The sequence below is a fragment of the Arachis hypogaea genome, chromosome 12, assembly GCF_003086295.3.
Source record: "Arachis hypogaea cultivar Tifrunner chromosome 12, arahy.Tifrunner.gnm2.J5K5, whole genome shotgun sequence".
In the NCBI taxonomy this organism is placed as follows: domain Eukaryota; kingdom Viridiplantae; phylum Streptophyta; class Magnoliopsida; order Fabales; family Fabaceae; genus Arachis; species Arachis hypogaea.
In genome coordinates this window covers 40,564,350-40,635,178 of record NC_092047.1, presented here as the reverse complement: position 1 = coordinate 40,635,178, position 70,829 = coordinate 40,564,350, and the positions used below count along the sequence as shown (strand labels likewise).

The window sequence follows — 70,829 nt, the reverse complement described above, 5'->3', positions numbered from 1 at the left end:
TGTCGGACTTCACTTTCTGAAAAGTGTGTCAGTTGTTCTCGGGTCTCGTCCAAGTATTTTTTCATGATGGGTCTTTAGCTTGGTAGGTGTCATTAATTTGTGAAGTTATTACTTGTGAATCACTGAACACCACCACTTTTTCTGCTCTACTTCTTTAGCCAGCTTTAAGCCAGCAAGTAGGGTCTTATATTCTTCTTGATTGTTGGAAGCGGAGAACTCAAACTTTAAAGATAGCTCTATGCGAGTTCCTTGGTCACTTTATAGGATAACGCCAGCTCCACTTCCAGCCTTATTTGATGACCCGTCTACATACAAACTCCATGTAACTGTGTTTTCCGGGCTTTTGGTGTATTTGGCGATGAAGTCAGCATGGTACTGAGACTTAATGGATGTCCGAGCTTCGTACTTCATGTCAAATTCGGACAACTCTACTGCCCATTGCAGCATCCAACCTACTAAGTCCGTCTTTTGTAGGATGTGTTTTATTTCTTGGTTAGTCAGACTTTGATGGTGTGAGCCTGGAAGTAAGGTTAGAGCCTTCGAAATGTAAGGATAAGAGCATAAGCAAAATTTTCTATCTTTTGATATTTCAACTCTGTCCCCTTGTAAGGATTTACTGATGAAGTAGATAGGTTGCTGCCCCTTTTCGTCTTCTTGGACCAGGGCCGACGCTATAGCCCGACTTCCAACTGATAGGTATAGTACGAGCTTTTCCCTTTTTTTAGGTTGGGTAAGTATAGGTGGTTGCCCCAAGAATCTCTTAAAGTCTTGAAAGGCTTGTTCGCATTCTGGGGTCCATTGAAATTGCTTTCCTTTCCTTAGAAATGAGTAAAGGGGAAGTGATTTCGGAGTTGACCCGGCTAGAAATCTGGATAGAACGGCCAACCTTCCATTTAGTTGTTGGACCTCTTTAATACAAGTCAGGCTTTTCATGTTGAGTATAGCCTGGCATTTATCTGGGTTCACTTATATTCCTCTCTTCGTCAACATGAACCCCAAGAACTTTCTAGTTTCTACCGCAAAGGTGCACTTTGAGGGATTTAACCTCATCTCATATTTTCTTATAGTCGATAATACTTTATTTGAGAGGTCGGACAGTAGTGTCGTGTTCTCTAGGGTCTTGATGAGCATGTCATCCATATATACCTCTATGAATTTTCCTATGTGAGTGGAAAACACCTTGCTCATCAATCGCTGGTATGTAGCCCCCGCATTCTTTAATCTAAAAGGCATTACTATGTAGCAATAGTTAGCCTTTGGAGTTCTGAACGAGGTCTTCTCTTGATCCTGCTCATACATAGGGATTTGATTATACCCCGAGTAGGCATCCATGAAAGACAAGTATCTGTAGCCCAATGCCAAGTCAACCAAAGCATCTATGTTGGGGAGTTGATAATGGTCCTTAGGGCAGGCCTTATTGAGATTGGTATAGTCGATACACATTCTCCACTTTCCATTTTATTTTTTCACCAACACCACGTTAGCTAACCATAGTGGATATTTTATCTCCCTTATAAACCTTGCTTCCAATAAGCTTATACTTGTTCTTCTACGACCTGAGTCCGTTCTGGTCTGAGCTTCCTACGCTTCTGCTGAACAAGTCGGGAGCCCGGGTATACTGTGAGCTTATGGGACATCAACTCAGGATTTATGCCAGGCATGTCGGAAGCTTTCCAAGCGAAGATATTGGAGTTTTCCCTTAATAATTGAACGAGTTGCTTCTTAAGGCTCCCTTCTAGGTTTGCCCCTATGCTCGTTGTCTTGTCAGGGTGATTTTTGATTTGCACTTCTATTTTTTTCTCAGGTTGGGGTCGCAGTTCTTCCCGAGTTATAATTACTCCCAATTCAATGGTGTTGACCTCTTTTTCCCTTGGATTGCCTTTTAAATTGAGGCTCTCATTGTAAAATTTTCATGCCAACTTTTGGTCCCCTTTTACAGTAGCGATTCCCTTTGTTGTTGGGAACTTCAGGCAGAGGTAAGGAGTAGAAACGACAGCTGTGAGTCTGTTTAGAGTTGTCCGTCCTATCAAGGCATTGTAGGCGGAGTTTACGTTGACCACAATGTATTTGATGCTTAGGGTCTTTGACCTGATACCTTTTCCGAAGGTGGTGTATAATGAAATATAACTGAGAGGTCGAATAGGGATATCTCCTAATCTGAAAAGATTGTCAGGGTATGCCTTTAGGTCCTTTTCTTTCAACCCGAGCTTGTCAAAGGAGAGTTTAAACAAAATATTATCTGCGCTACCTTGATCTATCAAGGTTCTATGAAGGTTAGTATTTGCTAGGATCATGGTTATTACCACTAGATCATCATGCCCGGACAACACGCCATGGGCATCTTCTTTGGTGAAAGAGATGGTTGGTAGGTCGGTCAGCTGGTTGTCTTCTCCGAATTGATATAATTCCTTGAGGTGTCATTTTCGTGAAAATTTTGATATTCCCCCTCCTGCAAACCCACCATTGATCATGTGTATGTGTCGCTCTGGGGTGTTAGGAGGGTATTCATGTCATCCTCCTTTTTCGTCCCGTCTTCTCTTCCTTGGGTCGTCCGACCTGTCAACCAGGTATCTATCAAGTTGGCCTTATCTGGCCAACTTTTCGATGATATTCTTTAAGTCGTAGCATTCATTAGTGGAATGCCCATACAGTTTGTGGTACTCACAATATTCAATCCGACTTTTAGCTTTCTTATGCTTAATCAGACGAAGAGGCGGGAGTTTCTCCGTATGACATATCTCACGGTAAACATCGACCAGGGAAATTCTTAGAGGGGTGTAGTTATGGTACTTCCGGAACTTCTCTACATTTTGCTCCTCTTTCTTCTTGAGTTTCCTTCTTTGTCTCGAGCTTGGTAGTAGGGCAAGTTTGTTCGCGGGGGAGGTTCTCTAAGTCGAGAATTTTTATCCATGTTGATATATTTCTCTGCCCTTTCTTGCACTTTATTCAAAGAAGTCGGATGTCGTTTAAATATGGAATGGGAGAATGGTCCTTCTTTTAGGCCATTGACCAAACCCATAATGACAGCTTTGGTTGGCAGATTCTGGATCTCCAGGCAAGCTTTGTTGAATCTTTCTTTGTAATCACAGAGGCTTTTCCTGACTTCTTGCTTTACTCCCAGTAAGCTCGGGGCATGCTTCGTTTTGTTCTTCTGGATGGAGAATCTAGTTAGGAATTTCCTAGCCAAGTCGTTGAAGTAGGTTATCGACCTGGGTGGCAGATTATCAAACCACTTCATGGCCGCTTTAGTCAAAGTAGTCGGGAAGGCTTTCCAACAGGTGGCTTCAGAGGCGCCGGCCAGGTACATTCTGCTTTTGAAGTTACTAAGATGGTGGCTCGGGTCAAACATTCTGTCATAGAGATCCATGTCGGGCGATTTGAAGTTCCTAGAAAATTTAGCCTTCATGATCTCTTCTGTGAACGGATCTTCTCCTCCTAAAGGACTTTCATCACGCTCTGCTCGATTACTTCTCCTTTGTATATCAGCTTCTAGTTTTCGTAGCTTGTCTTCTAACTCTTTTCGTCACCTTACTTCTCTTTGTAACTCCCGTTCTACTTTCCGTTTTCGCTTGGCCTCGTGCTTGAGCCATTGTAATCGATTCCCCTGGCCGTGAACAAGATCCAGGATCTTGGTTGTATGAGATTGATCCTCAGCCTCAAGATGGTAGACCTCAGAATGGATCCTTCTTGTTTGAGGATTTCCTGAGGTCCCTTTCCCGTGGGGGCCTTGGTGTGGTGGTGGAGGTGGATGCAAGAGGGCTTGGCCTTCTGGCTGAACCTCTGGCTCAGATTTAGATGCCATGTGGCCATCCTCAGGATCGTGGTCCGCCATTTATAAGAGGGGGAATCCCAGGTCCCCGAAAATGTCGCCAATGTTTCAAGGGTTTCCTGAAACGTTGATTTGGGCTTGAACGTGAGGTCCAGATCCCTTAGTATGGCAACGTCCGACCTCTTTGGTGACGAGGTACCGCCTGTTCGAGTTCCTCGTGAGGAGGTTGGGGGAGGTACCTACAAGAGACTTTGATGCTTAAGTTAGTAAGGGCTTTGAGCATGTTTTTAGTAGATTAGAACGTGAATTATACCTAGGGGGTTGATAAACCCCAATTTTGAGGTTTATCTTGTGCTTAATTTGGGAGATTTTATCAACTTTTCTCACATTTATTCAATGAAATAGCATGATTTTTTAATTCTCCCAATATTTGTACTTAAGTGTGAAAACATGCTTTTTAGGCCTTAAAATAGCTAATTTTAATTCACTTTAATTCCATTCAATGCCTTGATATGTTTGTTGAGTGATTTCATATTCATAAGGTAAGTATTGGATGGAAGAAGTGAAGAGAAAAGCATGCAAAGTGGAGAATTCATGGAAAAACAAGGATTTGGAGTGCTTAGAGCGACGCGCACGCGTGACAGACGCGCACGCATGAAGATGAGGTCGTCCAGGCGATGCGTACGCGTGACATGACACGTACGCGTGACAAGAAAAAGCCAGACGACACGTACGCGTGACCCATGCGTACGCGTCACAGCCAGCATGTGACCTCATTAAAGTGAAAACGCTGGGGGCAATTTTTGAGGTTCCCAGGCCCAAATCCAACTCATTCATGAGGCTATTTCATACAGAATTCAAGCTTGGACAAGGGGGAGCAATTAGTTTTAGGTTAGCATCATGTAGGTTAGTTTTCTAGAGAGAGAAGCTTCCTCTTCTCTCGAGAATTAGGGTTCTTAGGTTTATTTTCCTCTTAGATCTAGGTTTTAATTCTTGTTTTCATTTAGTTTTTCTTGAAATTTATTGTTCCTTCATCCTAGCTCCTCCAGTTTTACTAGTTATTTTCTTTATTTTCCTCTTTTTATGTTTATGAACTATTGTTGGATTTAGATTTCGTTTAATGCAATTTCATGTTTGATGTTCTTTTATTGTTGATTAGAGTTGTTATTGTTATCTTCTTATAATTGGTAGTTGTAGAATTTATCTTTCCTTGCAATTTATTATGCTTTCCTTTTACGCCTTCCAAGTGTTTGACAAAATACTTGGTTGGATGTTAGAGTAGATTTTTTAGCATTATTGGCTTAGAAAGAGAAATTGGACAATCTTGAGTCATTAATACCCAACTTATGTTGGTGATCTAGAGTTGTTAGTTAATATTGTTTCCATTGACGCTAGTCTTTTGCTAATTCAATTAGTAAGTTGACTAGGACTTTTGGATTGAGATTAACTAGTCTTATTTGACTTTCTCCCATGTGTGAAGATAACATTATACCTTCTTCTAATATTGGAGATGATGAAATAGGATTAGCTCTTGTTAATAATTGTATGATAATTAGTGACTAGGATAGAAAGCCTTAGTTCTCAACCCTTGCCATGAATGTTTCTCTTTATTATTTGCTTCTTTAATTGTTTGATTTATTTTTCTCGTCATTTAATTTCTTGCCCTTTCATCAACCTAACCCCTTGGATACCATAACTAATAATACACATACCTCACTGCAATTCCTTGAGAATATGACTTGGGACTAATACCCTCGATTATTTTTATTGGGTTGGACTTGTGACAACCAAAATTAAACTTCGATTAAGTATTATTTGTTGGTTGAGAACTATACTATTAACGGAATTATTTGTGTGAAATTCCTAACCGACGGTTTTACTCTTTCAAGTTTTTGGCACCGTTGCCGGGGAATTGCAATGTGTACTTGTTATTGGTTATTGTATATATGTGAATATTGTGAATATGTTTGCTTTTTGCTTCTTTGTTAGTTGTTTCTAGTTGTAGGACTTTGCTTTCTTTGTTTCTTATTAGATTTTGTTTTTATTTTCTCTTACTACTATGAATTCTCATCATTTTGGCTATGAGTTTAGTTACAATTATGTTGTAGGGAATGAAAGCTTCAATGAGGAACCACATTGTAGGAATGGATATCAAATTAGGGAGGAGTCACAAGCTTATGGTCAACCTTCATGGCAACAACCTCCTCCAATCTCTCACAGCTACAATCCACCCCATAATGTACATAATTATAAACCAAACCCTCAATATTGTTGGAAGGGAAGTAGCAGTTGAAGACTTAGGAGATGTTGGAAGCCCATGGGAGTGTAGAATTATAGAGCCCCCTTCCAAAAAGCTTGATATTAATGTTGAAGAGGGTGTACAAACTCCAAGGCATATCATGGTTGAAGACTTTGAAGAGGTTGATCAAGAGATGGATTCAATCATTGATGAATTCCTATCTACAATTGAATTCTCTCCCATTGGACATGAAATTGAAGTCATAGAAGAATGTGCACAACCTCCCATACCATTGGTAAGCAATGAAGAAGAGATTGAATTGGAAGAAAGCTTCCAAGAAGAAGAGGTTGAAATTGAAGAAGCTTGCAAGGAGGTGGAAGTTGTCAAGGAAGAATACAAGGGAGTAGAGCTTGCAAGGATATTGGAGACACCTCTCCCCAAGCCATCACCATCCATCCTTTCATTCAAGTGGATTTCCTTTAATGCAATTTCATGTTTGATGTTCTTTTATTGTTGATTAGAGTTGTTATTGTTATCTTCTTACAATTGGTAGTTGTAGAATTTATCTTTCCTTGCAATTTATTATGCTTTCTTTTTATACCTTCCAAGTGTTTGACAAAATGCTTGGTTGAATGTTAGAGTAGATTTTTTAGCATTCTTGGCTTGGAAAGAGAAATTGGGAAATATTGAGTCATTAATACCCAACTTATGTTGGTGATCTAGAGTTGTTAGCTAATATTGTTTCTATTGATACTAATCTTTTGCTAATTCAATTAGTAAGTTGACTAGGACTTTTGGATTGAGATTAACTAGTCTTATTTGACTTTCTCCCATGTGTGAAGATAACATTGTACCTTCTTCCAATGTTGGAGATGACGAAATAGGATTAACTCTTGTTAATAATTGTATGATAATTAGTGACTAGGATAGAAAGCCTTAGTTCTCAACCCTTGCCATGAATGTCTCTCTTTATTATTTGCTTCTTTAATTGTTTGATTTATTTTTCTCGTCATTTAATTTCTTGCACTTTCATCAACCCAACCCCTTGGATACCATAACTAATAATACACATACCTCACTGCAATTCCTTGAGAAGATGACTTGGGACTAATGCTCTCGGTTATTTTTATTGGGTTGGACTTGTGACAACCAAAATTAAACTTCGATTGAGTATTATTTGTTGGTTGGGAACTATACTATTAACGGAATTATTTATGTGAAATTCCTAACCGACGGTTTTACTCTTTCAAGTTTTTGGCGCGGTTGCCGGGGAATTGCAATGTGTACTTGTTATTGGTTATTGTATATATGTGAATATTGTGAATATGTTTGCTTTTTGCTTCTTTGTTAGTTGTTGCTAGTTGTAGGACTTTGCTTTCTTTGTTTCTTATTAGATTTTGTTTTTATTTTCTCTTACTACTATGAATTCTCATCACTTTGGCTATGAGTTTGGTTACAATTATGTTGTAGGAAATGAAAGCTTCAATGAGGAACCACATTGTAGGAATGGATATCAAATTAGGGAGGAGTCATAAGCTTATGGCCAACCTTCATGGCAACAACCTCCTCCGATCTCTCACAGCTACAATCTACCCCATAATGTACATAATTATAAACCAAACCCTCAATATTGTTGTCAATCATACTCACAAGCCTCATACCACCATTCACCTCCATATGACCCCAACTCATATCCACCATACCAACCACCATATGAACCATACCTAAAACCATCACATTTTTAACACCAATACTCCCAATAACCACCAATTCATTATGCACTACCTCAAGACTTTCACTAATTTGAACCACCTTCCACCTACAATACCTTCCCCTCAAATAGTGAATCTTCTCTTCCACCACCTCCTTCATTGGACGAATTTCTCCAACCCCCTAATTCAAGAGCAACAAGAGCTTCTAGCTAGGTGTCAAAAGCAAGAAGAAGAGCAAAAGATGCTAGAAAAATTCGTGGCTAGCTTGACCGAAGTGATGAACCACATCGTATCATTGTGTTCAAATATCCAAGACACTCCCATTTTTTAATGTGGAGGAATAATTAAGGAGCACAATGAGAAGGAGAATTTGGAGCTTCAAGGTGAAGAAGAAAAGTTGAAGCAGAAAGTGCAACAAGAGGAGGAGGTAGAGATGATTGAAAGGGAAGTAGCGGTTGAAGACTTAGGAGATGTTGGAAGCCCATGGGAGTGTAGAATTATAGAGCCCCCTTCCAAAAAGCTTGATATTGATATTGAGGAGGGTGTACAATCTCCAAGGCATATCATGGTTGAAGACTTTGAAGAGGTTGATCAAGAGATGGATTCAACCATTGATGAATTCCTATCTACAATTGAATCCTCTCCCATTGGACATGAAATTGAAGTCGTAGAAGAATGTGCACAACCTCCCATACCCTTGGTAAGCAATGAAGAAGAGATTGAATTGGAAGAAAGCTTGATAAACCACTATTTTATGGTTTATCTTGTACTCAATTGAGTGGTTTTTATTAACTCTTTACCCACTTATTCATACTATTTGCATGGTTTTATATTTCCTTACTAATTATGTGCTTTGATTGAAAACATGCTTCTTTTATCTTATATTTGCTTATTATTAATCCTCTCTTATTACCATTAGATGCCTTGATATGTGTGTTAAGTGTTTTCAGATATTATAGGGCATGAATGGCTCAGAGGATAGAAAGGAAGCATGCAAAAGTGGAAGGAATATAAGAAGTTGGAGAAATTGCTAAGCTGTCCAGCCTGACCTCTTCGCACTCAAACAGCTATAACTTTAGCTACAGAGATCCAAACGATGCGGTTCCAGTTGTGTTGGAAAGCTAACGTCTGGGGCTTCGATTTGATATATAATATTTTATAGTTTCCCTGACGCTAAGCGACGCGACCGCGTAATCCATGCGGCTGTCGCAGTGACGGAAATCCAGCGTGGCAAAATTTGAAACCAGCGAATTCTGGACTGTTTCTGACCCAGTTTGCGGCCCAGAAAATACAGATTAGAGGCTATAAAGTGGAGGACTGCATCCATTCATGAGAAGGATCTCATAATCCACTTTTCATGTTTTTTAGATGTAGTTTTAGAGAGAGAGGTTCTCTCCTCTCTCTCTCCCTCTTAGGATTTAGGACTTCTCTTAGTTTTAGGAGTAACTCTCGATCCAGGTTCAATATTCCTTTTTCTTCATATTTCTCTTTTACTTTCAGATACTCTAATGCTTTTATTTGTATTTGACTTATGTTGCCCAATTGGCTTATGAACTTTTACATGTTAGATTTTACTGCTTGGAATGTATTTTATCTGAGGTATTCCAGATATTTGTGATTTTAATTTAGCTTTCTACATTCTTGGCTTTGGTTAAGAAATTAATAACTCAGGAGTTATCCAACTCACAGCATAATTATTAAGTGTTATCTTGCCAATTGAATTGAACTTCAATAATCCCAATCTTTTCTTAGGAAATAAATAGGATTCGAAGATCAATTTAATTAGTCACTTGAAGATTCAATTTTTATTATCATTGATAAGGATAATTTGGTCTGGACCTCTAATTTCTAATACCTTACCGAGAGTTTATTTTTATTATTATTATTTTATTTCCTCTGCCATTTACTATTGTTGCTTCTTATCTTATACATTAATAGAACTTGTCATATAACATATTCCCACCTTACTTCCTAATAAACCCCAATTTACAAACCCATAACCAATAATAAGAACATACTTCCCTGCAATTTCTTGAGAAGACGACCCGAGGTTTGAATACTCGTTTATCAATTTCAAAGGGGTTTGTTACTTGTGACAACCAAAACGTTTGTATGAAAGGACTTTTGAAGGTTTAGAAACTATACTTGCAACGAGGATTTATCCGCAAATTTCTAGACAACGCAAAAGTTCCTCTCATCAAAATGGCGCCGTTGCCGGGGAATTGCAAACGTGTGTTTTATTATTGGTTATTGTAAATATTTTTTTATTTTTGCTTGTTTATTTATTTTTATTTTTGTTTTTATTTTTGTTTTCTTCATAAATTAAGAGGTTATTGGTTTTTATTTAGTTATTACAAAATTTTCAAAAATTTGTTCTTAGTGTTCATCTTGATCTTCGAGTTGTTCTTCGCGTTCATCTTGACCTTCAAGCTGTTCTTAGTTGTTTTCTTCGTTTTGATCTAAAAATTTAAAATTTGGTGTCACTTTATTGTTTTTCTCTTTCCTCATTAAATTCAAAAATATTTTTAATTAATTTTTTTCAAAAAAAAAAATTTCAGATTTTCATTTTTTAAAAATTTTTATCTTATCTTATCTTATTTCAAAAATCAATTTTCAAAATTCAAATTTAAAAATTTTCAAAATTTAAAATTAAAAAATTTTCAAATTTCAAATTTCAAAATTTAATTTTCAAATTCAAAATTTAAATAACTTTTTAATTTAAATTTATTTTTATTTTCATTTTTAATTTTTATTTACTACTATGAACTTTCACCCCTTTGGCTATGAGTCTGGTTACAATAATGTTGCAGGAAGAAAAAATTATAATGAGAACAGGCATCAAGGTTGGAACAATCAAAGATGGGAGGAGCCACAAGGATTTGATCAACCCTCATGACAACAACCACCTCCAGTGAACTATCAACAACCACCACCATATGCCTATGAACCCTTTCCTCAACACAATTTTGGACCACCATACTCACAAGCCCCTTTCCACCATTCACCTCCATATGACCCTAACCCACATCCACCATACCAACCACCTTATGAACCAAATGAACCATACATAGATCCACCCCAAACCTCCATGGAGAAAGCACTTGCCGATCTAAACTCTACTATACAAGCTCTCTTCATCCAAATCAGACCACCAAATACCTTCAACAATCAACCCTCAAGCTCTAGTGCACTTCCTTGTCAACCACAGAATAATCTCTCCATCCCATCACCACCATCCATGGAAGAGCACCCACATCCATCAATCCAAGAGCAAGATGATTCCAATTATGCTATTGATATGGAACAGGAAAGAAGGAATCATCTTCGTGAATCCATACTTTATAAAGAGCTAGAGGAGGCCCTACGGGTAAGGGTAGGAGAGACCCTTGAAGATGAAAGAGTAGTTGAAAAGAGTTGTCATGGAAAGAAAATCAGCGAGGATGAGTACGATTTTATACTTAAACAACTGGACAAAGCATCAATTATTAAAAAGGAAGAAGTGGTTGCAGACTTAAGAGATGCTGTACCTCCATTGGAAAGTCCAGTCACAGAGCCTCCTTCCACGGTGTTTGATGTTGATGTTGAGAAGAGCATACAACCTCCAAGGCAGATCATGGTTGAAGATTTTGTAGAGGTTGATCAAGAGGTAGAAGATGTCAAAGAAGAGCACAAGGGAGTGGAGCTTGAAATTACCTTGCCAAAGTTGTTGGAAACCCCTCCCCCTAAGTTGCCATCATCCTTCACAACATTCAAGTGGGTAAATTTCATATCCCTTAGCTTTCTAATCCCACTTGAATAAGGGCTACTGGAGACGGATGGTCAACTTAGAGCTCTTTGTGATATTAAGAGTAAGAGGAAGATGGCCAGTGGTAAGAATCGTCCTGCAAGGTTCATCATGGTTGGAAGCTTCAAGTTTAAACGCAAAGGTTGGTATAAAACTCAATTGAATGGGTCTAGGAAGTTGTTTGGTAGCTGCAGTGAAAATTCAAATCACCTTTCACCCGGCTGGAAAAATGCAGATCAAGACAAAAACGGGTGTAAAAGTAAAGTTTGGGATCCTGGAATCTGTTCTGGCATTTGTTACCCCGGGAGCCTAAGAATCTGTTTGAAGCTTCTTAAGGGCTTTACATGCTTAGTTTGGGACCCCGGAGGACACTGGAATCACAAACATTGGTGGAGATTCCTAGATGAGTTCAAGCACAAGCCACCATAACAGGAAGCTCACCAAACGTCCAACTTAAGGACTTTAACTAAAAGTGCTAGGTGGAAGACAACCCACCATGGTATGATCATTTCTTTTTAGTTTTTATTTAGTTTTATTTGTTTTCAAGTTTTATTTTATTTTATTATATTGAACCTGGAGTTTTGCATCACATCCATATTAACACTGCATTCTACATCTTTTCAGATTAAAAAAAAAAAAGCACGCATATGACGCGTCTGCGTCACCAGTGCGTTAGGAGGAAAAGAATTGAACAGAGAGTTACGCAGGAACAGGGCTGGAGGCGTGCTAATGGCACAAATTGATCCACGCAACCGCGTCGCAGACGCGTCCGCGTCACATGAGAAACATGCCTCCCACGCGACCGCGTCACCCACGCGGCTGCGTGACCTGAAATCGGCGTAAAAAGGGTGCATGGCCAAAAGTTGAGCTGGAGTTGGGCTGGACTCGTGCTGGAAGCCCAAGCCTCACCACACGAACGCGTGCCCCACGCGTCCGCGTCATATCTCCATGATGGCCACTCACGCGATCGCATCGACCACGCGATCGCGTCACCCAGAATTTTGGCAATACTAAGTTTTGAACAGAGAGTTGTGCGACCACGAGGCTGCACTCACGCCACTAGCTCAAATCAAGTCACGCGATCGCGTGCCCCACGCGTCCGCGTCACCCAACCTTATCGCGCACCACGCGACCGCGTCGCCAGCGTCGCACAACCTATCCAGATTAGTGCCAATTTTCTTATCTTTTCTCTTCTAATCCTAATTTCTTCCTTCTCTCTCCCTTCTCACTTTCTTTTTCTACTTCTCATTCTTTTTCACTTTCATTTTATTTTATTTAATTTATTTGCATACTTTCATTCATTGCATATTTTATTTTTCTAAAATTATTATTGGTGTTTAAATATTCTTATTCAACTGTTACATCTTTTCTGGTATTTTTTTGATGCTTAGTAACTTGTTTTATTTTGAATAGGTAATATTATTTATATCAATTCCAATCTTTTATACCTGTATTACTTTTACATTGATATGAATTTATATTATCTCTCCTTACCCACACTCTCCCTCATTGTTGCAACATTTTTGCACCACTGGTATGCCATGTGCTTCTATTGTTTTCTCACTTGCATGTTGTAGCTACCATGTAATTGAAACCCTCATTCTTTGGCATTAACCAACCCATGTTTTAAATTGTTTCTTATCTTTATTTCTGGGTTACTGTTCTTCTTTTCCTCTTCTTTCAGGCTGGCCACCAAAGACAGCAAAAAGGAGAAACTTCTAAAAGGGAGACAAACAAGTCCATCTGCAAAATCTTTAGAGAAAAGCAAACAGTTGAAACAACCCGTCCACCTGCACATCTCAGCATGCACCGAGGACGGTGCAATCTTTAAGTGTGGGGAGGTCGATACCGATCTCCATGGGTTAATTATTTCCTGACTCAACACCAAAATTTTTATTTTATTTGTTTGTTCATTGTTGCATTTGCATGTTTGATTGCATATTTGTTTGATTTTTTGCATATTTTACCACTTGGTTGAAGTAATATTTTCTTTTTCAAGAAACCTTTTAGAGTATTTCACTAATTTGAATAAAATTTAATGTTACACTTGTTTGAAGAGATATTATACTGGAACATGGTTTAGAACTCGAACACACAAAACCAGTGAGATTTTTGAGCCTATTTAATTGGTTGCATTTTATCAACCAATATTTTATTTTTGGTGTGTGTTATTCTCTCTAAAATTGTGATCTTTGTCTTGCTTAATTCTATATTTCCATTATTTGATGTATGCATACACTTACATGATTGAGGTCTTTGTTTCACTGAGCTTACATACCCATATGGCCTTACCTTTCATTATCCTTTGCAAACCAATTTGAGCCTATTTTACCCCTTTGTTCTTTACTTTAGCACATCATTAACTCTAAGCGGAAAAATGTCCTTAATTTGAATCCTTAGTTAGCTTAGACTAGTGAGAGTGCTTATGATTTAAGTGTGGGAAATTGGGTTTGGAAATATTTGGTTTGAGAATTGAGTATGTTAGAATTTTCTAAAAATGTGAAAGAAATGTTTGGGACATGTTCATGCATTCAATAAATTAATCATATGCATTGAGAAAAACAAAAGAAAAAAAAATATATATATATAAGGAAAAAAAAGAGAGAAAAAGAAAAGAAAAAGTGCAAATAAGAGAAAGGGGACAAAATGCCCCAAAGTAAGTGGTGAAAGCAATGCATATGTACGGTACTTAGAATTAGAATGCATGAATAATGTGAAAAACATGGTTGATGGATAGTTAGAATTTGTAATTGTGATTACATGGATTGTCTAAAGTTAGGTGGAAAGTTTAAGTTAATTAAGGATTCAAATTTTAGTCCACTTGACCAAATACAATCCTACCTTGACCTTAACCCCATTACAACCCTTAAAAGACCTCTTGATTTGAGTATTTGTGCATTAAATTTATGTTGATTGTTAGATGAAGAGCAAGCCTTAGAAAGCAAGGTTAGTAGAGAATTGAGAGAATCGAACCTAAAAACACTTGAGTGATTAGAGTGTATACACTACCAGTGAGGGTTCGATGCTCAATCCCTTGTTCCCTGCTTTCATGAGCTATTTTCTTCTTGCAAGTCTATTTGTACTTCATTTTCATGATTTAAATTAGTGAAATCCAGTTCATATTTCCTCTTGAAAGATTTGTTTACTTTTAACTAAGTAGGTGGAAACATTCTGCATGTAGTTACATTTATATGTTGCATTTCATACATTCTTCATTCTTTATAGCTTCTCTTGAGCTTAGCATGAGGACATGCTAATGTTTAAGTGTGGAGAGGTTGATAAACCACTATTTTATGGTTTATCTTGTACTCAATTGAGTGGTTTTTATTAACTCTTTACCCACTTATTCATACTATTTGCATGGTTTTATATTTCCTTCCTAATTATGTGCTTTGATTGAAAACATGCTTCTTTGATCTTATATTTGCTTATTATTAATCCTCTCTTATTACCATTAGATGCCTTGATATGTGTGTTAAGTGTTTTCAGATATTATAGGGCATGAATGGCTCAGAGGATAGAAAGGAAGCATGCAAAAGTGGAAGGAATATAAGAAGTTGGAGAAATTGCTAAGCTGTCCAGCCTGACCTCTTCGCACTCAAATGGCTATAACTTTAGCTACAGAGGTCCAAACGACGCGGTTTTAGTTGCGTTGAAAAGCTAACGTCCGGGGCTTTGATTTAATATATAATATGTTATTGTTTCTCTGACGCTAGATGACGCGATCACGTGATCTATGCAGCTGTGTCGCAGTGACGGAAATCCAGCGTGGTAAAATTTGAAACCAGCGAATTCTGGACTGTTTCTGACCCAGTTTGCGGCCCAGAAAATACAGATTAGAGGCTATAAAGTGGGGGATTGCATCCATTCATGAGAAGGATCTCATAATCCACTTTTCATATTTTTTAGATGTAGTTTTAGAGAGAGAGGTTCTCTCCTCTCTCTCTCTCTCTTAGGATTTAGGACTTCTCTTAGTTTTAGGAGTAACTCTCGATCCAGGTTCAATATTCCTTTTTCTTCATATTTCTCTTTTACTTTCAGATACTCTAATGCTTTTATTTGTATTTGACTTATGTTGCCCAATTGGCTTATGAACTTTTACATGTTAGATTTTACTGCTTGGAATGTATTTTATCTGAGGTATTCCAGATATTTGTGATTTTAATTTAGCTTTCTACATTCTTGGCTTTGGTTAAGAAATTAATAACTTAGGAGTTATCCAACTCAACAGCATAATTATTAAGTGTTATCTTGCCAATTGAATTGAACTTCAATAATCCCAATCTTTTCTTAGGAAATAAATAGGATTCGAAGATCAATTTAATTAGTCACTTGAAGATTCAATTTTTATTATCATTGATAAGGATAATTTGGTCTGGACCTCTAATTTCTAATACCTTGCCGAGAGTTTATTTTTATTATTATTATTTTATTTCCTCTGCCATTTACTATTGTTGCTTCTTATCTTATACATTAATAGAACTTGTCATATAACATATTCCCACCTTACTTCCTAATAAACCCCAATTTACAAACTCATAACCAATAATAAGAACATACTTCCCTGCAATTTCTTGAGAAGACGACCCGAGGTTTGAATTCTCGGTTATCAATTTCAAAGGGGTTTGTTACTTGTGACAACCAAAACGTTTGTATGAAAGGACTTTTGAAGGTTTAGAAACTATACTTGCAACGAGGATTTATCCGTAAATTTCTAGACCACGCAAAAGTTCCTCTCATCAAAGCTACCAAGAGAAAGAGGTTGAAATCGAAGAAGCTAGCAAGGAGGTGGAAGTTGTTAAGGAAGAACACAAGGGAGTAGAGCTTGCAAGGATATTAGAGACACCTCTCCCCAAGCCATCACCATCCATCCTTTCATTCAAGTGGATAAATCTCTTATCTCTAAGCTTTATTATCCCACTTGAATATGGTTTGCTTGAGACGGATGGACAACTTAGAGCTCTTTGTGGCTTTAAGAGTAAAAGAGAGATGGTTAGTGGTTGGAAACATCACTATAGGTTCATGATGGTTGCATGCTCAAAGTTTGATTGCAAGGTTCGGTGTAGAGCTAGATTGCTTGGGTCTAGGAGGATGTTTGGGTCCTCAAATGAGAATTCGGCTTGCTTACCACCCCAAAAGAATCATGATAATCAATTAGAAGGTAGGTGTGAAAACAAAGTGTGGGATCCCAGATTACAAGATTTAGATCAATTTTGGGAGCTCATGGTTTGTGAAGAACTCCATCAAAGCTTGGAGCTATTAATTTTGAATGATGGAGCTTATTGGAAGTCCAAGCATTGGTGGATGTTCAAGGATGGATTCAAGCACAACCCACCTTGATGATTGCTCCCATAAGTCCAACTTAAGGACAATAAATAAAAGTGCTAGGTGGGAGACACCCAACTATGGTAACACCTTTTCATTTTTTTCTTTTGTAAATATTGATAAAATTAGTTTAATTTCATGTTTTGTTTGGTTAGTTGAGTTTAGTTAGTAGTCTAGTATGTTAAATAAGGTTTTATGGTGTTTTGGTAGCTGTTTAGAGGTTTGGAATGCTTGGTTTGGTGCAAGAACATGGAAAAATTTTGAAAAATAGAGCACCATGCCACGCGTATGCATCACCCACGTGTACGCGTGACCTCAAGTTTTTCGACCACTCACGCGTACACCTCGCCCACGTGTACACATGACATCCAAATTTTTCATGCTCCCATACAAATTCCAGAGAGTTATGCGCATTTTGGGCTGGAATTGTGCCTCTAGCACAAAATCCACCCACGCATACGCGTCGCCTCTCTGATTTGACCATCACACGTATGCGTAACCTACGCATTGGCATCGCACCCCTTTCACCTCACCACGCTTACGCGTCACCCCACGCGTACGCGTGGGCACCCTGTTCTATCCACCCCCATTTCTTCTCTTCTTTCCATTTCTTTCCTTCTTCTCTCATCTCCTCTTTTCTTTCCACCCTTCAACCATCATCCAACACTATCAAGCACCATCTATCACCATTTTTTTTAGATAGTTAGTTACTTAGTTAGTTTAATTTCTGTTTAATTTTCTATTTTTCAGAATAAGTGTTGGATTATTAATCTTGTTTGCTATTTATTGATGCTGATTACTGATAAGATGTTATTTTAACATCATTATTGTTAATTTTTATTGTTGAATTCCTTTGTTGAAGTTGTATTTTACTGCTTGGTTTTGAGTTCTTAATGGTTAATGTTTTTGGATATCAAGTGTATAACATTGCCTTCAAAGCATTTTAAGTCTTTTAAATTGCATGTTTTGGCCACCATGTGATTTAAAGCATTTCATTATGATTAGGCAATTTGTGTATTATCAATGCATTTTTTTAGGTGATGCTTGTTATGATTGACTCTTATTCACATCACCTATTTCATGCATTGAGATTTTGGAATTGTGAAATTGGATCGTAAGCTTACCTAATTGCATATTTTTTAGCTTTGTAAAGCTTTGTGGACCATGCTTGCTATGTGATTGATTTCAACTCTCATATCTTTGTCCTAAAGTTCCATAGCACCCATGTGTTCCACCTCTATGTCACTTAGGTGTTACAAATAAAATTCAAAGTGTGTCATTGATTGTTGTGAAAGTTTCATATACCATTTTGTTCACTAAGTTTACTTACACATCAATCAATATTCATTCATTATCCAATTCACAATTACTTGATTAATTGCTTGAATACTTTTATTCTTCTCCACTACTTGTTTGTATCTTAACCTGCAAGTCTGTTAAAGTATCTCAAGCATACTATAATGAGTGAAGTGTATGCTTTCTTTTGTATATTTGTAACATAGTTCTCTATGCTAGTATGTGTTCTAAACCACACGCAACTTAGAACTCATACACTATTTTCCCTTAATGTCACACTAATTCACTCACTTCATTCTAGTGATTTACCTCATTCCAACAATTTATGCTTCATTGCTTGTATATTTACTTGTCTTATTATATCCTGTTTCCTATTAATAGGATGAATCACCATAAGCAAAAACAGAAGCGGGAAGAAAGAACACGCAACACTGGTTGATCCACCAGCTGAAGGTGGCAATCCGAAAAGTCGTCATACCCCCTTGCTCATCTTTGAATGCACCGAGGACGGTGCAAACTTTTAAGTGTGGGAGGTCGTCCGACCCCTCGATATTTTTGGGTGACAAATTTCTAATCTCAACACTTTCGCATTTCATTTTTTTAGGTCTTTTAGGATTTTTAGTTGCATTTTCTTATTTTGCATATATACATAATAAGCTTAGTCAAAATAATGAAAATTTTCAAGAAATTTATCTATAGGGCACCCCAATTGATTGAAAAAAAAATTTAGAACTTGCTTGAACTATATATTGTGGATCATGTTTTTGAGCTAAGAACACATAAGTATGTGAGTTTTGAGCCTAATTGTGTGTTTACATCATACAACCACTTATTTTCATTCTTTTGTGTATTATTCTCTTTCTATGATTGTAATCTTTTATTTGTTTCATTCTTTATGTCCATTATTTTGTGTATGAATGCACTTATATGATTGAGGCCATTGTTTCAATTAGCTCACTTACCCAAATAGCTTACCTTTTATCTTCCATTGTTAGCCAACTTTGAGCCTATGTTAAACCCCTTTTGTTCATAATTTTAGCACATCACAAGCCTTAAAGCGAAAAATAATAAATGTCCTTAATTTGGATCTTTGATTAGTTTAGCCTAGTAAGAGTGTTTATCATTTAATTGTGGGAGAGTTGGAAATATTGGTTGAGATAAGAGTGTATTTCTGTATTTTTGTTGAAAATATTGAGAATTGGGTACATACACATTTATTAATTAAATGTTAAACCATATGCATTGATACTTTTGTATATACTTTATTGCAAAAAGAAAAAAAATACAAAATAAAAAAATATATATATCAAAAAAAAGAAAAAAATAAAATAAAAAATATAGAAAAAAAAAGAAAAGGAACCAATAAAAAGGGGACAAAAATGCCCCAAAGTGAAGTTCAATAATAATCAATGCATATAGGTTGTGAAAAAAAAAAAAAGAGTGCATGAGTGTGTGAAAAAGTGAAGAATGGGTAGTTAAATTTGTTTAGAATTGTATAGGTTGTTATATAGGTTAGGTGGGAAGTTTAGGTTAATCAAAGATTCAAATTTCAAGCTCACTTGACCATATGCATCCTTACCTTGACCTTAGCCCCATTACAACCTATGGATAAGTCCTCATGATATTTGTATGTATGCATGAAATAATTGTTGATTGTTAGATGAAAAATAAATCTTGGAAAGCATGATTAGGGGAAAATTGAGTGAATCAACCCTATACACTTGAGTGACTAGAGCAGATACACATCCGGTGAGGGTTCGATCGCTCAATTACATGTTTTCACCCATGATCATCTCTTTTCTTGCAAGTTTGTAAAATCTTTTTAATAACTCAATTCAATTGTGGATTTGATCTCATTGAGATACATTTAGCCCTTATGCTTATATATGTATTTTTAGAAATTGATTTATTTTGACCAAGTAGTTGCATTCATATAGATAGATTGCATGTAGATCGTTTGCATTGAATAAATGTTGATACCCTTTATCTCTTTCTTGATTTTAGCATGAGGACATGCTTAGTTTAAGTGTGGGGAGGTTTGATAAACCCCAATTTTGGGATTTATCTCGTGCTTAATTTGGGGGATTTTATCAACTTTTCTCACATTTATTCAATGAAATAGCATGATTTTGTAATTCTCCCTAAATTTGTGCTTAAGTGTGAAAACATGCTTTTTAGGCCTTAAAATAGCTAATTTTAATTCACTTTAATTCCATTCGATGCCTTGATATGTTTGTTGAGTGATTTCAGATTTATAAGGCAAGTATTGGATGGAAGAAGTGAAGAGAAAAGCATGCAAAGTGGAGAATTCATGGAAAAACAAGGATTTGGAGTGCTTAGAGAGACACGCACGCGTGACAGACGCGCACGCGTGACAGACGCGCACGCGTGACAGACGCGCACGCGTGAAGATGAGGTCATCCAGGCGACGCGTACGCATCACATGACAGGTACGCGTGACAAGAAAAAGCCAGACGACGCGTACGCGTGACCCATGCGTACCCTCACAACCAGCACGTGACCTCATTAAAGTGAAAATGCTGGGGGCGATTTTTGAGCTTCCCAAGCCCAAATCCAACTCATTCTTGAGGCTATTTCATGCAGAATTCAAGCTCAAACAAGGGGGAAGCAATTAGTTTTAGGTTAGTATCATGTAGGTTAGTTTTTTAGAGAGAGAAGCTCCTTCTTCTCTCTAAAATTAGGGTTCTTAGGTTTATTTTCCTTTTAGATCTAGGTTTTAATTCTTGTTTTCCTTTAGTGTTTCTTGCAATTTATTGTTCCTTCATCCTAGCTCCTCTAGTTTTACTTGTCATTTCCTTTATTTGCCTCTTTTTATGTTTATGAACTATTATTTGATTTGGATTTTCTTTAGGGATGCTAGTGTATTTATAATAGAGTAAATAACCACCTTTGTTGAAGTAATTCTCTCTTTTATGATGGATAGGCGTTCCATTTATCTTGAGAGTTTGTTAGAATTTACCTTCTAGATGAGGTAGAGATAGTATGAGATATTTAAGGAGGCAGTTACTTGTTTAGTCAAGTAGAACTGGACCCCTGTGTTAGTACCCGACCTCTTTAAAGAGGTCGGATTTGTATTGAAGTCCACCTTTATTGGTGGACCTTTGCGTGTTATTGGGCATGACTCTTATTTACTGGGTCATAGTATGAACAATTGCATAGTCCCATTCTTATATAAAAAACTTATTCTCACTAGATATATCCCTATATATAGATACATATATATACATAAGTGATTTTTGTATTTAGACCTCCTGTTTTATCTGAATTAGTGAATTAAACCCTTAATAGTATAGAATTGAATTGAATTCCAGTGTTTATCAAATGAATTAAAGTCTTATATTGGATAATTTTATTCTTTATTAATATAACATCATATTTAAATAATAAATATATTTATTTATTAAATTATACGAAATAATTAAAAAAATAATATTTTTCATTTATAATTTGTTCAACTCTTTTAAAAAAATAAAAATTGGATTAATTTAAAAGTATAAAATTTAAAAATATTGTTATTAATTAAAAAAATTAAATGGTTCTCCATGGTTGATTCCAATGACAAACCAACAACAAAAAATAAACATGAACTATTAAGAATCAACTTGTTGAGTGGTTTAACGACGGAAATAGATCCTCTCAATTTTTTTCTTTAATTATTTAGTAAGGTGTGATCTCTCACCTTACACTCTTTAAGTGGGACCAAGAAAAAAGATGAGAGAATATATTAAATGATAAGAGATCACACTTTACTAAATAATTGCGAAAAAAATTGAAAAGATCCATTCCCGTCTATTGGCATAGCAAGTAAACAAAAGTCAGTTATTAACAGTAAATTATAACAACTAATTAATATTAAAATGAGACAAAATTATACCACTTTTTATTAGTGTCATGATTGATACAACTTTACTTAAAATATTTAGACGTAGCAGATTGGCAAACGCTTGATGTTATTAATCTAAGTTAAACTCATAAAATTTATACGCGTGGGTATTTTTTAAAATTTATATAGTAGACCTTTTAAAAAATATGTATATATTATATTAAAAAAAAAGTTTGGTAAAACTTTTCGAAGAGGTGCTTGTGCTTTTTAAAAGTTCAAGCTCCTCATTTTGTGTTTGGTAAATTAAAAAGATCATGTGCTTGTGCTTGCAGCTTTTAAAAGATCGGGATACTTTTGAAAACACCTAAGGTAGAGCTTTTTAAAATTGGCTTGTGCTTTTCAAAATTTAAAAGTCTAATATAACCTCATATGTTAACTAATTTTCAAATTTAATGCTTGCATTTATGTCTATTATAGTATTTTTAAATTTTAAAAACTATTTTATCAAACACAATTGTTGTTGCTTGTATTTATTAAAAGCTATTTTTAATTTAATTTACTAAACATAAATGTAACAACTTTTAAAAAGTCATCTTTTAAAAATTAGTTTTTATAAGTTACTTTTGAAAAGTAAAAACTTTACCAAACCAAGCCTAAGTGAGTTGAAAGAATGAAAAGAAAAAAGAATAAAGATAATAAAAAAAAATGTGTGCGTTGAGAAGTGAGAAGTCTTGAGAAAAGATAAATAAAAATAAATTTAAAAGAATAATTAGAATAAAAAACATTTTAAATATTTTAAATTTTAAATAAAATTATAATAAAAAAAGTTTTAAATTAAACTTATTTAAATTAAAATTAATTATCTTAAAAAAATTAAATTAAATTAATTTTCATCTAAACTAGTTTAATTATTTTTGTTTCAAACCATATAATTAAATTCAATTCCGATAGAAGTTGAATTCTTTTTCCAAACACCCGGTAAGAAACATTAGTGAACACTACAAGTTGTGTAATCAAATCTTACGCAATAAAATCTTTCGCTCGGACTGTATGGGTCATGCCGTTTTCTTTTGCCTTGATCCATGCTAACAAGTTTCTTTTTCTATTGTTTATTCCAATATTCTGAAAATCGGACCGAATTCATCGGTTCGATCAGTCTAATCGTAAATCGGTAGTAATTACAGTTCAATTTACTCCTAAAATCGTTTCTCTAAACACTGGAGAAGAACCGTCGAACCGGCCGGTTGAATCGGACAGGAAACCGACCGGTTTCAAAGTAACGGCGTCGTTTTTGCCAAATTTGCTTACTTTCACTCTTGGTTCTGAAGCTCCTTCGTTTCTTTCTCCCTTTCTTCCTCCCTTTATCTCATTCACAGAAACTCAGTCAAAAAAACCTAGCACTGTAAGCCTACCCCACCGCCGCCGCAAGGAGTGGCATACTGCCGCCGTCCGTCCGTCTATCTAGCTTCCCTCGTGCTCCAAGTCTTCAAACCCCGTTCGCTGTCACCGATCGCAGCTGCTTCCTCGAGCTCGGCGTCCGTCGTCTTTGTCTGCTCAGCCGCGCTTCCGCCGCCGTTGGTTGCCGTTAACGTTCGCGTTTTCGTTCAGCTGTCGTCTTCATTCGCGTTCTTCGCCGTTCAAGTTTGCTCGCCGTTCACCGTTCGCGTTCACTCGCCGTTCACCGTTCGGGTTAGCGTTCGTCTGGAAGCCACGTTGCCCTGCTTCAAACTCTGCGACCAACCCGCGCGCTCCACCTAGCCGTCGAACTGCTCTCTTTTGTCGCCGCCGTGAGTTCCCTAAACCCACCACCAGACAATACACTCACACAACACCAATACTCTGCTTCAAACTCTGCAACTTCTTATTTCTATTACAATAAGTAACTATTTGATTTGGCAGTGGTTTGGATTTTTTTCATAGACTGAATTAAAGTATACAATAGTGATGTTCTCTTCTCTATCACATTGATACTAAGCTTTGAATTCTCTTATTTCGTTTCAGGTTTACCGCACTCAACATGTTTGATGAAATGCTTTAACCATATTTCAGGTTGGTTTTATCATTTCTAGCTTTTAGAAACTTAGTAAGTTGATTGCATGTGAAATTAGAATAATTGGATCTTAGTAATTAGGAAATTTTAGCTGCACAAATAGCATCTTTGTAGAAAACATATTAGCATGATGATTCCACTTGCATTAGTGTTCTTCTGGTAAATTTTAACTGTTAGTGTGAACTTGTTAATTTTCTAATTGTTCTTGTGTTGTTGTTCTGTTGTTCTTCTGTTATTTTTATTATTTTTTTTGTTGTGATTTTCTGTTCTTGAACTTGTTAAGTTGATAACTTGCTAAATTGTTGGGCTGCTGTTGTTTTAATTTGCTAAATTGTTAGGTTTCTGTGATTTAATTTGTTGGATTTTCTATTTAGGTCTTGTTCTTGTTTATTTGCTAAACTGTTGTTGTGTATTTATTGTTGTCTTTGAGATTCTTGCTGGATATTGGTGATCGTTGATTTATTATATGCTTCATGTTTTCATTGTTTTGTTGATTGTTTGTTTTGTTTCAGAAATTAATTTTTTGTGATCAATGCTCAAACTCTAAATGCTGTTCTGTTGGTTTTGCAGTGTTTGTTTTGTTTCAGAAATCAATTTTTTGTTATCAATGCTCAAACTCTGAATGTTGTTCTTCTGTTTTTGTTTTGTTTCATAAATCAATATTTTGTGATCAATGCTCAAACTCTGAATGTTGTTCTGCTGTTTTTGTTGTTTTAGAAATCAATTTTTTGTGATTAATGCTCATACTCTGAATGTTGTTCTGTTTTGTTTTAAGGCTGTGTTTAGAAGAGGTGATTGATTTCTGAGTGTTGTTTTGTTTTTGTTTTAAAGCTGTGTGTTGTGTTCAATTTTCATTTTGTAGGAAATTCTTTGAGGTATATAAGAATTAAGAAGGAAGACTATTTTAACGGTATTATTTTGTTGATTCTGGTATGCTACAAGTTTGAACATAGAATTAAAGAGAGAAACCCTTTATTATTTTATCATTGGCCTATTTTTGGCATTGCATATCATTGTAGTTTGTTTATTCATAGAACTAGTTGTTTATGATCCCCTTTTGAAGTAAAAAAATGCAGTAGAAGAGTGTTTAGAACCAGTTGCTTTATTCATTGAATTTTTATAGAATCAGGTGTTTATTATAAAATGGTTTTTCCAGTTGAACCACAGTTGAACCAATGAACTAGTGAACCAGTAACTAGAACGGTTTGATGACTGGTCCGGTTTTTTGAACCTTGGTTTATTCTATTCCTAGCAGATTCACTGTTGAACTGATGCATCAAATTGTATCTTGAATTGAGAGCTTCGGCATCAAACTGCAGCGTTTCGCGTTTAATTTACCGACGGAATGTAAATTTGTCTTTAGTAATCCGTTGGGAATCACTTCAACGTATCTTTTAAACACAGAAACACAAAACTCCCTCAGTCCCTCGTCAATAGCACACAGAAATCTCCTCCCTCCCTACGAACCCTAACTCAACTTCCCTGAGCCTACATCAGCGCTACTTATTCTGTTCTCCGACAGCCACGTCGACGCGGTGCTCCTCTTCTTCCTCTCTTCCGTCGGATTTCTCGTTACCTTCTCCTGTGTTGTGCGTGGTTGGAAGGTGCTGCTGCTGCACGAAGCTCGCGTTCTGCCTGCATCCTCCGTCATCACCGCCGCCGCCAGCCCCGTCACTTGCATCCTTTTCCCTGTTTTTCCTCTTCGAGAAATAAGCAGACAAGTTAACATTTCTTTCCTATGAACATCCTTTTTTTGTGTTTTCACTATTCGCACCCACACCATCTTCTTTCAACAAGAAATTATAGCTGTTGCTGTTTCTGATCTTTCAGCAATTTTTCGGTATGTTATATTTCCTTCTCTTTCTCTCTTTTCTATTTTGCTTTGATGATTTGATATATGAGAATATTACATTGGTTGGAATTTTGTGTTATGCATTTTCTACTTCTTTGAGGGAATTTGTGTTTCTTTATTGCTTTAGTGCTTAGGTTTTTGATAATAATTATGGATGTTTCTGAAGAACATAAAAATGTCAGATGGTATTCATGGTGGAAAAGTGGAAAGGATCACTGTCTTTAGTTCTTCCATAAAATTTAAGTAAATATTTCCTAAAACATAATTTTAAACAAATACTTTGCAATCACTGTTGTAGTGTTGTTTGTTCTTCCATAAATTTGTAAACTCCATCATTTGATTCTAGTAAGTAGGTTTTCCTCTTCACTTTAATCTTCTTTTCTATTTGTTCCTTTTGGTTTAGGAGTATGTTTCAGATTTATCCGTTAGCCTATTTAGGAATTGGTTTGGAGTTTGGACATGTTTCTGAACAAATAATTTATTTAGCACGCTTGTCTGGGAGTAGAGATTGTGTGTATATATACTCTTTTTATGTTAAAATTTGATATATACTGCAACAGAGGTCCTATTAGGAAGTTAGGTGGAAAAAGTAGTTGCAAGTTGCAACATTTATTGTTTCAAGTTTCAAAATGATATTTAGGGGCAAGCATTGTTTGGACATTTAGATTTTAACACTGTTTATTATTTATTTTTTACGTCTTCAATTGAATTATGGGATTCCTAATAATATTTGGAAAAAATGGCAAACAAATTATTTGTTTCTTTTATATCTGAGTATTTGGAGAGCAGTTTGTTCTGTCTCTCTATGCAACACTAAGCACTACTTTATGGCCTATGCTTTTTGTCTTCTGTATTCTGATGATGGAGCTCTTCTATTGCTCTAGAGAGTATCGTAAAGTATGTTCTGCCTCTATTATCTATGTAGAACTCAATAATATTTTTTAATATCTCATACAGCTTTGGTTGTATTAAGAAGTTGGCTTCATCCTAGTGTATATGTTTTATACAGTTGATTTTTTTTAGTTTTAGCTTTTAACTTTGAATAAAATATATAGACCATTTTTGTTAGAATTATAAAGCATGCATCTTGGTTTCCATTAATATCACTTATTAAGACTTAAAAGATCACCATTGAATTCATGTTAATCTTGTCATTATGCTAGATTAACAAGTGTTGGAGATTTTAGATGCACCTCATTCTGAGGAGAATCAGTGGAAAGGTTTAACTCAGAGAGCATTATTCTAAGTTTTATCATTCGTCGTTTCATTTGAAACTTAAGTGATATGTGTAGGATGGTTGAGCACAAATATTGAGTATTAGATTGTGTTTGCTTTGTAGCTTTCCATGTTCTGTTTTCTCCTTCATTAGTAATTGATGACATCAATTATTTTTTGGGTCAGATAGTATCTTTCAATTATGTCATAGTAGGCATCTTTTGTTGTTTTATTTTAGAATAGAGTCCAAAAAAGGAATAAACTTATTATTATTCTTTTAAAATCTTGAAATTCCTTAAAATCAGTTTGACCGGTTTTTGTGTTTTAATTGCTTTGAGAACAGGTATAAACCAACCTTTTCATCTTGAAAATCGGTGTGTGTTTGTAAATGGTGATAAACTGGTCTTTTAAACAGTATATATATAGTAAAACTGGTTTTTTTTTCAATACTAAAAGCTTTTATATTTTTGTGAACTAGTTTAAACCAGTAACAATAATTGATTTGCTATGTGGGAAAGTGGTTAATGTGGTTTTCCCACCATCATGGTCATTATAATACCCCTATCTCAATGAGATTGAACTCAATCCTCTTACAGAAATTTTATCCCCATCAACATATTCACATGCTTACCTCTCACTTCTTCCCATATATGCCAATACAGATTTGCTGAAAAGTAGAACCTGCATAAACATCAATGAAATGTTACATGGAATAATGCATTGAAAACTACAATTGATTGTACAGAATGATGAAATATGATGAATAGCTGTTTAATTAAATTTTTTATTACTGTTGTTTCAGTGTAAGATAATATGTCGGCACAACCTGGCATCGTGTTCTTGGAGGAATGGCTAAAGAGGAAATGTATCAATCCTGATAAATTTGTCACTAGAAAGTCTAATTCCTCATCTGCCAGAGCCATCATTCAGGCATGGGCTGAGCTCCGTGGCTCCCTTCAAAATTCATCATTTAGTCAACGTCAGCTGCAATCTCTTAGAACCCTTGTTGATTCTCAAACCTCTCTCCATGTTGCTGACCCCCAAGCAAGACTTGTCCTTGGCATTCTTTCATCTTCGAACATTTCTCTTCCATATGAATCATATCCTCTTTTCTTTAGGCTTCTTTACATATGGGTACGAAAGGCTTCCAAGCCAACTGCTGCTATAATTGATTCCGCAATGGATGTCCTCTCTAACCTCTTCTCTTCTCAATTTGATTCTGGAAACTGTCATGCTTTCTTCTCTGAAAGTGTTCTCCTGTTGGGTTCCTTTTCTTTTGCATCTTCGGCATTTGAGAGAACAAAAACATTCTGTCTGGATTTACTCTCTAGAGTGTTTGTAGAGAAACGTCAGGTACTTGGTTCATTCACAGAACTTTTGCCTGATGTTTTAGCTGGAGTTGGTTATGCTTTATCATCTTCTGTGACTGTTCATTATGTTACAATATTGGATTCATTGTTTGAAATTTGGGGAACGAAAGATGGGCCTCACGGTAATATTTCTCATGGACTAATGATTCTGTATTTGACTGATTGGGTTATGTCAAACTTGATCAATTTCCAGTTTTTGGATAAAGTGCGTATTTTTCTCCAAGAAACTTTTGGAACCTCTAAGGAAAACTACACTCCGTTTGTTGTTTTCATGGCTGCTGCTGGAGTTTTGAGAGCTGCAAATAGGTCTACATCAAGTGGTGTGAAATTGGACATTGTGTCTCGAATAAGGACTTCTGCAGTTGTTTGTATGGAAGCTTTAGTTAGTGATTTGGTTTCCCAGGCATTGAGATTCAAAGAGTTGAGAAATGATTCTAAAAACAGGCTTTTGCTTCAGTGTGTCTCGTTAGCATTGGTTCGAACTGGCTCTTTTTCGAGCAATTCCTCTTTCTTTGTTTGTCTTGCTTTGGCATTGTTAACTGAAATGTTTCCATTGCCCCAGTTGTATGAATCAGTGTTTAGTTCAGGCAGACTGAAGCTGAATGAAGTCAAAGAACATGTAGATAGTATCCTCTTCAAGGAAGCAGGAGTAATAACTGGGATTTTCTGCAATCAATATCTTTCAGCCGATGAAGAAAATAAGAATATAGTTGAAAACTTTTTATGGCAATATTGTCAAGATGTTTACTTTGGATATAGGCAAGTAGCTTTGCTTCTTAAAGGCAAGGCAAATGAGCTTCTTGAGGTTTTGGAAAAAATTGCTGAATCTGCTTTCCTTATGGTTGTAGTCTTTGCATTAGCTGTAACAAAGCATAAGTTGAACTCCAAATTTTCTCAAGAAATGCAAATGGAAGTTTCATTGAAGATACTAATATCATTTTCTTGCATGGAATATTTTCGCCATGTCCGCCTGCCAGAGTATATGGAAACTATTCGTAAAGTAGTTGCAACTGTAAATAAGAATGAGTATGCTTGTACATGTTTTGTGAATTCCATGCCTTCGTATTCTGATTTGACAAATGGCCCAGGTATGATTTACTCAATTTCTTTTATAATGTAGGCTTCTCATTTATTTTAATTATTTTAGCGTTTTATAATATTCTATGTCTTCTAGACCAGAAATCCAATTATTTATGGTCGAAGGATGAAGTCCAAACAGCTCGAGTTTTATTTTACCTGCGAGTTATCCCAACTTTTATCGAGTATTTGCCCAGCCTTGCATTCAAAAATATGATAGCTCCAACGGTGTTCTTGTATCCTACATCAACTACATGTTTGATTTAGCTTGTCTTTTGTACTAAACAGCATTTCAGCTAAGTGTTATCTTTTGCATCCTACATGTTTTGCTTCCTTATATATATGAAACTAGATACTTGGAGCACCCAAATGGAAAAGTAGCCCAAGCCTCTCATTCTTTGTTTGCGGCATTTATGTCTATGGGAAAGGAATCTGAAGAGAATGATATAGCATCATTCAAGGAGCAACTTGTTTTCCATTACATACAAAGATCTTTATTGGTATTTGATTGATCCTACTAAAGAGCTTGATCCTTCTTCTAAGACCTGTTGTTTTGATATTTAATTTCTTTCTATCACCTAATATCAATATAGGGATATCCGGGAATTACTCCTTTTGAGGGTATGGCTTCTGGGGTTGTAGGGCTGGTCCAACATGTTCCTGCTGGAAGCCCTGCCACTTATTATTGCATTCAGAGTCTTGTTGACAAAGCCAATCAACTATGTTTTGAAGCCAATGTTTCGGAGGCTGATGCATGGAAGAGGCAGCAAGGAGAGCCAGAACCAAGCAAGAAATTATTGGGCTTGATCCTGCGCCTAGTTTTTCTTGTTGATATACAAGTAAGTTGTTAATTTATTAAACATTAACTGCTTTGGGTTGTACTATGCTTGACCGCTTCATGCAAAATTAAACAATAGATCATAAAAGCTCAAGGATGGTACTTACTATTAAGTTGCATGGTGTATTAATTGGACATTATGTTATTTCATTATGCATATGATATTAGTCAAATACTACTCTTAAGCTAGATTACGCAAGCCCTTTGTTACTTCTCAGGTCTTGCCCAAGTTGATGCAACTGTTGGCCCAACTTGTTACCAAGTTGCCACAAGATGCACAAGATGCGGTTCTTAATGAGTTATATTCTCAAGTGGCAAATTCTGATGATGTCATTCGCAAACCCACATTGGTTTCATGGCTACAGTCCTTGTCTTATCTTTGCGCAATGGGTACACATCAAAATGCAGCTTCCAAAGAGAGTGAAAGTGAAGAGAATCCAACTTTGGCACGTGTTGCAGACCCATCGAGCAGTGTTAGACTAACTGCACAACTTTAAGAGATTTAGGACCAGTCTTTTATGTTTTCTTATACCTTGTACTATATACCCTGTTGTCTACTTTCTGGTCCCCCCCCCCCCTTCCTATGGTCAGGGGCAGAGTTAGATGAAATATTAGAGGGGGATTAAAAATATTTATATAATAAAATAAGATTAAAATAAAATTTTAAAGGAAGCTAAATTGAAATTTACATATCATTTATTTGTAAAAAATTAAGGGGGCTATTGCCTCCTTTCCAGACTATGTGGCTTCGCCCGTCTCTGGTAGTCTTGATATATAATTAGTGCATCTTGTTGCTGCAATGCTGCTTCTTATGTGGAGCAAAGTTTTCATCATCTAAATTTATCTCTCATTACCCAAGGTAGCACACTTTCTAATTGGGTCGATCATATTGTTCTTGATGTCAAAATAGTATATAAACAAAGTGGACCCCCTCATTTTCACTTCTCTCTCTAACATCTCTCCATAAACTAACTTTTCTCTGCATTATTTGAGCAGCATTTAGGTTAGTCACTCTTCCATTTTTTTTTTATTTTTATTTTTTATATAGAAACGTAAGATATATTTTGTTACGAAAACTTTGTAGATTAATTAATTGTTATGATATAGATAGTTTAAGGATTTAGTAACTGTTATGTTTATATAAACTGGTTGCTTAGGATTTGTGATATATTATTAATTATCTGTTTGGAATTAAATATTAGGTTAGGATAAATTAAAATTAGTATATCATGCTTGATTATATTGTTTGAAGGTGTGATTTTGAGTTTTGAATTTGCTTGTAATGCTTAAGTTCATAATTTGATTACTTCATCATTTTTACAATTAGGTACTAACGAAAAAGAGGAAGTTTAGAGCAGTGGCAGGTCCAGAAAATTCACAGGAGGGGACCAAAATAAACATAAGAATTAGCAAAGTATAATTTATAGGATGTATATATATCAAGTCAATAATTACATGAGATAAAAGTCAAAATTGAACATATTTTAAGGTTTTGATACTTTTAGATTTGTTTAGGGATGTTTTATGGAGCTAAAATGATCAATTATTATTTCTCAAGTAAATTTTAAAGTAATTTCCTTTTTAATACATACAATTATACCATCCGCTAAAAGGTTTTTTTTTTTTTTTTTTCAAGAGCTCTCCACTGTATAATAGAAAGAAACCTAGAACGAGAAGATAGAAAATTTAAAACCTTTCTTTACAGAGTGGATAGAAAAACATAATGAAATTTTAATAAAAATAAATTATAATTTTATTTTGTTTGAATCATCTTAATATTTAAACGGAAAAGCTCTGCATACAAGCCCTAATGGCTTGTATGCTTTACAAGTTCATTAAACAATAAAATCAAAATATGCGCTGTTTCAGGTACGTTGATTACACGCGCTATATAACATCGCGCGTATATCTAACTACCAGATTTAAAATATTTCTTTCCCTTTTCGTTTTCGTTATTTTGAGATTTCGTTGTTCTTCTTCTCGCGCGTCTTCCCTCCTTCTTCTCCATCGTTCTTTTCGTCTCATTTTCTCACTAGCATCTTCTTCGTTTAGGTTACCTTTTTCTCTCTCTGCAACTCGAGCTTTGTTTTCTATTTTTGATTTGTTGTTTTCTGAAATCAAAGTTTGATCTCGTTTTGAAGATAATGGATCATTCAACCTCAGATTGTCAGCTGAATGCAGGCGAAGTGGATTATGAGTCAGAATCTAACGAAGTCCCTGAGGTTTGATTTACATAAGATTAGTATGAATTTTCTTTCAGTAATTTGTATAGCATTGTGTAGTTGAAAAATTGCTGAACATTGACTGTGAAAGTAACACGTTTACCTGAATCTGTCGATTCAATGTATTAGTTGTGATTAATTACCTGAAATTTGTAGCAGACGCTCGGGTGTAGATCAATTCTTGTTTGGGTGTATTTTAGCTAGAAGTGTGGGTGTATCTACACTTTACTGGTTTTTTGTTATTTTAATTGACTTATTGTTGTTCAGGTGTATCAGACATGATTAGCTGTGTTTTTAGTTTTTGAGATGGTGTATATCTGCAGGCTGTGTATTTACAGTTTATGGCTTTAAAAGTCATTCTGTAGTTGAGTTGTATCGTATTAGACATGATTGGGTGTATTTGAATCATATCTATGGGTGTATTCACAGTTCTGACACGGTGTATTTTGCAGTCTCTCTCAGTTGTTGATGATGAGCTTGTTCCAAAGGTCGGAATGACCTTTACCACCCTTGAAGATGCTGGAAAATTTTACAGGAACTACGCCAAGGCTGCAGGTTTCTCTACAAGAGTTCGGTGCACAAATAGGAAGGGAAACGAGATTAAGAACCAACTGATTATATGTAGCAGAGAGGGAAAATGGAAATCTAAAATATCTCCGACCGAGAAGACGAATCCGACAGCCGGTTTAAACTGTCCTGCAAGAATTTATATACACACATTGAAGGATGTTGGTGCTTGGATCATTTCAAAGGTTGTGCTGGATCATTCACACCCCTGCTGTCCAAGTAAAGCAGAGATGCTCAAACAACACAGGGAACTAAGCATGTCCATTCGTCGTACGATAGAGAATAACGAGGAGGCCGGTATCAGACTTAGCAAAACCTACCAATCATTTGTTGCGGCTGCTGGGGGTCACCGCGAGCTAAATTTTATCGAAAAGGACGTGAGGAATTACATTACCAGGGAAGTGCGGAATGTTTCCGAACAAGAAGATGCAAAGGAATTCGGGAAATATTTGTTAAGAATGAAAGAGAAGAATCCGAATTTCTTTTTTGAGCTCCAACTCAAAGAGGATCAATCGATTAAGCTGGCTTTTTGGGCCGATGCAAGAAGCAGAGCCGCCTTTGAGTATTTCGGAGACGTCATTTCATTCGACACCACCTACAACACAAACAGGTAACAAACTGCCCCTGTTTATGATGCTAAATTAATTTATTTTTACGAATCCGCATCAGAGGTGTATATTGGCTGTTTCATTGGGTGTATGCGAAGCATTTGTTAAGGTGTAACTAATGATTTTGCATTCTGGACCATGATAATTTGTTTCAGGTATAATTTGGTCTGTGGTTCTTTTGTTGGGGTGAATCACCACGGTCAATCAACACTTCTCGGATGCTCTTTGATGAAGAACGAAGAAATTGAATCATTCAAATGGTTATTTCAAAGCTGGCTTCGTTGCATGGGAGGAAACGCTCCGAAAGGGTTTCTCACCGATCAGTGCGCATCCATGAAAAGGGCTTTAGAGGCCTGTATGCCAACAACAGTTCACCGCTGGTGTATTTGGCACATCATGAAGAAGATTCTAAGCAAATTAAACGGGTACAAGGGACATGCCGATATCGAACAAGAAATGAGCCAAGTTGTTTGGAACTCTCACAGCAAAGACTCATTCGATAGGAATTGGAATGATTTTCTGCTGAATTTTGGTCTTGGGGACAACAAGTGGCTTTCAGGTAATGTCTTTTTAAAATCTGCAGCAGAGGTGTAAATTGTATGTCCCCTTGGGTGTATTTACAGCCTGTGTTTGGGTGTATTATGCAGATCTGTACGAAGACCGTCACATATGGGTTCCTATCTATCTGGATCAGCACTTCTGGGCAGGGATGAGAAGCACACAAAGGAGCTAGAGCATGCATTCATTTTTTAACAAGTATATCACCCGGAACAGCTCGCTTATTCAGTTCGTCAAACAATACGATAATTGCCTCGGAAGCGGGGAGCAAGCAGAGAGAGAATCAGATGCTGCAGATTTTCATACGCTCATACCGTGTGCAACCAAATCCTGCATTGAAGCTCAGTTTCAAGATGCGTACACTCACGCAAAGTTTAGGGAAGTCCAAGCGCAATTCAGAGGAAAGGCGAATTGCATCACCAGATTAAAGAATTTCGCTCTAGGCTATTCAGTATACGACGTCGGAGAACAAGTTTCCAGCTCAATATTCAACAAGTTCGTGGTTACTTACGACTCAGTGGCAGCCGAGGTAAAATGCCAATGCTTATTATTCGAGTCGAGAGGGATACTGTGCCGTCACGCACTAAGCGTGTTAAGCTTCGAACAAGTAAGCCAAGTGTCACCGAGATACATACTGGAACGATGGAGCAAGAAGGTAAAGAGGCGACACACACACATCAAGAGCAGCCACGACGAGCCACTAATGGGGCCAAGAAGCAAGAGGTTCGACCAATTGGTTTTTCGTTCACAAAATATCTGCGAATTTGCCTCCGAATCGGAGGAGCTGACTGCAATTCTGCACCGTGCGTACGATAACGTCATGGCCGAGATGGAATCATTAAAAGCCAAAAGGAAGGGAACATCTTCTTTATCGCACGAAGACGCCAACTTGGAATCCGTTAACGAGCTTCAAAGCCCGCCAAGGATTCGAACAAGAGGACGTCCAAAAAACAGGCTAGGTTCAAAGCTGGAGAAACAGATCGCAAATGCCACAAAGAAGAAGAAGACGAAAGTTTTAAGCGAGGTAAAAGTACTGTTCTTTAAATTTGTGGCAATTGAGTTTATTTTTCTCGTTAATAGTTTAGGTAATGTGTGTGTGTTATATTTCAGATAAACCTTTTTGATGCTGCATCAGCGGCGCATTCAAATTGCAGCCAATATCAAGGACACGTTATGAGTTATCAGTTCAGGGTACCAGCAGCAGGGGATAACTCGTTGGGTGTATAGTTTTACAGAATATGGGTGTAAAAGCACCGTTATTTTGGGTGTATTTTCGTTAATTCACAATTTACATATAGACACATATATAGATACATATAGATCAAAAGCTGTAAAAATTCTCAGGTTATGGGTTTATATTTGATTTGATGTTTTTCTTCATATTTTAGTACATGTAATTCATACATTTTGAATACATCACAGACAGTTTGGGTGTATATTTTATGCAATCTTGGGTGTATTATTAGACTTGCGTTGGGTGTAACAGTTTATATATGCCTTGATTTTTTCCTTCATATTTTACCACCTGTAATACAGCTTTTGAATACATCACAGACAGTTTACCAGCACAGATAGTTTAACTATGGGAAAAAATATACATGGAATAGAAGTTGTTGATAAATGGCAAATATTTACATCATTTGTTCAATTTACAAATTACCAAGCAGTTGGATTACCCAGTTTCTATATCAGCAGAATTAATCTGACAAAACGGACTTAATAATATAGAGGATGGCTTCGACAGCCTTATAGCACTACTCTCTCTAATTGCCTGATCTCTCTGTGTATTCATCTCACTGAATAGTATCCGGGATGCGTACTTCACTCTATAGTGGTCCACCTCCTCCTACAATTAAAAAGTATATTCTGTTTAAACAGCAATATTAATTCAGTAAAGTAATACAGAGTTATATGGTTCTAAAGACAGTTACCTGTGGCCAATTATCCCATTGATACTTCCCCTTTTTGATGTTTTCCGGCTCAATTAACTCCATCCACTTCATAACGTACACAGCGCAGTCATAGCTGAAAACAAAGAAAATAAATTACAAATCTCATTTACAAAAGTTTAATGTTCAGAGTTACAAATTTATACCTTGTTTTTTGGCCAGATATTTTAACATATGGTGATTTAATTTCCTTCTCCCTCTCCCCTTTCTAAAGAGGTTCCCCGCCGGCATATGTTATCAATCTTGAAAATACGTATCCCTTAAATACGAAAACAAATCAGTAATACACCCGAATGAATGGACAAGATACACCCAATTGAATGGACAATATACACCCATCAGAAGTAAAGAAATAGACCTATCTATTAAAGTAAAGAAGACAGAGGCAACTTACAGTGAATTTATTAATGGCCTTTCTCTCATCGGTGGGAGCTTTTTTGTGTAGCGGGTCAAGTATTTGACATTTCCGCTTTCTTGTATTTATCAGCCATAACCACCAATGCCCCGAGTAGCAGACAGGGGCAAAAATCTGAAGGATTGCCACACGTGAACAGTGTGTTATTTTATTTTGCAAATAAGTAAATAAGCGTACTAACAAATTTAGCAAATGAAAACTTACATATGGGTGCGAAGTCAATTTTTTTCTATCTATGAAGGGAATGAAACTCGGGTAGGCTTCCACCCTGAATTCCTTTTTCATTTTCGGTGATATGAATTCCCCGTTTGGGTGATCCGAAAGTGCCATGCACTGCAAGAATTGCGAAACAAGAAATGAAATACTAAACTTACACCCAATGGAACATAAAAAATACACCCAAATCAATACAGAAAATACACCCAAAGTTCGGAGAAGTAACACTTACCACAATATCGGGGGGGGGGGGAGACAGTATATTTGTTCTTTAAACCTCTTTTCATTTTTGTTGTTGAGGATGAGGCAGATGGCAGATACAATCTAGAAATATATGCCAAAATCAATTTTACATTAATAAGCATTGTAATTGACTTTGGTGTAAAAAGATTAATGTTATTCTAATATTACCTGAGATTCTATATCACTTTTTGCCTGGAGGGAGGCAAGGTGCATTCTCATCAAAATGTATTCTCCTTGGCCAATCAGAGTGCACATTTCCTCATACTCGTTAGTATTGCCATCTGCATCTTCCTTCAGTCTCGTCCCCCAGATGTAGCACTTTTGTTTCATATCATCTGGAATTTGATTCATTCCCCCAGGAGTTTCAAACTTTGCAGAACTTTCTCCCCCAGTCTCCCTCTGAATTTGTGGACTTGTGTTTTTTTCCCTTCGTCGCGCTGCTTGCTATTCTTTGGACCAAACTGTCCAATTGTTCTATCAAATTCGCAGCTTCTGGAGATTTTTCCCTTTCTGTCTCCTGCGTTGACGCCCCCTCCTGGCTTGAATCAGTCAATCCAAGGCTGAATGATGGCACCCCTGGATCTGTTTTAGGAACATAGGAAGCTGTCCGTGCCATCATCAACAGGGCAGCAGCGTCTTCTGCGTCTGGATGACTGCGTCATCATGTATAAGAATAAGAATAAGAATAAGAATATACGGATGATAAGCAAAGATTGATTTTAGTCTGATGAACTTACATTTTAGTTGGAGCTGGGGGAACCGTGGGTGTGGTCTCTTGAAGTTGTTTGGGGGTTTCAGGAGTGCTGCACAGTTACAAAAAATTAATCACGGCGTAAAAGAAACTAATCAGGAACAATATACACCCAAACTGTTAGCTAATATACACCCAAACTCCAAACAAATATACACTCAATACTATTTCTTACGTTTCTGTAGTCCCTTCAATCTGTAGCATAGGGGTTGGTTCAAAATCTGTCTCAGTGGATGTTTGGGATGCCGGCACAAAAACCTGAATCGGGACTCTAAACAAGAAGAAAAATGAAAGGTTAACAACGCCTTTGAAAATAATAAGGTTATAAGGTTGAAATATTATTGGAAAACTCACATTGCAAGTGCTTCCGACGGTGTCTGTTCCCTCACAACCATCATATTCGAATCAGACGGACTCAACCTAAAATACACCCAAAGAAATTCAAGAAATACACCCGAACAATTCAAAAAGAAGACAGGCTTTGTTTTTTTGAGAACTTACATACTTGCAGTTTTTGCTTTTTTTTCCTGCCTTTTTTTTCTTGAATAAAATAATAAAGGGCTTTTTTTTCTAAAAAAAATATATACAGAATTAGAAGTAGAAGGGTAATAGAAGAACAAAAGTAACGGTTATTTGAAAGAGAAATTACATGCTCTGTGACGGCTGGTTTACACTACTCTGTTCTGTGTGTCCTTGAGAGGAAGGACCATCACTTCCCAAGTTCACAGCCGGTATTCTAAAACAGATTTCATGTTATTCAGACAAAATAAGATACAGGTATAAAATACACCCAAATGAATGCACAAGATACAACCAACCGAATGGACAATATACACCCAACACAACAAAGTTAATATTCCAACTTATTAAACAACATACACCCAACTTGATCCACACAATACACCCAAATGGTTCCTCAAGACACACCCAAATCATGATAACAAGATTTTATTAAATAATAAAGCTTCTTACGTTTCAGACGACACATAGCGACCTTCTGTCGATCGCAGGTCAGGTTGGTTCTCGCTGCGAAACAAGAAACAATTATTAGCATACAAAACACAACAAAATATGAAATAGACAGCCCAGCAAGACATACCCCTCTGCAGCAGATTTATCAACGTTTTGCCCTAGCCATTCATCCAGTTCGTCACTTGATATTTCATATGTCTCACTACATTCATAAAAGAAGATGTTAACAAAAATAATTACGACGATAGACGGTAATATAGCTTACGAGGTACTGTACCCGTCAAAGTATTGGTCTTCTTTAGGAGGTGAATCCTCCACGAGAACTTTTTTCTTTTTTGGTTGTGTTCTGGGTGGAAAAAAAAGAGTACCAATCAGAAATAAAAAATTAATTTTATCACAGAATATTATGCAAAGAAGTGCTTACTTTTTTGGTGTTGTTTTTGTTTTTTTCTTCTCCTTCTCCTTCTCTGCAGGTGATGATTCTTCGCTCCTATAAGTTAATAATAGACACTTCAGTTAATACACGAAATCTTTATAATGAAGCCAAAAGAAAGGAGTAATAATTTCAGGACATTACTCATCACTTTGTTCAGATTCAGATTCTGAATCAGAATCTGGCTCCTCTTGCCTCTGCTTTCTTTTTCTGGAGTCCATTCTAGAAGGCAAACAATGATTATTTAGAACATACTAAAAATACACCCAACGTGATCAACAAAATACACCCAACTCGAAAAAGAAATTACACCCAAGTATGGTACTTACTTTTTCCCCTTTTTGATGGGGTGTTTTCTTGCTGAATCCTCTGAGTCTTGTTGAGTCTCAGACTCAGAGGTAGAAGTGTCACTGTCAGTAGCTGTTTCTGTCTCCGAAGACGATGTTGGACTCGCCTTCCTTTTTTTGTTTTTTTTATTTCTTGTTTTTTTTTTCTTTTTTTTCTTTTTTTTTTCATTTTTTCTCTTGCTCTTGTCTCCGCCATCTTCACAATCCCCTGAAACATGAGATATTTTAGCTAGCAGCATTCAGGTAAATAAAATACAAGCAACATATTATGTTTACTTACCAAAATTTCTTCTCTTTCTGCAGTCATTCTTTCCACCAACTGCTCCTTAGTCCAGTTGGCAATCCAAGGCTTTGGTGGTCTTTCAGCCCTCTTCTTGCCTTTGTTTTCAGAAAGATGAAAGTATATTATCATGAGGGCAAAGAGGCAGCCATCAATTGCCTTCTTCTTCTTCTCCTGGTAGTCTGTGATGCCCTTAATCAAGAAGGTCAAAACATGCCCTCCCCCCCCCCAGTTTCTCTCCGATATGCCGTCCATCTTAAAAATTGGGGCGAGGTGCACGGGCGATATTTTGTTTATTGTCGTTGGCAAAAGGAACGCCATCTGTATGTAGAGGATGAATATCCTCTTGAACATCAGGCGTTCCTCTTCGCTGCCAACGCCTATTTCCATCATTTCATCGGTAAGACTTTTGAGGGTCTTACCCTGGAATCTTCTATAAATTATTTTGTCATCATCAGAAAGTTGCTTATACTCAACTTTCTCAGGAAACAGATTTCCTACAAAAAAGAAAACAACAAAGTATCAAAATCGATTCAAAAACACCCAAGCATCAACCTTAAATACACCCAATCATGAACTTAATATACACCTATAGTTACCTGTTGCATTGATGCCAAACGCATCACCTATTGTCTTTGGTGTTATTTGGAAAGAACCATATCCTGTCTTCAGTCTGTTCTCCCCAAGTTTGAAGTTGTTTGCCAGTTCCCTTAAGAGTTGGTGATCCACCCTTAGAGGTGGGACGTGCATCAACCCACCAAATCCGAGATCCCTGACAATTGCCTTCTTCTCCTCAGTCATGTTTCTGAACTTATCACTCAGGAGATGTGTGGCACACTTAAGGTCTTTCGTTTGGTTTCTTGCTGCCATTTTATCTGAAACGAAAAATACACCCAAAGATATCAGTAAGATACACCCATATATAAGAGTCAGATACACCCATTAATAACAGTAAGATACACCCACAGATATGATTCAGATACACTCATTGATAACAGTGAGATACACCCATAGATATGATTCAGATAAATCCATATATATCAGTCAGGTATCACTCAAACATGCTTCAATATCAAATTAATTGAGATATCAGTAAGATACATGCATATATGAGTCAGATACACCCATTGATAACAGTGAGATACACCCATATGTAAGAATCAGATACACCCATTGATAACAGCTAGATATTATTCAGATACATTCATATATATATCAGTCAGATATCAGTCAAACATGCTTCAATATCAAGCCACATTACAAGTTCAAGCAGTATACACCCCCCAATCTACGGAATAAACCCCCAAAAATCAACAACAGTAGCAGGAGAACTTAGAACAAGAACGTAGAATGACGTAGAACTTAGAAGAACGACGTAGAACTTAGAACAGTGTAACAAAGAAGCAAGAATAGTAGCCCAGTAAACCCTAGAAGAACGACGTAGAAGAAAAGTAGAATATACAGTAATCTTAATGAACTTACGTTGAGTGTTGTTGCTTTGTTTTCTCTTCAGATTCTTCACGGAGAGTTTGATGTTGTTTTGATGGAGGTTTCGAACAACAATTTGTATATTTTGAACTTTGATTTTTGCTCGAAAATGGGAGCGTTTCCTTGTTTTCGAAGCGTTTTGAGAAGTGGAAAAAGTGGAGGAAGTGGAAGAGTCTGCCATACGTAACCGTTTGTGTTGAGCGCGTGATTTTGACGCGCCATGTTATGCTTCTTTATGCGCGTGTCTTCGATTTGGGCTGGGCCAACTTGGATGCTTGTATACTTGTATGTGTAGCAGGCCCGATATTTAAATGGGATAGTTTATTACTTTTATTTTAGTCTATATTAAGTGTAAGTTTTATTACATATTCATATATTTATATTTTATACTTTTTTTTTTTTAAGAAAAATGCTACTTGATATTGTTATATTACGATACACAGTATACATATTAAGTTACTGATAAATAATGTTTTTAGGTGTATAATGTACTAAAATATAATTAATTAATGATACACATAATAACACTACTATCTAATAGCTATTTAAAAAGCAAAAAATTATATTTTAAAATTTTTAAAAACAATCAGAATTTGTCTTATTTAATATCTATTTAGAGAGTGAAAGAAGAAGAGATTTGGTGATGGTCCAGTCATTGGCAAGGAAGATTTGATTTACCTACAAGGCTACAGTGATGGTCCGGTCACTGGGAAGGGAGGTGCGGCTACTAGCAGCAGCATAGGAGTGGACAATGGAAGCCTGGTCCCGATGGTGATTCGATCTAGGGGTGGTAATGAGTAGGGTAGAGTAGGGTTTGAACCCAACCCTAACTATATCCGCGGGTTGAGTTTTTAACCAACACTCAATCATATCCTACTCGCGGATTGAGAAAAATCCAACCCTAATCCTACCCGTACTCAATCTGCGGGTATCCAACCCTACCTGCGGTTGACAAAAAGAAATATTATAATGACACAAGTATCTTATAAATAACACAGGTATCTCATACACAACATAACCATCAAATAACACAAGTTATCTCATGAGCATTCAAATAACATAAGTATTCAAACAAGACAAATTATCCCACAAATAACACAAATATCTCATACACAACATAACCATCAAATATTAAATTACACATAAGTCTTTGTCTAAGTAAATAACATAAACATAAATAAAATTATTTGATTTCATGTCTCCATAAACATTCCATTTGTTACAACATCACTAGTCTATGACTTCAGATACAGCATTATCATCATCATCATTTACAGTTTGATAATAAAGTTTTTCACCTAAAAATCAAAGATAATAAATTTATTTATTAATCAATCTATATATAAATTTAACATTACCATAAACAAATAGAAAAATCAAATCATAAATAACTTCTTTGACGATATGCTACCCACAATCAGTTTTAATTATACATAAGAGCTTTCACAGAGAATTGGTGACAGAGAATTGTGTGATAACTTAATTATAAAATGTAAAATCATAAATTCGAACCAAATAATTTTTTATTAAATTGTAATTCAAATATAAATATTAATTTGTAAATCAAATGAATTTCTGGTAAGAATTAATTTGGAACACAACAATCCATTTTCAATCTAATTCATTTTAAATTGAATCAAATTTATTTTAAAATTATTTTATTCCAAACAAACCTAACAAAAGCAATATTATCTTAAATGGATTGGAAAATAGGGGTGTTCATGAAGATAATGGCTGGACTAAGAATTTGGTGGAAGTAGCTAAAGTTCAGATAATTGATTCTATTATTTGAGCTACATAATAACACTTGAGTCTCCATTACTAAATAATTCATCAAAAATATTTTTAGACTATTAACCCAATTAAAACTATATTTATCATCACTAAAAATATTATTATTATTTACTAAACTCAACAATAACATATACATATACAATACATTTAGTACATCAAATCATACATCATAATCATATCATATATTATTGTCACATATAAAGTGCCTTGCCGCCCTATTAGGATTTTTTAGTGCCATGTAGGGTTAGCATAATTTGTTTCGATTTTTGGTGAGTACTGTGACCGAGACTCTGATAACTGAATTCATCGTCTAACTGCTTTAGCAATTGATTTATTGATTTTGCGATCCAATTAATTTAAGAAAAATATAACCAACAATATTTTTAAATAATGTAAATTAATAGAGTTAAAAGAATAAATTAACTTTAAATTTAATTAATAGCATTAAATTAGAATGTAATGTATTTTGATGTGATTAGTGGTTGTTCATGTTGTTCAAAATAATTATTGTTTATCTAATATTTTCCTTGATTTAATTATGATTTAATCAAGATAACTGAATTATAATAAAATAATATATAAAAATGTAAATAAACACATAAAAATATAAACATATTCTAATATAAATTTTAAAAGTACACAAATTAAAAGTATAATATCAACTAAAATCACAAAAATCTATATAAACACAATTTTGAAAATTAAACTCATATTAAACGATCGATTAAAACTACCGATTTAAAAGTTTAGAGATATAATTTTTTAGTTGAGATTCAACCAAGTTATATTTAAAATAAACAATATATTTAATATTTAATTATATACAAAATTAATGTATTATATATATATATATATATATATATATATATTATGAAATAAAAAAAGAGTAATTAAAAAACATCTTTATTAGTTAATATTATTACAAATAATAATAAGAATCGCGAGAGTTTTTTTTTTTAAAACAATACACAATTGATATATGATTTGATTTAGTTAATACTTTTTAGTTTTTATTATTTAAAGCTATTTTTTTTTTCATAACTAATATATACCGGTCCTTTAACTTTTGGTGTTTAAATTGATATATATTTCTTTTGCTTTATCTTAAAAGTTATAACTTATAAGTGAAAATTTGTTTAATAAAAATAATTCAACCACTAGCTATAGGCTTGACCCAATAACCAAGAAATATGAAGAAAGTTGTCCATGTGGCCTAATGTGCAAATCAAATAATTTCTTTAGACAAAATTTGTGGTGCTTCTCTTAAAATAGGAGCATGGTACTATTTTGATGGTCTATAATACACACCAGAGTTATTAGAACTGGACTGGATCGGTCGGTTTGATTAAAAAATCAATAAATTTGTGGTCTGACCAATTTAGTTAGTAAATTAGACCGAATTTACACTCGAATCGGTTAATGATGGTCAAACTCGTTAAAAATCGGCCGGTTCGCACTACAGAATGAATAAACCCGCACGGGTCTACGATCCACCCGCTCGCCGCCAAATCATAATAGGAGCTCCCGTCCACTACAACTCTAAAAATGTTTAAAGGAGGGTTCGAAAACAGGACAACGTGCTATTGCGCCATCTTGTTTTTTGAACTGGACAACGGTGGTCAAATCTGTTAAAAATCGGCCAAAAATTGGCTACAGGACAAAGTCTATACAACGCCTCCCCCTTGTCACTCCGCCATCTTGTTTCTTAATAATATATGTTACAAAAAATTAAATAGGAAAAATACTAAATCAGTATCTGAAAGATTCTGATGTTGATAAAATAGTACCTAACTTTTATTATTAACAAAATAGCCCTTGCAAAATTTTAAAATTTGACAAAATTACCCAACCGTAAAAAGATGACGTCACAGTAAATGAAAAATGATAATGTGGCCGTCGACAGATAGCTCCGATGATGGCAGAGAGCTTCGGCGATGTTTCTAGTCTTCTTCTTCTTCACCATGGCGGAAGGGGACGCAGCAGCAGAATGCTCCCATGGCGGAGGAGACGCTTCTTCTTGCCATGGCGAAAGGAGATGCAACTATGAGGTTGTATCATGGCAGAGGGGACGCTTCTTTGCCACAACGGAAGGGGACGCAGTGGCGAGATGCTACCATTAACGAAAAGGACGCGGAAGCAATGCAACGGCATGTTGAAGAAGAAGAAATGACGAACATGAGAACGCGACGAGGTATTACTGCCATGGCGGAAGGGGACGCAGTGACGTGCCATGGCGGTCTGGCAGAAAAGGATGCGAAAATGGACACATCGGCGTGTTGAAGAAAAAGAAGAAGGTTGCAGGAGTTCTTTGCTACCATCGGAGCTCTCTTCCGACGGTCACATCAGCGTTTTTCATTCACGATTGGGTGATTTTGTCAAATTTTAAAATTTTTTATGGACTATTTTATCAAAAACAAAAGTCAGGAACAATTTTGTCAGCATCAGAATCTTTCGAGTACCGATTTGGTATTTAACAATAAACCATGAATAATTTTATTTTATCCTTTTAACCATGGATTGACACGAATACCAAACAAGTAACATCACATGTGATGGTTTTCGGTGGCTAAGAGAAGGGGGGTTGAATCTTAGCCCCTTTTTCACTTAATGACACTTGCTGGTCTTTGAAACAACTTCTGGAGACCTTTTGATTTTTGTCTCGTACCCAGCCACGAGACTTTTTCCTTTTATCTCGTAACCCGGCACGAGATATTTTTCAGTTTTATCTTCTGTGCAGCAGAAACAGAAATGGAGTAGAAGAGAGAGAAAATTACACCAAGATATATCCTGGTTCAGCTGCTAAGTGCAGTGCAGCCTACATCCAGTCTCCATCACAACAATGATGGAATTTCACTATAATCATCATGATTACATACACCAATTCTCACTAGGAACTACCCTTCCTATCCAGGACAAGTCCAGAATCTAATCCCCAATCCTGAACTTGACTTGGTCACTGCCAAGCTTTCAACTGCTAAGTGCTAACCCAACTTGCAAGGGGATTCCCACAGAATCATGAAACACAACACAGATGTACAAAGGACGTCTAAGGACATCTATGGCTTTTTCTTTTAATTTTACACTCACTGCCTTTTTCCGCTCTATGAATTTTTCTTACAAACCTCACTGTTTGCCTTTTTCCATGAGACTCAAGACAGAAAAAATTAAATAGAAAAATACATGAAACACATTGAAGGAGAAGAACTTATGTTAGCTTGGGTTGCTATGAGAACTCTGTGCCTTGCACTCTCACTCCTTGCTTCAAGCCCTGGCTGTTCTCCCTTATACAGAGGGGAAAGCCTCCACGGTTGAAACCAAATGAACCAAGCTAAACTTCTTCTTCTTCATGCAAAACCGGTTCGGCCAGAGAGAGAGAGAAGAGATAACCGAATGCTAAAACCAACATGCAATTACCTCTGAGTCTTCCCTTTACACCAAGCTTCATCAATCCAAGCCATCCATCTTGACTTGCACTCTAAGAAGGATTCCTAGCCCTTGATGCCTCTTGATGCATGACAGCTCCTCCTGCTCCACTTTTGCTTCCTCCTTCACGTAGCCTTCCTAGCTACCTTCTGTCATGAGTGAAAACAAAGCAAAGACGAGCCATCCCTATGAGATCTTCTTCCTCTGACTGAAATCTTCTTCATCCATTTTTGGTATGGAGAGGTTGAGCTTACTTCACCAAATCTTACCTCCTTTGGTGAAGATCTCAGCCACAACATACTTTTGTTTTTTTTTTCTTGCCATCATTACAATGGTCTTTAGCTTTCTTCTAGCTTCTTCTTCTTTTAGGTGGTAGCTCAAAATTTTCTCCATAGTTGCTGTGATATAACCGAAGGAAGAAGAGCTGAGAGAGAAGAAAGAGAAATTTGAACAATAATTAATGGATTTGATAAAGTGAAATAAGTTTCACACTTCTCTTTGCTTTAGGTAGCGTGCAGCATCGTTAAACCCATCAAATCATTTTTCTCTTTCTCTTTCATGTTTCCAATGCCTATATTAACTTCACTTTAATAAAATTTGAATTCCACCACATGATAGAAATGAGATCCGTTGGAAGCATGAAACAAAATATTTGCTTTCTCTCAATCGTTGGTTTCGGACCAAGCCTTGGGTTTTCATCTAAAATTTGAATTGGGCTAATAATAATGTTAATAGAATCTGGCCCATAAACAAAATATTGATTCAGCCAAACAATTTAACCAAGGCTGAAAGTAAAATTCATATTTGGGCTTGCAACAATTTTTCTTTTCTTTTCGGCCCAATCAAAACCTGCACAGTAAAATTATTTTAATTAACTTATATGAGTTGAAATCAAATTAATAATTTTACAATTAATCATATTAATAATGTTTAGTCATCACTAATATTAATTTATAGTTTTCCAAACTCATCAATCTCCCCCTTAATGACAAACATTATTAAAAATTGAAATGGAAAGAGATAAAAAATTAGAGTACTCACTTTATGAATACTTGGATTCCTTCCTTTCCAATTGTTACATGGCTCCCCCTTAATGTATGCTATTTTACCAAGGGAAGCTTTACCTGTAACTTTTGAAATCAAGCTTAAAGCAACTATGTTATTCAACATATAAAATTCTGCAATGTTGAATGGCTTGATTTATGAGCAGAGTTGAGGATAAACAAGACTTAATTTGTTATCATAAAATTTTTTGCTCAATCTAAACAATCAAAAAATAAGGTATGCTTGAGTACCTTCAGAGTACTTTTCAATATTCAAAACTCAACATACTTTGGATCAAAACAGATTCTTGTAAAAAGCAGTTTCTTGCCAAAAGAATTTGCCAAACAATAATTTACAATCTATGAAACTGTTTCAGGTCATTATCCAAACTGAATAAGATTTGCAGATTATTAAACTAAAAATACCAAAGTTTTAAACAAACTTATCACAACCAAAAACAAATCATGATAACCATAAACCTGCAAAATTAGTATAAAAAAAAACATAAAACAGAGCAACACAATCAGAACATCACATGTACAGGGGTAATCATGAATCAACTTGATTTCAGCCCCTGTTTTTAGTTCTAGTCACTTTTCAAGCAAAGCAACCTTTCAATTTTTCAGCAAAACAAACCCTTTCAATTTTTTAGCATTTCCTCCCCCTTTTGTCATCAAAGGGGACCTGCAAAGAAATTACAATGGTAAGAAAAATATCCAAAATATTACCAGCAACAAAATAACAGAGTATCACAAATCAAAAGTATCACAAGTATAAAGTATCCATAACAACCTACAATAGTATCAAAATAAGCCAAACAAAGCCAGAAATCAACAATAAACACAGTGATCAATCATCAAATAAATTGTACTCATAGCCATCTGCATCATCATCACTGGCAGCCCCCCAGCTCTTCTTCAAAACTCTGCAGCATTAGACCCACCCTGTCTTTGCACTTCATCCAAGCCCTTTCGTTTTCATAAGCTTGCTTGCGGGCCGCCTTGTATGATTGCACCATTAGTTTGGACATGTTGGAGAACTTAGTAAGAATTTCCTTGATCGATTCTATCGTCTTGGAAGACTCAGATGGCCGACTCTCAAACTCACTATCAGAGAGTATAGATTTTTTCCCTTTGTTGCCTTTCATTGTACCTGTAACTCCTCTTCCTTTAATGATTGAGACCTTATTCTCTACAGCTTCATTTGTTAGATCAACTTTAAAATATTCAAAAATACTGGTGAGAAACATGCCATAGGGTAGATTTACCTTTTTGGTACTTTTAACAGATTTCCACATATGCCTTATCATAAGGTATGCAAAAGAAATAGGAGAGGAAGTAACAATAGCAAAAAGTACAAGAGAGTAAGAAATAGTTACTCTGTTGTGTGAACCACTTTGTGGAGTCAGAATATGAGTAATGATTCTATGTAGCAATGAGTTCTCGGGACTGAAGGCCTTGTGAGTAGGGATGGTGCCATCCAAGCCAGACAAGTTCTCACAAACTTGTTGCAGGGCAATCTTGTATGTGATTCCAACCCGAGAATCCCATTTTTCACACATGTACGCTCTTGGTCCCTTATCAGTGTAGCTTAGGGCAGCGCTGATTGTCTCCGAGTTCAGAGTCATGTATACCCGCTTTACGTAGGAGTGAATGGTACCATCGATCAGCCTTATATTAGCATAAAATTCTCGTACCAATCCTGGGTAAATGGGTTTCTGAATATGGAGCAGAGGAGTCCATTTCAGATTCTCAAACAAAGGAAAAAAATTGATTCCTTTGGCTGCGAGTGAGTCCAGATTCGCTAAGTATGAGGCACATAAGTGGCGTTTCTCCAATACTTCCTTGTCGAACTCATAAGAGGCATACGAATTGAATCTTGCTGGATCATAGTGTGAATGAGGTTTGTTGTACTTATTTTTGAATTCCACTGATTCCAGATTGGCTGGTTCCCTCGAGTTATGTAACATAAATCTGTTGGTCTTCTGTGAACTTCGCCCAGGGGTTGCCTTCTTCGGCGGTGATGGAGGCGGTGAGGTGTGAAACTCCTCTTCCTCTTCAACCACGGATTCCTTCTTTTTTCTTGAGGAAGTCTTTGTTGCTATCACCTTTCTCCTCATGGTGTCCATTTTCTTGGATGATGGTGAGGGAGAGGATGAGGATGTGGAGTGAATGTGTATATGTGTGTGGGTTTGAGGGGTGGAAGATTTTTTGGAGAGAATGATTCATTCACTTTTCCTTGGAGCAGTTTTCTTTTTCATGATATTAAAAATGGAGAAGTGGAGAGGAGGAAGGTGAAGAGAGAACCGAAGTGAGTGGAGAGATGTGGGAGGTTAGGGAAGCATTAAATGCTAATGGGAGAGAGATAAGTGGAGTAGTTATTACCCATTATGGCGCGGTTATTAACCAGGGGAAGTTTCTTTTTTGAAATTAAAACTGAAGAGTTGGCTCCTAGAATCAAGGGATGAGAAAAGGGAAAAGATTTGATTTGACAACTTAAAAAATTGTGATTAACACAAAGAGGGACTCAAAAACTGGTCAGAGTAAGGTCAAAGAAATTTGGTGGGTCCAAGATAATTAATGTCTGCGCAGTCTCCCCCTGTATCATGGCCCGTTCAACACATCCTGAAATTTGTCTCCTGCTTTCCTACGAGACAAAACCAACAGAATAAAAAAAAATTTCACAAGGTATCAATAGAACTTAAATCTATCATTCACAAACTTTTTCTCAAAGAGCAGAATCTGTCTTCACAGAGGGGTTTTGTAAAAATGTCAGCAAGTTGGTCTTCAGATTTTACAAATTGAATATCAATAGTACCCTTTTGCACATGTTCTCTAATAAAATGATATTTGATTTCAATGTGCTTAGTTCTTGAGTACAAAACAGGGTTTTTAGAAATGTTTATAGCACTCATGTTATCAGAAAATAAGGGTATACTATTGATTTTTAATTTGTAATCTTCCAACTGCGTTTTCAACCAAATTAGTTGTGAACAACATGCAGATGCAGAAATATATTCAGTTTCAGCTGTGGATAGAGCCACTGTAGCTTATTTTTAGCTTGACCACATGTTGAGTGAGCTTCCAAGGAAGCAACACATGCCGGATGTGCTCCTTCTATCCACCCTATCTCCCGCATAATTTGCATCATAAAACCCTACTGTACAACGATCATCAGATTTTGGATACCATAAGCCATAATCACTAGTTCCCTTAATGTATCTAATGATGCGCTTAATGGCTGAAAGATGGAATTCTTTTGGGTGAGATTGAAATCTTGAACATACACCCACACTTTGAACAATATCCGGTCTAGAGGAGGTAAGGTACATAAGAGATCCTATCATTCCTCTATACCGTATTTCATCCACATCTTTTCCATTATCATCCTTTTCAAGTTTAGTGTTTGGATGCATTGGTGTTCCCATTGGTTCAGAATTTTCTAAGCCAAATTTCTTGATTAGTTCTTGTGCATACATTCCTTGGTGAATAAAGGTACCACTAGGAGTTTGTTTAATTTGGAGGCCAAGAAAGAAAGTTAGCTCTCCCATTAAACTCATTTCAAACTCACTAGTTATGAGTTTTCCAAACTCTTCACACAAGGACTCATTGGCCGACCCAAACACAATGTCATCCACATAAACTTGAACTAGGAGAATATCATCATTAGATGCTTTAATAAATAAAGTTGTGTCGGTGGTACCCCTTTGAAATTGATTTTCCAACAAGAAGGCACTAAGCCTTTCATACCAAGCTCTTGGAGCTTGTCTAAGGCCATAAAGAGCCTTTGAGAGTTTGAAAACATGGTTTGAAAATTCTTTATCTTCAAAATCGGGGGGTTGTGCCACAAACACTTTTCTATCAATAAAGCCATTAAGAAAAGCACATTTTACATCCATTTGAAACATTTTAAAACCCTTATAGGCAGCATAGGCAAGAAGCAATCTAATTGCTTCCATTCTTGCTACCGAAGCAAAAGACTCATCAAAATCTATACCCTCTTCTTGATCGTAACCTTGAGCCACTAATCTAACCTTGTTATGAACAACTTTTCCATCCTCACCTAATTTATTTTTGAAAACCCACTTAGTACCCGTAACCTTCTTACCATCCGGATGAGGTACTAGTGTCCAAACCTCATTCTTGTCGAATTGAGCAAGCTCTTCTTGCATGGCTTTGACCCATGATGGATCTTCAAGATCTTGTTTTACATTGTTGGGCTCCATTTGTGACAGGAGGGTAAAATTGCTTGGTTCAGATTGTTTTTTGGTTGAGGATCTTGTTGTTATACCTTGAGAGGGATCAACAATGATAAAGTCATGAGGATAACCCCTCATGGACTTCCATTCTCTTGGCTTCCGGAGTGATGTTGAGCTTTGATGAGCTTCAGTGGTTCTTACTGTTTCAGATTCTCTTGCTGGCTCAGGAGACAAAATGGAAATGTCTTTTCCATTCTGACGAGACAAAACTGGACTGACAGATTCTTCATTTTGAGCAGACTTGGGATTTTCTTCGCTAGTTTCCTTGTTGACAACATCTTCACAATCTATATCATCTTCTATCACAGCACTGGGAATTAAATTAGAATCACAAAAAGAGACATGTGTGGATTCCTCTATGGTCCTATGTTCCTTGAGGTAAATTCTATAGGCCTTGCTAGTGGTGGAGTATCCAACAAACATCCCCTCATAGGATTTTGGATCAAATTTACCAAGGTTTTCTTTATTGTTAAGTACAAAGCATTTGCATCCAAAAACATGGAAATACTTAAGATTTGGAGGGGTTCCTTTCCATAGCTCATAAGGAGTTTTCTTCAACCCTTTTCTAATAATGGTCCTATTCAAAATGTAACAAGCTGTATTTACAGCTTCAACCCATAGAAATTTTAGAATCTCATTCTCACAAAGCATGGCCTAGTCAATTCTTGAAGGCTTCTATTCCTTCTCTCAACCACGCCATTTTGTTGAGGGGTTCTAGGGCATGAAAAGTTATGAGGAATTCCAAAATCATCACAGAATTTTTCAAAATCTTGGTTTTCAAATTCTTTTCCGTGATCACTTCTCAAATGGGCAATTTTTAAATCCTTCTCATTCTGAATTTTTTTGCAAAGGGTTGAGAAAGCATGGAAAGCATCATTTTTACGAGCAAGAAAAAGTACCCAACCAAATCTAGAGTAATCATCCACCACTACTAGACCATAGTGTTTACCTCCTAAACTTTGAGTTCTTGTTGGACCAAAAAGATCAATGTGTAACATCTCTAATGGCCTTTTGGTTGAAATTCCATCTTTTGGTTTAAAAGAGGATTTTACTTGTTTGCCTAATTGTCAAGCATCACAAGTAAGATCCTTATCAAATTTGATATTTGGAATTTCTCTAACCAAATTTTTCTTGACTAGGTTAGAAATTTGGTACATGCTAGCATGACCCAATTTTCTATGCCATAGCTATTTTTCAAATTCAAGAGAAGTAAAACATGTCACTTTTTATTCTTTCAAGTCCTCGAGAGTCAATCGATACACATTATTGCACCTTTTAGCCTCAAACAAAATATCCCCAGTTTTTTCACATACAACTAAGAACATAAACTTTCTAAAAATAACTTCATATCCTAGATCACACAATTGACTTACACTAAGTAAATTATGTTTCAAACCATTTACAAGAAGAACATCATTTATACAAGATGAGAAGCTTTTACCAACTTTTCCAATGGCCACTATCTTTCCTTTACTATCATCACCGAAAGTGACAAATCCTCCATCATACTCATCAAGCTTTATGAAGAAGGTTGTCTTTCCGGTCATATGCCTAGAGCATCCGCTGTTCATGTACCACATATTGTCCTTCCGCTTGGATGCTAGGCATACCTACAAAATGAGGTCAAGTGACCTTAGGTATCCAAATCTTCTTGGATCCTTTCACGTTAAACCATCTCTTATGTCCCAATCATTATAATAAAAAACAACTTTGTAAACTTTATCACCAATCATCCTTTCACCAAAGAAGCATTGAATGGGAAAATGTCCATTTCGGTTACATAGTCTACAAAACCTTGGAGTTGCTGTTTTGTTAAAGCTTGTTGGGTTTTGAAACCTTGTATCATTAGAAGATGAGGCAATGTTTTCAAAATAAGATTTCTCAACAGATTTAAAGAAGCCCAAGCCAGCTTTATCATAAAGAGGTTTTTGACTAGCCAAGATTTGATTTAGATTTTCAGAACTTTGAGTGAACTTGGCTAAGTCTTCTTTAAACCTTTTGACCTCTTTAAGCAACTCTTCATTTTCTTTAAAACAATTTACATATGCAATAACATAATGATCACTTTTACAGCTCCTAAGTTGGGTTTTTAACTACTTGTTTTCTTCAACAAGATCAACAGCAGTTTCAGCCTCCCTTAGTTTTTCTTTGAGAAAACCATTTTCTGCTTTAAGAATGGTGATTTGTTGTTCAAGATCTTGATTATCCAGCAAGAAGCATCTAATTTTTTCAGAAAGGTGGTTTATCATAAGATAAAGAGCTTCAGTGTTAGGGTTATGAATGACTACCTGTTCAACGTGGTCTGCCATAAGACATGGTTGAGACTTGGTTTCGGATTCTTCGTCATCTTCAGAATCGTTTTCCAAGTCCTCCCAAGAGGCCATCAGACCTTTCTTCTTTCCCTTCTTTGGCTTCTCTTCTTTCTTCAATTTAGGACAATCTGATTTGAAATGCCTAGTTTCTTTGCAGTTATAACATATCACCTTGCTGAGATCTTTTCTTTGTTTCCTAGAACTGCTTCCCTAGCTTCTTTCCTTGAACTTCACCATTTTCCTGAATTTTTTGGCAAACAACACAAATTCATTTTCAGAGGAATTATCACTGGATTCATCATCCAGGGGGTTAGTAATAGATGTAAAAGCAATTCCTTTCTTTTTTGAATCTTTTTTTCAAATAAGTGTTTTCAAAAGCAAGTAGGTTTCCTCTCAAGTCATCACATGTAATGGAATCTAGACCACTACTCTCAGATATGATTAAAGCTTTAGTTTCCCACTCTTTAGTGAGACATCTTAGAATTCTCCTCACAAGCACAGAATCAGGATACATAATTCCCATAGCATCCAAGCCAGCAATGATGATGTTGAATCTTTCAAACATTTCATCTATTGATTCTCCTTCCTTCATTGAGAACATTTCATATTCTCTGTTCAACATGTCTATCCTGGTCTTCTTTACTATGGTGGTTTCTTCATGAGTGATTTGAAGTTTGTCCCATATTTCCTTTGCCGTTGTGCATCGTGATACCCGTCGGTATTCCTCGAATCTGATTCCACAGTTGAGCAAGTTGACAGCCTTAGAATTGAGCTCCACCTTCTTTCTGTCTTCTTCGGTCCAGTTGGCTTCTGGTTTAAGAGAAATTATTCTTTCAGCACTTGTGACGGTTGGAAATTGAGGACCCTCAAGAATGATCTTCCATAGTCTGTAATCTACTGCTTGCACAAAAATCTTCATTCTCTCCTTCCAATTGGTGTAGTTTTTCCTATTGAAAAGAGGAGGTCTGTTGCTTGACTGTTCTTTTGTCAGGTTGTAAGACACCAGGTTTGAGCCACTGTTTTCTGCCATCTGGATCTTTTCTCCAAACTGCAAAGCTTGATCTCTTTGAGACCAAGCTCTGATACCAATTGATGGTTTTCAGTGGCTAAGAGAATGGGGGTTGAATCTTAGCCCATTTTTCACTTAATGACACTTGCTGGTCTTTGAAACAACTTCTGGAGACTTTTTTATTTTTGTCTCGTACCCAGCCACGAGACTTTTTCCTTTTATCTTGTAACCCGGCACGAGATATTTTTCAGTTTTATCTTCTATGCAGCAGAAACAGAAATGGAGTATAAGAGAGAGATAATTACACCAAGATATATCCTAGTTTAGCTGCTAAATGCAGTGCAGCCTACATCCAATCTCCATCACAACAATGATGGAATTTCACTATAATCATCATGATTACATACACCAATTCTCACTAGGAACTACCCTTCAATCCTGAACTTGACTTGGTCACTGCCAAGCTTTCAACTGCTAAGTGCTAACCCAACTTGTAAGGGGATTCCCACAGAATCATGAAACACAACACAAATGTACAAAGGACCTCTAAGGACATCTATGACTTTTTCTTTTAATTTTGCACTCACAGCCTTTTTTTCGCTCTATGACTTTTTCTTACAAACCTCACTGTTTACCTTTTTCCATGAGACTGAAGACAAAAAAATTAAACAGAAAAATACATGAAACACATTGAAGGAGTAGAACTTCTGTTAGCTTGGGTAGCTATGAGAACCCTGTGCCTTGCATTCTCACTCCTTGCTTCAAGCCCTGGCTGTTCTCCCTTATATAGAGGGGGAAGCCTCCACGGTTGAAATCAAATGAACCAAGCTAAACTTCTTCTTCTTCAGGAAAAACCGGTTCGGCCAGAGAGAGAGGAGAGATAACCGAATGCTAAAACCAACATGCAATTACCTCTGAGTCTTCCCTTTACACCAAGCTTCATCAATCCGAGCCATCCATCTTGAACTTGCACTCCAAGAAGGATTCCTAGCCCTTGATGCCTCTTGATGCATGACAGCTCCTCCTGCTCCACTTTTGCTTCCTCCTTCATGTAGCCTCCCTAGCTACCTTCTGTGATGAGTGAACACAAAGCAGAGACGAGCCATCCCTCTGAGATCTTCTTCTTCTGACCGAAATCTTCTTCATCCATTTTTGGTATGGAGAGGTTGAGCTTACTTCACCAAATCTTACCTCCTTTGGTGAAGATCTCAGCCACAACATACTTTTTGTTTTCTTTTTCTTGCCATCATTACAATGGTCTTTAGCTTTCTTCTAGCTTCTTCTTCTTTCAGGTGGTAGCTCAAAATTTTCTCCATAGTTGCTGTGATATGATCGAAGGAAGAAGAGAGATGAGAGAGAAGAAAGAGAAATTTGAACAATAATTAATGGATTTGATAAAGTGAAATAAGTTTCCCACTTCCCTTTGCTTTAGGTAGCGTGCAGCATCATTAAACCCATCAAATCATTTTTCTCTTTCTCTTTCATGTTTCCAATGCCTATATTAACTTCACTTTAATAAAATTTGAATTCCACCACATGATAGAAATGAGATCCGTTGGAAGTATGAAGCAAAACATTTGCTTTCTCTCAATCATTGGTTTCGGACCAAGCTTTGGGTTTTCATCTAAAATTTGAATTGGACTAATAAAATGTTAATAGAATCTGACCCATAAACAAAATATTGATTCAGTCAAACAATTTAACCAAGGCTGAAAGTAAAATTCATATTTGGGCTTGCAACAATTTTTCTTTTCTTTTCGGCCCAATCAAAACCTGCACAGTAAAATTATTTTAATTAACATATATGAGTTGAAATCAAATTAATAATTTTGTAATTAATCATATTAATAATGATTAGTAATCACTAATATTAATTTAGAGTTTTCCAAACTCATCAACATGATATATAAACATATTGATATATTGATATTGATTGTATTATCTTTTATTTTCTCTCGTTTATTTAAATTGAGAAAATATTTTGTATTAGTAACTAATTTATTCTCTTTTTGCACCATAAACTATATCTAAGAATTGATATTTGATTGTTATTAATATATTTTTGAAAACATGCATTTAACTTTTAATTTTATTTTTATAATTTTATATTTTCATTTAATTATGACCGGGTCAATAAGATATATCAATGACTCACCGATTGAACCAGTAACCCAGTAATCTAGTCGTATGACTGCTGACTGGGTCAATTATCGGTTCAGTTTTGATAACTATAATACATACCCAATGGTGTATTATTTTTGTAACCTTTAAATGTAAATCAACAGATAAAATTTTTTTTATAAAGTTACTTTTTATGTTTAAAAACATAAATTTTTTTATTTTTAATTTTTTATTACTTTTGCTTTTGAAAACAAGACTTTTTCTCTTGAGAAAACACGATGGCAATACTACCCGAACCTGCGGGTACTCACCCCGCTTCACCCGTTCGGGGCGGGTAACCCGACCCCGCCCTGCTATATATATAATATATATAATTTAATATATAATATGTATAATATATGTAAAATAATTAGTAAATGATTAATAATATTGTATCATATTTAAATTTTTACTTTAATTTATGTTATGTATGTGATGATGGTTATATAAATTTTGAAATTTAATTTTATTTATTGGATTTTAATAATTATAGGGGCGGGTAGGGGCGGGACGGGTACCCGCAGAGGCGGATTAGGGTTCAACGTTTTACTACCCGCGGGTAGAAGAGGGGTGGGTTCTATGCGGGTTGTTGTACGGCGGGGCGGGGTCGGGTAGAGCAAAAACCCGCCCTACCCGCCCCGTTGCCACCCCGAAATTGCAGGTTAGGCTCTTCCTTGATACTTTCTGTAGCTTGAACCCCAATTGCATTGAAGTTCATCTATTCTATCTCTCCTAGTTATCATCCCAATTCACGTATTCCGTAATTTCTTCTTTGACCAAGTTACCCCTTCTTGACCGACCGTCAGCTCAATTAGAAATAAGTACAGACCAATTGATTTCATTTTCATCGACTTCTCTATGTTCAGTCCACACATAGTACCCATTCTTGAAATCATTATAATAAAAGTACAAGGTTATATCAGAAGTCCTTAGCCACTTAGTCAGCCGACATTTATAACATAGACACCTAGATACCCCTTGATACCTATAAGGTTTTATCTTGAACACATATGATACGAACTTATCAACACCCTCAAAGAACTCAAGTTTTATTCCTCCCCGCCCCCTCCCCCCCTCAGTTGCACGTTATCCCTATCGTACATTCACAAACGATGACTTGGAATCATTTTACCACAAAAAATTTAGGATTCAATCAATAACAAAACTTAACTATTAATTTCTTTTAGAAATTTTGTCAGAATTTTTTCTTAATCTAAAAACTTCTACCAAAATAATTTTCAGTTTTTACAATTTAAACAATTAAAACCATGTATTAAAACAAACAACCAATACATCTTTGTTAAATTTTTTAAAAATTTTGGTAGAGTTGCACCCATTTTTAGCAACCTCCACTAAATGTAACTTTTAACTTTTACAAACCAAAACATGTTTTTAAACAAATTTAACAAAATTTTGGCAAAATATTTTCTTAATTCAGAAACCTCCACCAAAAAAATTTCTCAATTTTCAAATGAATACAGTTGCAACCATATATTAAAACAAAAAACACATTTAAGAAAATATATATACCTAGCCATTTTAGTACGCAACCCTTTATTATTCCGCAATTTTTCAGTAAACAAGGATTTCAAGAAGATGTCATTAGGCAACTTTCTCCCACTTTCATCCTAAAATTTTATCCTAGGAAAGTAAGCCTCACACAATATAAACAATTTAATAAGTTCTGCAATAAAAAACCAACCTCAGAGCTGCACGAACAACCCACGTACATAAGCAGTACGAACAACTCTCGATAATACTACACAACATTCAAACAAAAAAAATCCTAAAATAGAGACAAAGTTAGTAAAAGTTAAAACATAATAAACAAAATTAATAATAAAAATGAATAAAAATCATAATTCACCTTAAATTAACGGCTACTTTTTTTTGTTATGGAAGTAGAAGAGGTGATATACCTTAACATTGTAATTTTTGATGTTTTTCAAAACTGTGGAAGTACATAAATCGGAGGGTCCGATTTCTATACCTAAAATTTTTTTACCACAAATCGGACGGTCCGATTTGTGTACCTCCCACAAATCGGACGGTCCGATTTGTGTACCTTTAGAAATTGGACGGTCCGATTTCTGTACCTCTAACAAATCGGACGGTCCGATTTCTACTTCTCTAATTAAGCGATTCCACATTTGAGTATAACACCCCAACAATCCACATTTTAAAAAAACACCACTACCACTCCAATATTAAAAATAAAAAAATCTAAATTAACTTACTTTACCTAAATTCAACCCTAAATATAACCTCATTTAATAACAATTTGAATAAAATTATAAAATAATAAAAAATAAACTAATTAATCTAGATAATTACCTTAATTTAAAATTCACCTAACCACACATTTCCTATAATAATCAAATTTCTAATAAGACTAAATTAATCTAAAAATAACATATTAGAATCCTAACCACACATTTTGAAAAAAAAAAAAAAAATTTAGTAAAATAGGATTTAAGATTTTTCTATTTTTGCAAAAATTAGAGAAAATGAGAAACTACTTACCTCTGGCATAGTAGACCTTTACGGCAACAAAGGCAATGGAAACCTCCACCAGCAACGACATAGTGGCGGTGGCAGAAGGAGACACAACAGATCTTGCCATGGCGATGGAGGAGAGCTTGCGGGAAGAATCTTTCACGGCGCATTTTATTGTTGAGCGTTATTATCGAATTTTTCTGTAGGTAACTTTGGCACGGTTAAATTGCTTATTCGTGCTAAAACTTACCGTTAAATTTTGGGACAGAATGTCGAATCCAACGATAACTTTTGGCCAAATAAAATATAATAACAATCCCACACAAAATTTGATGATGAAAGTGCCGATAACGTTCCACTGAAAATCCGATAATAAAAATGCCAATAACATCCCACTAAAAATCTAATGGTTTAAATTCGATGATAATCACCGAATTTCTTCAAACTTTTGTTGTTATGGCTATAAAATACTAAGAACATACTTTACAAGAAAATTTATAATATTAAAGAATCTTCTGGACTTTATAAATAATCATATAAGTTTTTTTTTCATATAATTATTATTTTTGCATATCTCGTTTGATGATGTCAAATGATAAACCATTTGAACAAGCGAACTTTTGATTTATTATACATGTGATTCAATAATTCCATTATTGTAAGTGTAATATCTATCATATATAAGAGATTATATCCTTCCAATATATATATATATATATATAATATTTTAATTATTTAAATCACAACTAGTAATATAGAAGTACTTGCTATTTCGCTTATTCATTGTCCCACCACTGTGATATTCGTTTCAACAAATATCTTTAAAATTTGTAAATATTATGATAAATAAAATAATAGCTCTTAGCATTTGAGTTAAAACTCAAATAATCTTTTTCAAGAAACTAATTATAACTCTTATGGAGATTGTAATTAATTTATAATTTTCTATTTAAGAAACAAAATTGAGTCTTCTGGAGTATCTATAAAAATAGAATATTTTCTATACAAAATAATTTGTTATACATATAAATACAAATTATAGTATGTTGTAAATTTATGTATGGAGCATATAAAATGATGAAAAACAAAAAATAAAATTGTACACCCAGTAATGTTGTATATAATTAATACTGTACATTTGTATAGTACCTTATACTTAAATAGTACTATACAATGAATAATACGTATCTCTATCTAGTGAATAATATATATACTGTATGTTCTATTCGAATTTTTTAAATTCAAACAAGGTATTTATTTTTTACTTTGTTTAAAAATAATGAAAAATAAAACCATGGGTATTCGTATATTTTAATGATGGCGTACAAAATAAATAACAAAACTTTCAAATTTTAAAAATTTAAAATAAATGATATCTCTCCTTCATGCAGGTTCAAGTATTTATAAAAGAATTAGAAATAAAATTTCATGAATAATTTTGAGATTCATATAAATAATGTATCATGAGAAAATAAAATATATTCTTAATCAAATGGTCAAACTATTTATTCGAATACCAATTTTATATTTGTATTTTTCCATTCCTCTTAAATACTAGGGACAAAAATTTTATGATTAGGCAAACTAATTTACTTTACGTAATTTTATTTAAAGAAAAATAATATCCATATAATAATTTTTAAGGTAAACTACCTAGATAAATCAAATGCATCAAAAAATTATTATATCATCTAAAACTAAAATTGATACGTGTATTACCCAAAGCCTAATTTTATGTAAATCGAATTAGGTCAATTCGAATTATAATTTTTAGCATTAATTCGAATTGGGTGGAGTAGATTTAGTAGGTAACGTTGAGATGGGAGTAAATCGAATTAGGTAGAGTAGATTTATAAATGGTTGGGTTTTTTCTGGTCAATCGAAATAGGCTAATTCGATTTACCTTTTTGGAGACCTACAACCATAAATCGAATTAGATTGAGCAGATTTACTAAAGTTTTAGCAACATATCTAAATGGAGCCTGGCTAATTCGATTTAGTAGGGAATTAGTTGTATAAATAGGTGTGGAATCCGAATTCTCCATCATAGTGAGTCCCACAATAGCTAGTGATGAGAGCTTCTTGGTTTTGCTACACTATAGAAGGTTTATTAAGAAAAAAATACGTTCCTGAATTAAGTTTGCAGATAAGGATCCGCTTAGTATCTTCATTAGACCTTCGACGAGTTTCACTGAGTTTAAGGATAATATAATCCGAAAACTGGGTTTGCAAGGCGTGAAAACGGGTGGAGAAGTTATTCTACAGAATTTCGATCTCGGTTTTGCGGGATGATGTGAAGTATGATTCGTTCGTCATAGGCAGCGATGAAGATTTGGAAGTTTTGTTCTATTGTTGTCGGCAATTCCCGGAGGTCAGGACCCCTGAGCTGTTGGCCAACCTTGTGGATGTGGTCTCTAGCGCAGGAAGTTCTAACCGCATTCCTCTGCCTTCAGCCATGGCCGTCGGGTCGAGTTTGAGGCCTGTTGGTGCTTCTTCATCTTTGCCCGTGATTGAGACTGATGTAGGTTTGGTGGCCTCCCCGTCCTTCACTACTGATCTGGACCGCACTCGTGACAGAGAACGGGTTGATACTGTGCCGGTAGTCGATGCTACATTTGCGGTGGCCGGCATTGATGATATGGTCCTAGAACCCAGACAGGGTGGAGCCTCGGATGGCGTCGAAGAGGTATTTCAAGATGAGGATGATGATGATGTGGAGCCCGCCACCATTGCCAATGATAGCGATGATGAGGATGAGAGGAATACTCCGATTGTGCATGGTGGAACAGGAAGTTCAGGAACACCACAGTACCCCAGCACTTTTCAGCTTTGAACTTGGATTCCATGAGACCGCAGGGGGATCCCGCCGTGTCTGTTGGATTTGGGGCTAGAGACACACAGGTGTCCGAAGGAGTAGCTGAGTTCCAAGTTGGTCAGCAATTTCTGGATAAAGACGAGGCCGTATTGAGTGTGAAGACGTACAGCATCCAACGTGGAGTTGAGTATAAAGTGATGGAGTCTGCTTACCACATGTACCATGGGAAGTGTAAGTATTTTGGCAATGGATGCACATGGTTGATTCGGAACAGTCTCCGGCAGCGCAGAGGCATTTAGGAGGTGAAATGGTACAATAGACCGCATACTTGTCTAGCCACTTCGATATCTAGTGATCATAGGAGGCTCGAATACCATGTGATCTCGGCACTCATACTCCCTATAATCAGGGCCGATATTGCCGTGTCGATCAAGGTAATTCAGGCGACAGAGGTCCATTTTGGTTTTAGACCGACTTACAGGAGGGTTTGGATGGCTAAGCCGAAGGCTATGGCTCAGATTTACGGAGACTAAGAAGTGTCATATAATGAGTTGCCGTGATGCGTTCTACGGGTGCAGATGACGATGCCAGGCGGTGTTGCAGTATTGAAGACGAGTCCAGTGCGACTGGGTGGCCAAGTGAGTGAGGAGTAAGCATATTTCCACCGTCTTTTTTGGACTTTTCCACCGTGCATCGAGGCGTGACATTGCAAACCTCTAGTTAGTATCGATGGGACCCACTTGTACGGGAAGTACGGTGGAACACTTCTCGTGGCGATTGCGCAAGACGGGAACTCCAACATCATTCCTGTCACATTCGCACTTGTGGAGGATGAGAATGCAGAGTCGTGGTCATTCTTCTTATCCCATCTTTGGTAGCACGTCATGCCTCAACTAGGCATTCTTGTTATATCGGATAGGCACAATGGGATCAAGGTTGCACTAGAGGCTTCTGATGGTGGTTGGCTTCCACCCAATGCGTATAGGGCATTTTGTATCCGGCATGTTGTAGCCAACTTTGCCCTCATTTTTAAGGACAAGGATACTAGGAGGTTTCTAGTGAATGCTGCTTATGCGAAGACCGAGGTAGAGTTCGACTACTGGTTTGAGATCCTCCGCTTTGAGGATCCGGCCATGTGTGACTGGGCCAACCGGATTGACTATGCGCAGTGGACTCAGCATCGTGATGAAGGGCGGAGGTTCGAGCATATGACGATGAACCCCAGCTATAACTGCCCATGACCTCTAACCTCGCCACGTACGAAAGCCACCTGATATGCATACGAGTACCGGACTTGTCGCCAAAGAGCTACATCGATAGTAGCATCATAATGTATGCTCTGGCGTACCTCCGGACTGTCTCCTCATCTGCCCCTTGTGGAAGGTGACTGCAGGTCTGCTGCATCTAAGTGCACTTCACAGTGAATTTATCGATGCAGTCTGGTGGCGGCATCACACCCAACAACTCCTGAAACCACGCCCGCCGACCGTCCTCCCTCGATGTGCGTCTCGAAGTCCGTCAAACATTCACTGACATAGTGACCGTCGATCGGGAGTCCTAGATGATAGGCTACATCCTGTAACGTAATCGTGCTCTCACCGAACGGCAGATGAAAGGTATGAGTCTCCGGGCGCCATCTCTCCACAAATGCACTGACTAACGGCTCATCCAACTTAAACCAGTTATCATTGAGCCTCGGAAGATAGGATAGCCCCGCCATTTGGAGGTACAACATGATCCTCTCATCTAATGGCATACCATACTGCCTCCTCATACTCGAGATGCAGCGGTGGGGCTGCGTGACAAAAAAAAAATACTCTTACAATTCCAAAATTTTACAAAAAATAAATTATCTAAAACGAATTTTTTTAATTTTATTTTTACCTTAACCATATTTCTATTAAACTCTCAGAATCTCCTATCCGACATCCATTTTTTCTTGGTATACTCTAACACACTACCATCATTCTATCAATACTATTACCATTGTTCAAGATCTATAGATTATTCATGTTCTAAACAGTTTAGTATCAGTAAATACTAAATAGCATCTAACAGATGGAGACCAATAAATCAAACCTCTAACTATTACTTCAAGTTTACACATTATAATCATGCTAATAAACAAGATATAACGATTTAAACAAAACTAACACATAGTTTCTTTATTTCTTACAATAAATAAATAAAATGACATCAAAATAAATATTTTATTTTACTAACCTCCTCATGCACACTGCCAGTGATATGTGCGACTCCATCCAAGCAGTAGATTCGGTCTGGGTCGTCTCCCATCAAGATTGGCTACGTCGCTTTCTCTGAATTTGGTGGGGGTATGGGTGGTGAAATGTAATTCGAATGAAGTGAATTCGAATTATATATAGGCAATGCACATGTAAATCGAAATAGGCAAGCTAGATTTATATAGAGGCCTCGGTGAAATGTAAATCGAATTAGATTGGTTAGATTTAGTATAGGGTAAATCGAAACCACCTAATTCAATTTACTATGGGCGCACAAACCATTGGCTAATTCGACCAAACCTAATTCAAATTACTATGGGTTTGTGAAAATCGTGTGCTAGCTAAATCTACTCCACCTAATTTAATTTACCTCATGCATGCATAAATCGAATTTGTCTAATTCGATTTACTCCCATCTCAATGTTACCTACTAAATCTACTCCACCTAATTCAAATTAGCCTAATTTAATTTATATAAAATAAAGTTTTGGGTGATACAAGTACCGGTTTTAATTTTGAGTGATACAGATAATTTTTTTATGCATTTGGTTTACCTAGATATTTTGCCCTAACTTTTATAATTGCGTAAAATCATTTATTAAAATTTTCTTAAAGGTATATTTACTTTTGGAAATATAAGATCTCAAAATATTTATTCATATACTTCAAGTAATATGAATAATAAGATTTATTCACTCCATGAAATAATCTTTTAATACATTTCTTTCATGGAATACACAAATTTTTTTAAAAGATCCATTATAATTTTGAATTACGACATATTCGTTTCAGGGAAGGATTATCTTTTAACAATATATATATGCTTTTGTTATGGCAAACAATAACACCATTATTCCTTTGGCTTAGTTAGCGACAAAGTCATTGTTCTTATAATTGCTTGCGGCAAATTAAAGAATTGTCAAGATTCATAACGATAAAGTTTATGCGATCCTACGAGAATGCAAATTTTCATTATTAAATAGTATTTTTAGGATCCATTAGTTCATAATAAATATACGTAATTCTGATGGAATTGTCGTTTTAGGGATTCGAAAAAAACATCTCTTTTAGGTGATAATAATATCTTTTTTAAACTCTTCCAAAAAACTGTAGGATCTTTCAAAATAAAATACTCGCTTTTATTGTACCACACTTTTCTCAGCAAAATTCTTAAATCAAAGAATAATTTATTTGATTTGTAGAAGGTCAGATAACCACAGAACATATTTAGAGTTGAACATTTTATCCATCTAAATGAATTATACGTGATCATTCGAGGATTAATATTATAATGATATCTTCGAAACAAACTCATTATAATAAGGCTTATAATTTTGTCTTAATAGTGTCTTTTGGATCCATTTAATTAATATGAATTTTAACTTTTATTTTTAATAATAAATAATTCTTTTGTTGAAATATTGAAAATTATAAAATATATACCTTACTATCTTAATTTAATTAACTATTTACTTTATTATTCTACTAATTTTCTCACTTTCTACTAACTTCCTCACTTTAAAAAATCTTAATCCTTCTCTGATATGGATCTCGTTGTATGAGATACTATATCATATTCTAAACGAGAAATATAGTAATATACTATTATGTAGTACAATAATATCACTCAAAGCAACATCAATATACACTTTCACTTTCTTCTTATTTGTTGTATTACGAATGTCATAAACTTGACTTATTTATAGCCAAAATTGATCATCAATTCAAAGTATTAAAATATAATACATTATAAATGAATTAAACAAACTTGACTTATACCAAAGTATGGTTTAGTGAGAAACGTGTGCACTGTTAACCAGACATCCACATTATATTATAACATACTTATATAAACTAGAATGAAGATGCGCAGGCGGTAAATTAATGATAGTATATAATAAATATTAAAAATGGTTATATTTTATAAAATTAAATTAAATATGTATAAACTAAAGTTAAATTTAAAAGATGTTTTGTTTAAAATAATTTGTAGTATAAAAAATTTGAATGTTAGAGTTGTACAAAGTGACATTTTTATTTGGTGGTTTGATTTTTGCATTTGTTTTGGTCGATGAATTTAGTCTCCTTATATGGCACTAGTCGTCCTTTTTTTGTCATAGATTCTTGTGAAGGCATATTCTTTATGAATTGTTGAATTGTATGCACTTTCTATTGTATTATTTGTTTCATCTTTGCATGTATGTTCTTCTGAAGATATGTATTGAATTTGTATGGTTTTGTTTCTCCTTAATCTCTTGATGTACATGCAGTTTTTCAATGGCATCTACAATAAAAAGAACAAAAATATGTAGAATTTTTTCATTAAATAAGTTATTTTTAATAAGAATAATTGAAATAGTATAAAGTGAAATTACCTGTTAATATATTTTTTTTGACCCACTCTATCAGACAATATCTCAAGTATTGCAAATTCAAAATAGTGTTGGAAAATGTTCAATTTAAAAATACAATAAATATATTTGTTTTGTACCTTTTCATCTAATATAATCATTTCTAAGCAAAGAAACTCTTCTTCATTTGTGAGTATTAATGTTTTCCATAGACAAACCACGCGAACTTTGATAAACCAATTGTCTATTTATTTGGTGATATTATCCAAAGAATGATACTCCATTGAGTAAGTTTGAGATGTGGTGTAGTGCAAAAATAAATTTCTTGTGCTAAATTTGATGTTACTTGAAGAAATAGTGATAAGAGACTTATATAAGTAGTTCAAATAGAATGAAATTTAAATATTTATAATGTTAAATTTATTATGATTAATAGATTATTATGACATTTGTAACATTGTTTATTACATTTAATGAGTTATTTATAAAAATTAATAAATTAATTATTGGAGTTATAAATTTATTGTAATGTTTATAACGGTAAAATATAATAAATAAAAGGATATTGATTCTTGTAGGTTACAAATTTAATTAGATACTATTAATTTCTAATTATTGTCATTGGTAATTTTGTAGTTTAATTTGTATTTATTCCTATTACCTGTATCTTTTTTGTATATTTTATTTTTTGCTAATTTGAAAATAATAATTGAACAAAATTTGAGTGGTTGATTCTAAAATTTTATCAAGTAAACAATATTGTTAACATGGCATTAGTAGGAGAAAAAAAATGTCTTAAAAATAATGTGAATAAATTTATGCATTTATTTTTATAAATAGTATATTTTCCACGTTATAAAATTCTAGGAGGATAAATTTTTTCATGCAAGAGTTTTACATAGCAACCTAATAAAAAAGATATAACCTAATTTAAATCTCATAATGATTAAACCATATATAAAATCTTCAGATGATAAGTGTGCTGAATGAGGCTCTTATGATGAAAGAAATGAGCAATACTGGTACATTCTTAAATCTCAACAAGTGAGCAAAAATTAAACTACATCTTCATTTAAGCTCAAGTAATCTACCCATGACCCCACCCCAAAGTAAGATTTCTCCCAATCCAAAATTGCAAATGGAATTTAAGGGAGGCGACAGAGGGGGAGAGAAAAACGACAGAAACAAGTTTCACTAATAACTGAATCAACAGAACAATAGCAAATCTAGCCAGAGTAAAGATAGCAAGCTGTTATCATTGCATTTAAAAGTCTATCCATAATAAAGGTTCCTGTACAAAAAACAATAATAATAAAACTGTACTAAAATATCAAAGCATAACCAACGAAACCAACCGACCGACCATGACAAGTGCCCTCCATCTCTGTACAGGCGACACATGTCAATCATATTCTAACTCTATAAGCAGGCATTTTATGTACACACCCCCAACAATTGTAGTCAGTGAAGAAACACAGCAGCTCCTTCATGTCCAAGTAAACTAATTGAGACACACCACTACCAGTAAATTAAGCTCATTGAGATCACTGCCAGCAAGTAAGCTCATCGAGATCCTTTATCTACATTACTACCAATTAACCTAATAATTACAGCTTCAGAATTCCAAGTACCAGATCCAAACCCAAGATAACGGATTTTATGAGAGGTGGAACGATCCTTGACCCTCTGTAATGGCATACAAGAGCTTCTCTTTCATCCTTTCCTGAAATTGAAATTGAGTGTGGGAAAAAAAAATGTTAGGCTCAAAAGTAATAACAACGTTTGCAGAAACTTATTTGATGTTTGTTTGTTATTGTGAGTTTCAAATAGTGAAAGGTACTTTTGATGAGTATGGAGGTAGCTTAAGATAATTTGCACAAGTCATCACACTAGGTAGGTCCGAGTCTGCTCGGTTGCTACAATGCTGCAAGGAAAATACTCAAAAGGGTGTAAGTAGACCAAAAAAACATGTGAAGAGTGAAACCTGCATACTGAAAAATAGCGGTACAGTTTTTACACACCTTTCGAACAATGGTTAACTTCGGATTGAGAGATGCCAATCCTCCTGGAGGAAGCCGTGGTGCACCAGTCACAAATTGCAAAAAGGATCGACGCTGTTCATGATCAAACTCTTGAATAATTTCCAGCAACTGAATCCAAAGAATTAGGCAGTTTATGAGATTCAACAAAAGGAAAAGAATAGGGAAAAAAGAAAGAAAATCAGAACATAATATCAAAAGGAATCAAAAGTGCTGAAGTGCTTACATTAACAATGGGAGGACTGCTAGCAGTGTATCCATGATCAAATTTAATGTGATCAGCGAGCTCATTTATCTGCTACCAACGCATTATTACAATTCAGTTTTTCCCTTTGAGTTGCTTTTATAAGGGCAGGGCGACATTAAACATGAACTAAGAAAGAAATTAATACATACAGCCCAACAATCATGCTCTCCACAAAGCATGCGCTCGAGCTCTTGTTCATTAAAAATCTTAAGATGTTCGACGGAGAAAACCTGGAAGTTGAAAATATGAATTTTAAGCAGTATCCTAAATAAAACCAAAATATTCAGTACACTGTTATTGGTTGCCTGCTCTGAAGAGTGAAGACAGACAAGGAATGGGTTAGAAGACATAAAACCTAGTTTGGACTTCATATAATAAATTAAACAAAGGTAGCAATTAAGCAGTCTTGTGCATCAGACGTCTCTCTCCAAGCTCTAACTGTTGATTTGCTGTTTATTTTAGCATTTATAAATCATAAAGAGAATATGGGCACTGAAGGATGCATAACAAAATATTGAAGCCAACATCAGACACAAAGCAATGCAAGAAATTTTACTGCTATGTACAATGACTCTACAAACATGTTTGCCAACTATTGTAAAACCTCTATATATTAGGGGGGAAAACTATTGTACAATTAACGTCTCATGATCAGATGAGATCATGAGATGAGTCGAATTTGAGAACTAGATGAGATTAAAACAAAATCTTAATTTAAGGGATTTATGTATGTTTGTTTCAGGGCCAGATACACTTGGTTGATTATGTAAAAATCCTCAATTCTCCCGAGTTTTTTTCTACTCTTTATGATGCAATTGATTACAGCTTTTAAATAGTGACAGTAACTATGCACAACGAAGAAGGTTCTTTTTTTAAACAGTGGAGCATTTAATAAATAGCTAGCTAGAAAGTATTCAAGTATTATCAAGACAGAGTGAGCAGTGGTACAATACCTGGTTAAAGCCAGATTTAAAAGCTTCCACTTGTCTTGAAATTCCAGACCTCACAGTTGCATCGACAACAAGCGAAACATAATTCTCCAGGTTTGTCAAGTTTACCTACAACAGAAGAAGAATATTTGACATTAGTATTCTGCCAATGCAAGGATGGAAGACACTTGAACTGTAAAAATACTGATCCATGTCTAACCATGGTGTGATCATGCCCTGAAGCAAGAACTATGTCAGGATACCCAGGAAGCGAGAAATCAAGACAGAG

At 35.6% G+C, this 70,829-nt stretch overlaps 6 protein-coding genes across 14 annotated transcripts in view; 3 read left to right on the top strand and 3 right to left on the bottom strand.

The window, feature by feature from the left end:
* Positions 1 to 23,008: 23,008 nt before the first annotated feature.
* LOC112727337 (uncharacterized) lies at positions 23,009 to 31,049 on the top strand. Of its 3 annotated transcripts, XM_072209195.1 has the most exons (9): positions 23,027 to 23,756; positions 23,971 to 24,018; positions 24,882 to 24,929; positions 25,275 to 25,859; positions 27,889 to 29,544; positions 29,631 to 29,769; positions 29,886 to 30,033; positions 30,127 to 30,372; positions 30,590 to 31,049. In XM_072209195.1, exons 5-9 carry the CDS (start codon positions 27,900 to 27,902, stop codon positions 30,866 to 30,868), a joined length of 2,457 nt encoding a protein of 818 aa, XP_072065296.1. In that variant the 5' UTR covers positions 23,027 to 23,756; positions 23,971 to 24,018; positions 24,882 to 24,929; positions 25,275 to 25,859; positions 27,889 to 27,899; the 3' UTR covers positions 30,869 to 31,049. The 3 variants fall into 3 exon arrangements, with proteins under 3 accessions (XP_025632825.1, XP_072065296.1, XP_025632826.1); XM_025777040.3 differs by lacking the exon at positions 24,882 to 24,929 and having other exon boundaries at positions 23,009 to 23,756; XM_025777041.3 differs by lacking the exons at positions 24,882 to 24,929; positions 25,275 to 25,859.
* A 1,346-nt stretch (positions 31,050 to 32,395) lies between these two features.
* Positions 32,396 to 35,790, top strand: LOC140177024 (protein FAR1-RELATED SEQUENCE 5-like). The gene is made up of 4 exons (XM_072209193.1): positions 32,396 to 32,593; positions 33,046 to 33,770; positions 33,924 to 34,327; positions 34,416 to 35,790. Exons 1-4 carry the CDS (start codon positions 32,516 to 32,518, stop codon positions 34,499 to 34,501), a joined length of 1,293 nt encoding a protein of 430 aa, XP_072065294.1. The 5' UTR covers positions 32,396 to 32,515; the 3' UTR covers positions 34,502 to 35,790.
* LOC140177025 (protein FAR-RED ELONGATED HYPOCOTYL 3-like) lies at positions 34,497 to 35,790 on the top strand. The gene is made up of 2 exons (XM_072209194.1): positions 34,497 to 35,350; positions 35,437 to 35,790. Exons 1-2 carry the CDS (start codon positions 34,505 to 34,507, stop codon positions 35,551 to 35,553), a joined length of 963 nt encoding a protein of 320 aa, XP_072065295.1. The 5' UTR covers positions 34,497 to 34,504; the 3' UTR covers positions 35,554 to 35,790.
* Positions 35,791 to 37,346: 1,556 nt separating this feature from the next.
* Positions 37,347 to 38,133, bottom strand: LOC140177311 (uncharacterized). The gene is made up of 3 exons (XM_072210451.1): positions 38,076 to 38,133; positions 37,887 to 37,952; positions 37,347 to 37,802 (listed from the first exon to the last, which is right to left on the bottom strand). The coding sequence occupies exons 1-3, from the start codon at positions 38,102 to 38,104 to the stop codon at positions 37,514 to 37,516; spliced, it is 384 nt and encodes a 127-aa protein (XP_072066552.1). The 5' UTR covers positions 38,105 to 38,133; the 3' UTR covers positions 37,347 to 37,513.
* Positions 38,134 to 38,915: 782 nt separating this feature from the next.
* On the bottom strand, positions 38,916 to 39,754 carry LOC112729231 (uncharacterized). Its single transcript, XM_072210450.1, has 5 exons — positions 39,635 to 39,754; positions 39,450 to 39,527; positions 39,297 to 39,362; positions 39,150 to 39,218; positions 38,916 to 39,074 (listed from the first exon to the last, which is right to left on the bottom strand). Exons 2-5 carry the CDS (start codon positions 39,524 to 39,526, stop codon positions 38,948 to 38,950), a joined length of 339 nt encoding a protein of 112 aa, XP_072066551.1. The 5' UTR covers position 39,527; positions 39,635 to 39,754; the 3' UTR covers positions 38,916 to 38,947.
* A 28,798-nt stretch (positions 39,755 to 68,552) lies between these two features.
* Positions 68,553 to 70,829, bottom strand: part of LOC112727336 (E3 ubiquitin-protein ligase UPL4) — a 10,479-nt gene continuing 8,202 nt past the window's right edge. For 4 of the 7 annotated variants that reach the window (XM_072209192.1, XM_025777038.3, XM_072209190.1 and 1 more), the window contains 7 exons: positions 70,761 to 70,829; positions 70,565 to 70,669; positions 69,761 to 69,841; positions 69,591 to 69,659; positions 69,347 to 69,475; positions 69,166 to 69,249; positions 68,553 to 69,048 (listed from right to left, as the gene is read on the bottom strand). The exon at positions 70,761 to 70,829 is cut by the window's right edge and continues 159 nt beyond it. In XM_072209192.1, the coding sequence (XP_072065293.1) occupies positions 68,983 to 69,048; positions 69,166 to 69,249; positions 69,347 to 69,475; positions 69,591 to 69,659; positions 69,761 to 69,841; positions 70,565 to 70,669; positions 70,761 to 70,829 (603 nt within the window). In that variant the 3' untranslated portion in view covers positions 68,553 to 68,982. Of the gene's footprint in view, positions 69,049 to 69,165; positions 69,250 to 69,346; positions 69,476 to 69,590; positions 69,663 to 69,760; positions 69,842 to 70,564; positions 70,670 to 70,760 lie in introns of all 7 variants that reach the window. The other 3 variants (XM_072209189.1, XM_025777035.3, XM_025777037.3) reach the window with 1 other exon arrangement.

What these genes read in the sequence shown, in the direction of transcription:
- LOC140177024 (XM_072209193.1), top strand. Translation starts at nt 32,516, where the DNA reads ATGGATCATTCAACCTCAGATTGTCAGCTGAATGCAGGCGAAGTGGAT. An exon ending in AATCTAACGAAGTCCCTGAG is followed by an intron (nt 32,594 to 33,045) that starts GTTTGATTTACA and finishes TGTATTTTGCAG; the next exon opens with TCTCTCTCAGTTGTTGATGA. An exon ending in ACCACCTACAACACAAACAG is followed by an intron (nt 33,771 to 33,923) that starts GTAACAAACTGC and finishes AATTTGTTTCAG; the next exon opens with GTATAATTTGGTCTGTGGTT.
- LOC140177025 (XM_072209194.1), top strand. Translation starts at nt 34,505, where the DNA reads ATGCATTCATTTTTTAACAAGTATATCACCCGGAACAGCTCGCTTATT. An exon ending in AGACGAAAGTTTTAAGCGAG is followed by an intron (nt 35,351 to 35,436) that starts GTAAAAGTACTG and finishes GTTATATTTCAG; the next exon opens with ATAAACCTTTTTGATGCTGC.
- LOC112727337 (XM_025777040.3), top strand. Translation starts at nt 27,900, where the DNA reads ATGTCGGCACAACCTGGCATCGTGTTCTTGGAGGAATGGCTAAAGAGG. An exon ending in TGATTTGACAAATGGCCCAG is followed by an intron (nt 29,545 to 29,630) that starts GTATGATTTACT and finishes TATGTCTTCTAG; the next exon opens with ACCAGAAATCCAATTATTTA. An exon ending in ACATACAAAGATCTTTATTG is followed by an intron (nt 30,034 to 30,126) that starts GTATTTGATTGA and finishes ATATCAATATAG; the next exon opens with GGATATCCGGGAATTACTCC.
- LOC140177311 (XM_072210451.1), bottom strand. Translation starts at nt 38,104, where the DNA reads ATGCTACAGATTGAAGGGACTACAGAAAC. An exon ending in ATTGAAGGGACTACAGAAAC is followed by an intron (nt 37,953 to 38,075) that starts GTAAGAAATAGT and finishes GTAACTGTGCAG; the next exon opens with CACTCCTGAAACCCCCAAAC. An exon ending in CCCCCAGCTCCAACTAAAAT is followed by an intron (nt 37,803 to 37,886) that starts GTAAGTTCATCA and finishes ATGATGACGCAG; the next exon opens with TCATCCAGACGCAGAAGACG.
- LOC112729231 (XM_072210450.1), bottom strand. Translation starts at nt 39,526, where the DNA reads ATGGACTCCAGAAAAAGAAAGCAGAGGCAAGAGGAGCCAGATTCTGAT. An exon ending in GAATCTGAACAAAGTGATGA is followed by an intron (nt 39,363 to 39,449) that starts GTAATGTCCTGA and finishes ATTAACTTATAG; the next exon opens with GAGCGAAGAATCATCACCTG. An exon ending in ACAAAAACAACACCAAAAAA is followed by an intron (nt 39,219 to 39,296) that starts GTAAGCACTTCT and finishes TTTTCCACCCAG; the next exon opens with AACACAACCAAAAAAGAAAA.